This window comes from Hibiscus syriacus, unplaced genomic scaffold (assembly GCF_006381635.1).
Source record: "Hibiscus syriacus cultivar Baekdansim isolate YM2019G1 unplaced genomic scaffold, ASM638163v2 tig00109916_pilon, whole genome shotgun sequence".
Taxonomy (NCBI): Eukaryota; Viridiplantae; Streptophyta; class Magnoliopsida; order Malvales; family Malvaceae; genus Hibiscus; species Hibiscus syriacus.
The window spans coordinates 228,523-294,833 of NW_024062526.1; the positions used below are offsets into that span (position 1 = coordinate 228,523).

Sequence of the window (66,311 nt, forward strand, 5' to 3'; positions counted from 1 at the left end):
CAAATTCAATTCTTACGTGTTGAATCATCATTAGATTGATTGAGAATTACTCACCTACAATTGAAAATTTATTGCAACAAAATTTCTCATGTGTCTTTAAAATCGCAAACAAAATTCACAACAACAACTCAAACTTCATAACTCAAACCACTTTAATACCAATAATTAGAAATTTGAATGCATAAAATAACCAAAATAATATCAATATAAAATAAGACATGTACAAGAGGTAAGATTTAACAAGGTCCAGCCTTACCTACCTCTACATATTAAAAGAATAATAATCCACTATAAACATAGAGATCATGAATGATATAAATACATATGTCTTGGAATTTGATATCTATATCAAAACTCGAAGTATCCCAAAACGCTAGTCAAATATCTCTATAAAACTTATTATCTGCAACGTAAATTCCAAAAGTTACAAAAACTAAAAAAATTAAATCTCTATAAATAATTCTCTTATGATTTTAGAAGCTAAGACTGTAACACCCACAGATCGATGCGAGTGACCCGATCCGATCCGAGGTGTCACATTAGGGCCACCGGAGCGACCCACAGTAAAAATCCCAGAAAAATTTAAAATTTCTGTTAAAACGCGTAAGGTCATAACAATTTCTAACTGTCCGTTGTTTGTGAGTACTAAATATGGGTGTGGATATATGTGCAAGTATACACAATCGAACAAGTAATACAGTGATAAGTGAGTATCGTCTCTACAGGGATTAAAGGAAATTGATAAGTTTGGTCAAAGCGCTTTATTATGTCACCTAAGTAAAGTTAGTGATGTTATTTGCAAATGAAAATGTTGTGGCAAAATGAATGGATGTTGTGGAAATTTTCTGATGGTAATATAGTAGCAGATTGAGATGTTATGACAAATTGAATTGTGCTGAGTGCAAACAAATAAAAATGTAAAGGCAAAATAAATTGTAAATACTGGATTTGCTTATAAGGACTTTAGACTCCTCACATGACAAGCTACTATAGGAATGAGTGATAGGAGTTACTTAGGAAATTTAAGTCTACTTCTCAGAATGGTTTTACTTCTATGCCTTATATGCCCGACAGAGTTTACTAAGGGTGCCCTATGCTATCTCTAGTTAAGGGACTCGACAGATTGAAGATGCCTTGGCAAAACCGATTGACGTTAGCTACTGCAGGGATCCTATTAGTCCAGATAACATGATATGTCTCGGCAATACTTTTTTACGGCATAATTAACATCTAACCTATCGCTCATGCACAACTCTTTTTAGTTGAATGAAATCCTAGCCTTATCTCTAAGGTGAATTAGGCCTAGTTACTATCTAGAACCCCTTGTTTATGTGGTTCCTCCCTAATTTCTCTCGAATACTAAGGATATGCTACTTAGACATTCTCTCGAACACTAAGTAATCTCCTAACGAACAGCTAATCTCGTAGCTCCTACAACTTTAAGGCACTAAGCTTCATAAACAAAACAGAATATAACATAGAAAAATAACCATTCATTAAAGCAAAACTTAAATATCCAAAATAAACTCCCACTAAATAGGATTAGTTCATGGTGGGGTTCGAAATAAGCAATCACAAAGCAAGTTAATCCTTTCCTTACAACCCAAAAGATAAAATATGAAAGCAAAGAGAAAAGGGAAAGAGGAAAAACCTTCGACGTGCACTACAAGAGCTTCCTTCGGCCACCACAAACTGTCCTAGCGATCTAGCTCCTCTCAGACGCCTAGTTTGTCACTCCCTCTAGCTTATCAACGGAGGAATGCCACAACAAAAAACAATTGACGAAAAAAAAGAGATATTTTTCTCCAAATTTTTAGGCTCTTGGCGGCTGTGTAAAAGTCTCAAAGTCTCCTAAAAAAAGTCTGGCTTCATCTCATATTTATAGGGGAGAATGAACCTAAGGTTTTGTGTTAAAATTACACAAGTACCCTAAAGTTCATTCCTTTTATGTGAAAGGCGGTACATAGGTTGTAACACCCCAAACCGATGCGGGTAGCCCGATCCGATTCGGGAAGTCACATTAGGGCCACCGGAGCGACCCACCGTAAAAATAACGGAAATTTTAAAACTTTTTATCAGAACATGTAAACTTATAAAATCATTTATCACTATTTAAAAATAAAACAGATTTCCAAACTCGTATATAAATCAAAATACAATTATATGCCCCCTAATCACAAGTACCATACTCTGCAACCACGCCGGAAGAACTCCCTTACTGAAGTCGATAGATGCACTGGTACAATTGTTTTAACCTGAAAAGGTGAGTAATAGAGTGAGCTTTGGAAAGCTCAGTAATACAGAACTACCAGATGATGCTACATGACATGTAGATAAATGGAAAGCCATATAATTTCCTTATTGAATCATATGTATACCAGCTTGTAGAATAATTTGGGGTTCCCTTAGAAGTTCATCGAGTAGAAGCCATGAATCTCAGTTCATAAGAAACCTTTCAAAGTATGACATTTTCAGGAGATCGAATAGGATGTCTAGTGTGTTCCAACAGTATAATAAAATCATAATAGGTACAAATCATAGTCCAGTAAATCTCACAATTTTGTAAAAGAGTTTAACTTTTGAAAATCATAGTTTAAACCCTTTTCTGGTACACCATCAGTAGTTCCCAAAATTATTTTCCATATAGCTTACTTTATGCACATAGCAAAAAGAAAGCCGACTTAAGGATAGGCTATGAAGCTTGTATCCTTAAGCCCAAGTCAATAAGTCCATATAGCTTACCCTAAGCACACAGCAAAGGAAAGCCGACCTAATGAAACATCTTGGGGCCCTCAAGAGTCACATTAGGCCCATTTAGCTTGATCAGAGCTATTTCATCGTAATTCAATTCCAAAATTCAATTGCACCGTGACATAAATTCCATAAATCCAAAAACATGGTAATCATATACCATTTCAAAACAAAAATTAGATAGCAGCCATATTCCATAAATTGTCACATTAAATTGGTGCATCCATAAAACAATAACCAATGAATTCGGTGTACCACATATTAAAACCAATAAAACAGTTCAGTAATAAGTAGGGAACACACTAGAGAATCCCAGTATTTCCAGAGCCATTGTAGTTATCATTTTGGATAACATGAAACTTATGAAATTTGATCGAATTCCTGGAACAAGGTCCTATTGAGGAGAATCGATTACTAACCGATCTAGCCAGACATTTAATGTTGATACATTAGAATCCCACTATATTTTCGTGTGCTTTAGGAAAACGTTCAGGAACCTTTATACATAATAATTCTAAATTCAGATTTACTGCGAGTGATTCCATTACCTAAACAATCAGGGGTATTCAGGAATATACTTTAAATTCATAGGATTTCAGCCCAATTGAACCAAATGAGATATTCAGAATCTTTTCCATCTGCGTTACTTGTTTTCTTTTCAAATATGACCGAAGTGATTTTAGATGAAATATAGAATCGAAGATTCAAGTCATTTACAATCTACGACTATCGATCATATTATCAAACAACTCGAGTTACACAACTCTCAAACTGATGCATGTCAACAAGTCAATTCATTATCCTTCCAGTGTATTTACTCTTTAATACCATAGTGCAGATCCATAGATCATCCCCATAATCATCACTGAATAAATCTTCCAACGGTCTTTATTTCATTTCCACGTTTCAACAATATCAGGAAATACTGACGTACTTGATCCATGGCTCATAACCCATAATGACAATTCATCATGTAAGTTCAACAGTGTTTCCAAACTCATCAAATCACCTATTTAATCCTTACTCATTGATGTTACTTAGTTCGTTTGGTAAGCAAGTCTATCCCGATTACTTTAAAGTTTTCCAGAATAATTCAGACGTTTCTGAATTTCAAATACACATTGTACTACATTTCATTTCAATTTATTCATATAATAAATTCATTCTGGTATTCGTGGTTGATTTGACTAACGACTACCCACTTATTAGTACTGTATGCGCTCTAGAGTTGAGCTGCGCCAAGTACTTCCAGAATTATCATCGATCCAAATTTGAGCAGATGAACAAAAATTCAAGTGATACTTATATCATTCAGGTAATGATATAGTACTAACGTTGGTTAATCACTTAAGTTGCGTTTCACAACTTTTACTGGTAGCACAACATCCATGTTTATTTGGATTTCTTAATTAATCCAAGACATTTACTTATTCTAGGTCATAAGGGCATTTTGGTCATTTTGGTGCTTAACATTTTTTTCTATTCATTTCAAAGCTTGAGTATATCCATTCATTCCTGAGCTTGGTGACATTCTTGAGTTATTTCCATTCCAGGGGTAATTTGGTCATTTATAATTCTAGAATATTTCAATCATTCCTTCCATCCGGTCTTATTATTTAATTCAATCTTATCATTACTTCAGTCCTTTCGAACAATTCTGTCAGCAGAATACCTCCAATAAATTACTCTTCAAGTATTTACTCCTTATTCGAATATTTTCGGGTCAAGTGTCTTCTCAGATTTTACAAACGGAATATTATAAATTTTTCTGTATAAAGACAGGATCTTAACAATTAAATTCGTACTTAATCGAGTTAAGTACAAATCCTCAAAGTACTCTCTCATTCAGGGTCAATTCAGACTATTTTATCTCTCAAGGGTATTTTCGTAATTTCTTAACCAAATAATTTCAATATTAGCACTTAACGAAAATAATTATAATTTAGAGATCCTATGATCAATTACTTTCCCGAACATTCTTTGATTTTGAAATGATTCCTTCACAAACTCTCATAGGATTAAAACCGGTTATCCATAATTTCCAAATAAAACTAACATTTCTTATGCACATCAGTAGTTATATCGGATCAATATGTCTTTTCAGAGTTATTAACCAACTTCCAGGGGCAATTCTTATCATTTTCCAACATAAGGGTAATTTCGTAATTTTACCATATCGGAGTATTCTCATAATTTTTCATCCAAATATCTTTAACATTTAACCCTTGATGATATAAAATATAAGTTACAAATCCAGAGCTGATTTCTTTATCACAAATCACAAACTTGTAATTTAATTCTAACAATTATCAATCTCTTATCTTAGTCATTCGATCCGTATTCAGTTACAGAATTTCTACCACATTCATATCGAGTGAATAAATTATTCAACTCCACAAAAGTGACCAACATTATCTTATTCATGCATTTACCAATATCAACATGTTCCATAAAGCATAAAGAGGTAGTAAAGTATTACCTCGGTTTCCGTGCAATACCGATCGACCATAAAATTTCCATTCGAATGCCTTTGATCTTCAATTCAACTTCAAATAATTCCTCAGATACATATCAACATAAATTATATCAGAAACGGAGCTTAATTGCGATAAACGGATCAAATCGGGTGATAAATCAGTGAAAGACGGCTTACCGGGTTCGAATTTAGCGAAACGGACTTCGGATTCGGATTCAGGACGTCGAAAGCATAAAATGTGACTTTTCGGAAATTTGGAATTTTCAGTTAAAATCAAAGTCAATGGGTTTGACTGACAATTTCGAGGCCTTCGGGTTTGAATTTCGAAAAACAGACAGCGGAATCGGATTTGGAACGTCGAAAAATGTCAGGATAGGTATACTCGGTCGAAGTCAAAGGTCGTTTAATGCACGATCAAAGCCGGTCAAAGTTTTGGTCAACAGTGGTCAACTCCGGTCAACGGTCAACGGGTCAACGGTCAACGGGTCGGGTAAACGGGTCGGGTCGGGTCAACGGGTCGGGTCGGGTTGTGACCGGTCAAAACAGTTCCAAAACCGGTCAAACCGGTCACTTTTCCCTTCCCCACGCGCAGTGGCGGCGCGTGGGGGCGCGTGAACAGTGATAAAATCCCGGAAAAATTTCTAAAAATTATTTTGAGCGATTTCGAGATACTTACAAAGCTTGGTTCACAATTTTGAACGGCGGAGAGCTCGATTTCAACAAATCGGGAAGTTTGACCGGTTCACCTCCCAACGCGCCGCCGCCGCCGGAGCAAAAGGAGAACACCGGTGGACTCGGAACGGCACAAGGAACACGATGTTGCGGGAGGTGTCGTAAACGGATGACCCGATCGTCGTGAATCGATGAAAAACCAACTAAAACCGAGTTATTACCGACGATACTTCCGACTGAAATTCACGACGAACGGCGATGATTCACGACGAAAGGTTTGAGGGGTTTTGTTCCTCGGTTGACAACGAACACGATGGTTGTTTCGGCTTGTCGTTTGGAGGTTGGACGGCGAGTAGATCGGAGTTGGAAGTAGGGAGAACGGGAGAGGAAAACTGGAAAATTTTCCAGAAACATACGGGAGTCTGGGGGGTTTATAACATCTCATAATTAAAAATGGCTAAACCAAGAGTTTAGCCACTGAACTTCCTGCACTTCTTAAAACGGTCTGTCAACTTTGAAATCTTACAATTTAATCCCTTATTTCTTTCAAAATACCAAATTAAATCCACCAATTTATATTTTCTTAAATTTAGCCCCTAAATTGGGGTGTTACAATTCTCCCCTCCTTAAAAAAATTTCGTCCTCGAAATTCATTCATGTCACATAATTGCATAAATGAAACTTCCATCAGTTCTTTCAAATCTATCAATAGCTTTTATAAAAGTACGATTCCTCCACTTATCCTTAACCAGCTGAGCATACATTCTTATCATAAATTTTCCTTATTTCAATAAAAGAATTTAAAATTTTCTCGAGTAATCAATCTCTTCAGAATTCTCCCTCAGTCCAAGTAAATAATCAGAACAACTTTATTCTTGTGAAATCAATTCAGCATTGGATACGTGAATAGGCTCGTAGAGCAGCAACATATCTCAATTTCATTTCCGGAGTTGAGTCAGAAATTCTCAGATGAATAACTCTCACATTGCTCATGAAATACTTTACAGCGTTTAGACAGATGTTACTGGTATTCCTTTTTGTACAAGTATAGCCTTAGCAGATATAAACTTTGGTTTACTCAATACAGATAGGGACTCAGCCCTGGAGTTCCGGCTCAGAGAGGTACGATTGCAGTCTAGGGGCATGTACTGATCAGACATATTTTGACATTCGACCGGCCGGTCTATCTTGAAAATTTTTGACTTAAACCATAGCTCTGATACCACTAAATGTAACACCCCAAACCGATGCGGGTAGCCCGATCCGATTCGGGAAGTCACATTAGGGCCACCGGAGCGACCCACCGTAAAAATAGCGGAAATTTTAAAACTTTTTATCAGAACATGTAAACTTATAAAATCATTTATCACTATTTAAAAATAAAACAGATTTCCAAACTCGTATATAAATCAAAATACAATTACATGCCCCCTAATCACAAGTACCATACTCTGCAACCACGCCGGAAGAACTCCCTTACTGAAGTCGATAGATGCACTGGTACAATTGTTTTAACCTGAAAAGGTGAGTAATAGAGTGAGCTTTGGAAAGCTTAGTAATACAGAACTACCAGATGATGCTACATGACATGTAGATAAATGGAAAGCCATATAATTTCCTTATTGAATCATATGTATACCAGCTTGTAGAATAATTTGGGGTTCCCTTAGAAGTTCATCGAGTAGAAGCCATGAATCTCAGTTCATAAGAAACCTTTCAAAGTATGACATTTTCAGGAGATCGAATAGGATGTCTAGTGTGTTCCAACAGTATAATAAAATCATAATAGGTACAAATCATAGTCCAGTAAATCTCACAATTTCGTAAAAGAGTTTAACTTTTGAAAATCATAGTTTAAACCCTTTTCTGGTACACCATCAGTAGTTCCCAAAATTATTTTCCATATAGCTTACTTTATGCACATAGCAAAAAGAAAGCCGACTTAAGGATAGGCTATGAAGCTTGTATCCTTAAGCCCAAGTCAATAAGTCCATATAGCTTACCCTAAGCACACAGCAAAGGAAAGCTGACCTAATGAAACATCTTGGGGCCCTCAAGAGTCACATTAGGCCCATTTAGCTTGATCAGAGCTATTCCATCGTAATTCAATTCCAAAATTCAATTGCACCGTGACATAAATTTCATAAATCCAAAAACATGGTAATCATATACCATTTCAAAACAAAAATTAGATAGCAGCCATATTCCATAAATTGTCACATTAAATTGGTGCATCCATAAAACAATAACCAATGAATTCGGTGTACCACATATTAAAACCAATAAAACAGTTCAGTAATAAGTAGGGAACACACTAGAGAATCCCAGTATTTCCAGAGGCCATTGTAGTTATCATTTTGGATAACATGAAACATATGAAATTTGATCGAATTCCTGGAACAAGGTCCTATTGAGGAGAATTGATTACTAACCGATCTAGCCAGACATTTAATGTTGATACATTAGAATCCCACTATATTTTCGTGTGCTTTAGGAAAACGTTCAGGAACCTTTATACATAATAATTCTAAATTCAGATTTACTGCGAGTGATTCCATTACCTAAACAATCAGGGGTATTCAAGAATATACTTTAAATTCATAGGATTTCAGCCCAATTGAACCAAATGAGATTTTCAGAATCTTTTCCATCTGCGTTACTTGTTTTTTTTTCAAACATGACCGAAGTGATTTTAGATGAAATATAGAATCGAAGATTCAAGTCATTTACAATCTACGACTATCGATCATATTATCAAACAACTCGAGTTACACAACTCTCAAACTGATGCATGTCAACAAGTCAATTCATTATCCTTCCAGTGTATTCACTCTTTAATACCATAGTGCAGATCCATAGATCATCCCCATAATCATCACTGAATAAATCTTCCAACGGTCTTTATTTCATTTCCACGTTTCAACAATATCAGGAAATACTGACGTACTTGATCCATGGCCCATAACCCATAATGACAATTCATCATGTAAGTTCAACAGTGTTTCCAAACTCATCAAATCACCTATTTAATCCTTACTCATTGATGTTACTTAGTTCGTTTGGTAAGCAAGTCTATCCCGATTACTTTAAAGTTTTCCAGAATAATTCAGACGTTTCCGAATTTCAAATACACGTTGTACTACATTTCATTTCAATTTATTCATATAATAAATTCATTCTGGTATTCGTGGTTGATTTGACTAACGACTACCCACTTATTAGTACTGTATGCGCTCTAGAGTTGAGCTGCGCCAAGTACTTCCAGAATTATCATCGATCCAAATTTGAGCAGATGAACAAAAATTCAGTGATACTTATATCATTCAGGTAATGATATAGTACTAACGTTGGTTAATCACTTAAGTTGCGTTTCACAACTTTTACTGGTAGCACAACATCCATGTTTATTTGGATTTCTTAATTAATCCAAGACATTTACTTATTCTAGGTCATAAGGGCATTTTGGTCATTTTGGTGCTTAACATTTTTTTCTATTCATTTCAAAGCTTGAGTATATCCATTCATTCCTGAGCTTGGTGACATTCTTGAGTTATTTCCATTCCAGGGGTAATTTGGTCATTTATAATTCTAGAATATTTCAATCATTTCCTTCCATCCGGTCTTATTATTTAATTCAATCTTATCATTTACTTCAGTCCTTTCGAACAATTCTGTCAGCAGAATACCTCCAATAAATTACTCTTCAAGTATTTACTCCTTATTCGAATATTTTCGGTCAAGTGTCTTCTCAGATTTTACAAACGGAATATTATAAATTTTTCTGTACAAAGACAGGATCTTAACAATTAAATTCGTACTTAATCGAGTTAAGTACAAATCCTCAAAGTACTCTCTCATTCAGGGTCAATTCAGACTATTTTATCTCTCAAGGGTATTTTCGTAATTTCTTAACCAAATAATTTCAATATTAGCACTTAACGAAAATAATTATAATTTAGAGATCCTATGATCAATTACTTTCCCGAACATTCTTTGATTTTGAAATGATTCCTTCACAAACTCTCATAGGATTAAAACCGGTTATCCATAATTTCCAAATAAAACTAACATTTCTTATGCACATCAGTAGTTATATCGGATCAATATGTCTTTTCAGAGTTATTAACCAACTTCCAGGGGCAATTCTTATCATTTTCCAACATAAGGGTAATTTCGTAATTTTACCATATCGGAGTATTCTCATAATTTTTCATCCAATTATCTTTAACATTTAACCCTTGATGATATAAAATATAAGTTACAAATCCAGAGCTGATTTCTTTATCACAAATCACAAACTTGTAATTTAATTCTAACAATTATCAATCTCTTATCTTAGTCATTCGATCCGTATTCAGTTACAGAATTTCTACCACATTCATATCGAGTGAATAAATTATTCAACTCCACAAAAGTGACCAACATTATCTTATTCATGCATTTACCAATATCAACATGTTCCATAAAGCATAAAGAGGTAGTAAAGTATTACCTCGGTTTCCGTGCAATACCGATCGACCATAAAATTTCCATTCGAATGCCTTTGATCTTCAATTCAACTTCAAATAATTCCTCAGATACATATCAACATAAATTATATCAGAAACGGAGCTTAATTGCGATAAACGGATCAAATCGGGTGATAAATCAGTGAAAGGTGGCTTACCGGGTTCGAATTTAGCGAAACGGACTTCGGATTCGGATTCAGGACGTCGAAAGCATAAAATGTGACTTTTCGGAAATTTGGAATTTTCAGTTAAAATCAAAGTCAACGGGTTTGACTGACAATTTCGAGGCCTTCGGGTTCGAATTTCGGAAAACAGACAGCGGAATCGGATTTGGAACGTCGAAAAATGTCAGGATAGGTATACTCGGTCGAAGTCAAAGGTCGTTTAATGCCCGATCAAAGCCGGTCAAAGTTTTGGTCAACAGTGGTCAACTCCGGTCAACGGTCAACGGTCAACGGGTCGGGTCAACGGGTCGGGTAAACGGGTCGGGTCGGGTCAACGGGTCGGGTCGGGTTGTGACCGGTCAAACCGGTCAAAACAGTTCCAAAAACGGGTCGGCGCGTGGGGGCGCGTGAACAGTGATAAAATCCCGGAAAAATTTCTAAAAATTATTTTGAGCGATTTCGAGATACTTACAAAGCTCGGTTCACAATTTTGAACGGCGGAGAGCTCGATTTCAACAAATCGGGAAGTTTGACCGGTTCACCTCCCAACGCGCCGCCGCCGCCGGAGCAAAAGGAGAACACCGGTGGACTCGGAACGGCACAAGGAACACGATGGTGTGGGAGGTGTCGTAAACGGATGACCCGATCGTCGTGAATCGATGAAAAACCAACTAAAACCGAGTTATTACCGACGATACTTCCAACTGAAATTCACGACGAACGGCGATGATTCACGACGAAAGGTTTGAGGGGTTTTGTTCCTCGGTTGACAACGAACACGATGGTTGTTTCAGCTTGTCGTTTGGAGGTCGGACGGCGAGTAGATCGGAGTTGGAAGTAGGGAGAACGGGAGAGGAAAACTGGAAAATTTTCCAGAAACATACGGGAGTCTGGGGGGTTTATAACATTTCATAATTAAAAATGGCTAAACCAAGAGTTTAGCCACTGAACTTCCTGCACTTCTTAAAACGGTCTGTCAACTTTGAAATCTTACAATTTAATCCCTTATTTCTTTCAAAATACCAAATTAAATCCACCAATTTATATTTTCTTAAATTTAGCCCCTAAATTGGGGTGTTACATAGGTGGTAATGGGTCCCTCCTTTATGGCTGATTGTATAAATCACGCATAGTCAATGACAGCTGACACTTACTAAAAATATTTTCTTTGACTTTTTATGCCTAGAAATATCATCCTAGTTGTCGTGGCAATCGCATTTTGCTCAGTAGTCTCATCATGTCATGGCAATTCCCTTTTGCTTATCCTTGCTCCCAAATCCTGCACATCATCAAACAAAACACATTCCCCATAAAGCAACACTGGTTACAAAATAAATTGCCTCGGCAAACAGAATTCCACCACATACAACTATATGCTACTAAATGCATCTATATGTTCTTATATGAGCTCTTAGACAGTTAATAACTTAAGTGAAAAGGTCCCAAATATGACCTTTTTACGAAGTTATCACTAACTAAAATACAAGTTCTGAAAAATCATTCATACTTAGTATAAAAATCAAATGTGACCTATATGTTCTCTAATTACACTTGTATCGTACTCTTCATCCCAAGCCAAAGGAACTCCCATTACAAATGTCGATAGTTGTGCCGAATCAATTTTTTAACCTTAAATGAAAAGTAAAAGACTGGGCTTTGGGAAGCTCAATAATACAAAACTACCAAGTGATGCTAAAGGACATGCAGATAAATGAGAAAGTATAAATTTTTCCTTATTGATTCAAACGTCCACAGGTTTTCGTGAGGAGTTGAAGTTCCACTGATATTTCTTCAAGTAAAATACAAGAAAATTTCAGTTCAAAGGAAACATTCAAAAGACCAAGTTCATGAGATCGAAATAGGATGTCTAGTGTGTTCCAATAAAACAGAGTAACGTATATAGATCTTTTAAAAACGTTAGTGGTTTAAAACATATTTTAAAATCATAGTAATACCCTTCAACCAAACATCTTTATGCAATTTCCCCAAAATTGCATCCATAAGAACTTACCCTAAGCACACAACAAATGAGCCACCCTAAGGGAATACCTTGGGGCATATAGGCCTACATAATGGTCCCCTTAGATATGTAAGGATTTACCAGCTTGATCAGAGCTGAAGTTCATACTCTAGAATCCTACCCATATAATATCCAGTAGAAATCAGATTTAACAGTAAAAAGTAAACAGTAATATCAGGATTGTGATCCAATAATATCAGGATTGTGATCCAGTAAAATCTTGTAAGAGTGATAATGGAATAAACCACATAACTGCCCCCTACCCGTACACCACATGCAGTCCCATGATTTATCCTACCCGAGAAAGTTTCTCGGGGCCTCGAAGCCTACCCAAAGGTCACCTTAGGTCTATAAGAAATTACCAGCTTGATCAGAGATGAACCTCCATACTCCAGCCTACCCAGATAATACCAGTAATCGATTCGTACAATAAACATTAGATTCCATGATCCATAAATCATGAACATTTATATTTTCCAGTGAAAACATGTAATCAAATAACACATATCATGTAACCATAGTTCGTTTGACATTGAATCAAAACATCAGTAAATCCGAAATTTCAAAAAATCATGTTTTAAAACAGGTAAAACATTTACATGTCACATAAGGAACACACTAGAGGATCCATATATTCTTCGGAGATACTTGGTATTTATCAGGTAGGGGACCATTGAACTTTTGTAATTTAATAAGATTTCCAAATCAAGATCCATATAAAAAAGGGTTTGATAGCTAACAGAGTCATCAGTCATTCATGAAGTAATTTATCAAGATCATATAGTATTTGGGTATTTTTTGGAGACACTAAGTAATCAGGAAGGTACTCGAAATCTTTTGCATCAGAGTTACTTAAGATTTCAAATACGACCGAAGTGATTCCATTATTAAAAAAAATCAGGGGTATTTTGGACATTTGGTTCTTATAGATTATTAGTAATTTTATGTAATAAGGGTGAAATGATGATTCATGGTATTTAAGATTCGTGTCAATTTATCAGGATATCAAGTTAACTTGAACTGTACAAATCTCATCACTTTGATACTTGTCAACTGGTCAAATCGACGCACTTCAAATGTATTCACATTTTAAAACTGACAACTCTTTTTGAACCGACCATCTTTAGAATCATCATTGAATGGATCTTAGGGATACAAACATTTATTCCAATGGTACTTATTTTATTTCTGTATTGCAATGATATCAAGAAATATCAAAGTGTTTGATTCGTGGTTCAAAAACCTTATAGACGATACAATATATAGGTTTATCAGTGTTTTCAGACTTATCTAAGTCATTCACTTAATTCTAGGTCTTTGAGGGTACTTAGGTCATTTAGCAGTTAAGTCTATCCTGATCACTTTAGAGTTCCAGAGTAATTCAATCGTTTCCACAATTCGGATACATACAATACTTCCATTTAATTCAACTTGGTCATATAATATAGTTATTTTGAGAAATTCAAACGTGTAAAGTACCTTCGATAATTTAATCTCTAGTTGTTTTCTCAGGAAATATAAATTATAGGTCATTTGGTATTCGAGGTTGATTTATTCATTTCAGAGCTTGAGGGTATTTAATTATTCTAGGGCTTAAACGTACTTCGTGTTATTTTACACTTTAGGGGAATTTCAAATAGATCAAAAATTTAATTGGTGATTCCAAGGTTCAAGTGGATCAAAATATGAGTTCTCAGATCGTCTCCATTATCATAGCCATCCAAAGTATTTTTTTACACTTTAAGGGTATTATCGTCATTTCATTCAATTCTGTCAGTGACATTACTTCTGATAAATTAGGCTTCAAGTGTTTATTCAAAAATTAAAGTTTACATACCTTGTGCTTTCACTGAGGGTTAAAAGTGATTATAAGATATTTTCCAAATAAATTAGGGTTAACAGGTACATCATAAATTTTATCAGGTTAAAAAATAGATTCTCGGTGTAATTCCACTATCAGGATCGATACATACTATTTTTACAACTTAAGGGTATTTTTGTAATTTTTTAATCAAGTATTCCCCGCATTTAACCTTTAAAGAAATTAATCAGAATTTTATATTCTAAGATCAATTTATTACTACATAATCCATGAACTTAGAATTATTTCCGATCGGTCTACCAATTTCTTTTGTGAGCAGTATGAGTCTTCTACAATGTTCTGACTTTATTCCATATTCAGTTTTAGTCCGATGATAATTAAATACACCTAATTGAACAATCATTTCCATTAATGCATTTACCAATTATCAATGTGTTCCGAAAAGCATACAAAATGTAGTAGAGTATTACCTCGATTTATGAGTCACATCAATCGATCATTTAAACTCCATTTGATTGCTCTCAAACTTTAAGTCCACGTCCCATAATGTCTCGAATACATAGCAAACAAATTTATGTCAGAAACTAAACTTAATCGAACGACTAAATTTGATTCTGAAGATAAAACATTGAAAATGGCTTACCGAATGCGAATTTGGAAAAACAGACTTCGGATTCGGACTCGGGACATCGACAAACATAAATTTTGACTTTTCAAAAAAATTGACTTTTTTTGTCAAAGTCAACAGTTAGACCGATCAAAGTTAACAGTCAATAGTCAAACTGGTCAAAGTCAACGGTCAGACCGATCAACGGTCAACAAGTCTGGTCAAAGTCAACGGTCGGTTCGGGTCAAACAGACCCGGTTCAGACTGAGTTTGCCAATCTAGACCGGCTGGACCAGTTCTAGAAGGTTTCCAGGGCAGGGGAAGAAGCCCACGCACACGCGGAGGCGCGTGCTAATGGCGACGGGCTTAGGTGATCGGTCGATTGCTCCACGATCATTCAAACCTTAACATCAAACCATAACAACACCCAATTTCTGCTAAAACCACATAAAACAAAAGAAAAAAAGCCGAAACGCTTACCCACGCCGACAATAAGGAAAACGACAGTGACAACTCGACCCACCAGTCGTGTTTTGAGCGGAACAGGCCAGGGAACACGTTGGTGATGGTGGTGAGGCGAGACGGTTGTCGGATCGGCTAGAATCAACGAGAAAGGCGACGACGACGCTATGGGTTTTCTCTATTCGATTAACGATGCTAGGCGACCTATTGGGGTCGTTGTCGGCTAGGGACCGGTCGCCAGAGGACGTTGATTCGACTGGTGGCGACATAACACGTCAATGGCGGCTGGATTGGAACGAATCGTGGTGGAGAGACGATGGTTAGGGTTAGGGTAGGGAATTTGGGGGGGTTTTGCATCCGATCGGGGGATTGGGTATTAACTAACCAGAAAATTAGGAATATTCAGAGCTAAATCCCCGAACTTCCCACAGGTTTCAAAATGGAACTACCACTTTTAAAAATTTACAATTTAGTCTTCAACTTTTCCCTTGTTACGACTTTAATTTAATACTTTAAATTAATAAATTAGCCCCTAAATTGGGGTGTGACAAAGACATTCTCTATTTGTATAGTCACATTCTTGTTCACTAAAAATCTTTATTTCATAAGAACTTTTAATTAAATAAATTTAATCATCAAATAATCTTTAACCAATAAAATTTAATTTTTAATTAAAATTTAAATCATCATATGATAATAAATTCATATTTTAACTTCAAATAATTCGAATAGCACTACTTTATAAAAAACCATAAATAATTAAAATATGAATAAATAAATTTTATTGTTCTAAAAATAAGCGTGAATTTAATTAAAATTGTATCTAAAATAATTGTCTTAATAGTAAATATATTTAGTTGATTAGTCAAGTCGTTCATTTTTTATTTTTATTTTCTTTTAGATTATGAACTTAATAATTATTAAAAGTATTCTCATTTCTTCTCCTAAAATCTTTTTACCTTCCTCTTTAAATATAATTAGGATAAAATTTAAAATTTATAAAAAATGGTTTCCAATTATTATTGGACTTCAACTACCCTAGTTTTGAAGTGTGAAAAGAATCAAAATTTCAACCGAGGATGACATCATAAAATGAAGAAAGAAAGTGTAAATTTTTCTTCTTCTTCTTCTTATTTTAAAGATAATAATTTTATATATTTATATTTAAAAAATATTTTACAAACGAGATTATAATATTATTAAGTATTATTAACTCTTAGTATAATTAAATGATATACAAAAATAATATAATTTTTGTGTTTTTCACTAATAATGTACAAAATAATAATTTTTATATTTTAATATAAAATTTATAAAAATAAAATAAATCTGGAGGCATTTACTTTTAGTCTGAAAATGGAAAAAATAATAAATGTTCAGTTACAAAGACCAAGTGGTTCTAGTGAAAAAACTTTGACACGTTGCAAATTGCAATTACTCGTGCATTGCTAAGCTCTCTAAAACCAACCTCCTTCAGTTTAATTTTTTTCCCAATTTCTCAAAATTCATACAAATTTATTTATATTTATATTATTAATAAATAATCAAATCTGATACCACAAATTAGAGACATCAATATCAAGTATATAATTAAAATCATAGTAGAAAGATAAAATTAAAGGTTATTCAATTAATCTGATAAGAGTTTTCTAATCACATAGTTGGTTTGATTAATTCTAATACATATGAATGTACTTTAATGAAGAACCCGATTAACATTTGCCTATGAATGTTGATTTATATTTTTAGTTAGAAATTTATTTAAAATATTACACTAGTACACTATTTTCACTAACGGGTTATTTGTTAACTTCAGAATGATTAAGCGCTGAATGATTTAAATGTTGAATGATTCAGAGGTTCTGTATAAATAAGCTCTGAATGTGACATGATGTTTGATAATAACTCTGAATCATTCAGAATGTTCTTCTGTGATGAATCAGTCAGCACTGAATCATTAAGAGGTGAGAAACAAACACATTGAATGCTGGACGGTTCAGCATTCAACGCTGAATGGTTCCATTCAGAGCCAAAAAAACAGCCCCTAAGTTTAAAAAAGTACAGTACAGGTACAACATCTTAACTAAATACAATTAAAAAATAATTAATATTTTTCTTTAGAAAACATTATGAACATATATCATTTTCATTTTTTTTCTACATATACTTATATGATTTTTAGTTAAAAATTATGTATATATATATATATATATATATTGATTTAGAAAGTTCAACTACTTAATTTATTCATGACATAAATTCAAGAATATAGCTGCAAATAATGCAAAATTTTCGTTTAATGTCATGAAATATTAAACCATTAATTTAGTGTTAGTGAGGTTCCAAAATTTTTTCTCTCAAAAATTATAAATCATCAACAAAGCATTGAAAGATGCAATTAAAGAGAAAATGAAAATCAAATTAACTAGATGGGGAAAAAATAAATCAACACCCCTAAAATAGCCAAACTCTCTTGATTTCATATTTCTATTGACCCCACAGAAATTAAAATAATAGAAATTTAACTAATACATGTTATTAAAATTAAAATCAAATTTAAGCACAAATACTAAATCATAATTCAATATTAACCCTTTGCAAAACTTGGCTTGGAAGTTTAACAGCCATCCTCAACTTTCAATATTAACCCTTGCTTTCCCATTTCATCAAGGGCTTCAAATATTGCCAAATAATTCAATTTTCTGGCCCTTTTTATTTTTTATTTTTTAACATTTGTTTTTTTATAAAATTATATTAAAAAATAAATAAGAAGAGCCCCACATAGAAATTTGCCTTGTGTCTTTATAAATCATTAGTTTCACTCCTTTTTTTGCAAAACAAACATTAAGCCTCCCTTCATTTCTCTTTCTCTTTTTTCTTCTCTCCTTGCTTGATCACCCTGCATGGAGTTTGATGCAAGCTTTAGAGATGATTTTCCTTTCCTTTCTAGCCTTTTCCCGGAAAATAACGCTAGTTCTTCCTTCAAACCACCTGAGTTCAACGGCTCTAACTTTCCTTTGGCCGGTGATGCTTCTGCTTCTGCATCATCTTCCAAAGCCATGGTTCACAACTTTATTCTCAACCAGGACCATGATCCCGGTAACTCAGCTCCGGCCGGTGCTACCAACAACGGTTCTCTCCCTAAAAATCCTAACCATTTTCATCAGTTTCCCGTCGATGGGTCCTCAAAGAATTCTTTCTTTCAGGATTCCTCCACCACATGCAGCAACCTTTTTGTCGAGCCTTACACCACCGGTGGTTTCTCCAGTGATCTCAACGCTTATATCCCTTCCCTGTCGTTTACAGTACCGGATGACCGTACTCCTTCAAACAATGGCCTGTTTTCCAAGCCTTTCAAACTGAACCCTGCTGGGATTTTTCTCAAAACAAACCTTCAGCTCAACCCCTACTCTCCCCGCAAGAGAACGAAAACCGTCGGATTTATCAGAACCAAGAGCAAACATCGCCACCTACGCCTCTGCCGGTGGCTGCAAAAGTGGGAGAAGAAGTCTCATGCCTCACTGCAGATCAAAATGGGAATAATAATCAAGACAAAGTTGATGAGGAGGACGACAACAACAACAGGAGGTTCCTCAAATCCAAAAGAGTTTACAAGGATGTTAACAAAACTAATATAGTCAAAGGTCAATGGACTCCTCAAGAAGACAGGCAAAAAATTAACTTTTCCTCCCCCATTTTATTAAGCTTTTGTTTACTTGTTTTGTTTGATTAGGGTTTTCTGTTTTCACCCCTTAAAATCGTGATTTGTATGAAGATCTGATCATATATCTGTGTGTGTTTTTGTAGATTTCTAATACATTTGGTACAAAGGCATGGAACGAAGAGATGGTCTCAAATCGCTAAGCTGCTGAAGGGACGAGTAGGAAAGCAGTGTAGAGAGAGATGGCATAACCACCTGAGGCCCGATATCAAGGTTCTTTTACCTTATTTTCTCTTCCCTTTTCCTCTTTCATCTCTCATCAACACATTAACCATACACATACATACATCATCATGTATGTATGTATATCTATATGATGCATATCATATTTTGTTTACATGCATACACACATATATGAACAGGTATGCCTTGTATAAAAGATTGTATTCAACATATACATTCATTCATTCATACATACAAAATTATGTATGTATGAATGTATGTATGCATGTATGTATGTCACTCATCATGTGCATCTATGTTGATATACATACATGGAATCATGCATCATATGCATGAATGGTATTAGTTGTAAAAACTAAAACTAATTTGTTTCGGTTATGAGAATTTCAAATTTAGTCTACACTCGTCGATAAGTAAATGGAAACATTTACGTCACGGTTTTTGTTGTTATTATTTCTTTATTTGAGGTTTTATGAAGTCCTTAAAAAACTTACCATTTTATTTTTTTGTCATTGCGTGCGTGACAACGCATACTATCGTGCAGTCTGGCCAATGTTAGATTAAACCAAAATATAATTAATTCATGCTTATCATCACAATAAATTGTAATCCTAAAATTTAATAAAAATTAAACTTGTTAGTTTTGTTATTTTAAAATGAAGAACAATTGCATAAAATGTTTTTCTTTAAAAAAATTACTTCACAATATGATTGTTGAACTAAATAAACAAGGTTATGTTAATAAAATCTCAAACTTTTTTTAATCTATAAAAAATAAAATTACATTCCTATATTACTTGAGTTTAGTTGATATAATATATAAGAGATATGATATTAAATATATTTAATTATTTAATATCTTTTGGTCTATAGCAGAGAAGGATATGGTCTAATATACACTTGTATCATATATATATATATATATATAAAAGAACTATCACGTGATTCATTCTAAGGATATAAATTTCTATACTTATCGTGCATCACAAATAATAAAGTATATTGAAAAACAATAAAATAACTGATTCTATGTATAAAAAAAGAATATCGATTGTTTTCTATAGTTCTATGGCTTTATTTGAATTTGCAGAAGGATTCGTGGAGTGAAGAAGAAGATCTGAAACTGATTGCAATACACAAAGAAATAGGAAACAAATGGGCGGAGATAGCCAAGAAACTCCAGGACGCACCGAGAACACCATAAAGAACCACTGGAACGCCACCATGCGAAGGCAAGAGACGGGGCGGAAAACCAGGGACGGCAGTACTCCCAAAGTTTCTCTTCTCCAAAGCTACATCAGGTCCGTAAACTCGGCCTCATCCTCGGTCTCGGCCTTGACCTCTGCCTCAACGTCGACATCGTCGGCACCGGCACTGACCACCCAACTCGAGAACGCGAAGATGGTGTACGAAATCACCAACCCTGAAACCAGCTCTAACCCACACCTGGTGCATCTCGAAAACTCGGCTTTCAACGCTGCGGGCTGGAAAATGGAAGCTTTTAATCACCACAATCAAAGCTTCGGATCGCTCCTTGCAGAAGGTAGCAGCAGCAACGCCATGGAGAATTTCGAAGTTCCAATGGAAATGGACTCGTTGAGGAAGGAGCTGGATTTGCTGGAGATGATCACTCAAGGAGATCTCTAGTTTATATATATCATCATAACCATAAAATTGTCAAAGTTAGTGTTTGGGTCCAACCTCGAAGGGTTTAGGGTTAAAGTCGTTTTCTCATGACTATATATAGGCTTAAGAACTGAACTTTGTTCAAGGTTAATCTGTGTTTGTGTGTTTTAAGGTTTATGTAGTAATGTTTGGGACATCATTATCCTTAACTTTATTAGGAGATAAACTGTTTAATTTATATAAAGTTTGTGTTTTTATTAAATCTTTGATTTCTCTCTGTTTAATTTACAAATTATATACTATGATTTTGTAGTAATTTTTTAAAATTATAAATGATCTTATGTGAATAAAATTCATAAATATATCATATTAAATTTCTAATCTCTAAAATTTGCGTTGAATTTTAGGTTAGTTGATATTTTCCGAAAATAAAATACATTACAATGAAAAAAATGAAAAACCTCATTTGATAGGTAGTTTTCAGAATTTACACCTCACAAGTCACAAATATTTATATATAATCCATATAATATTTTAAGAATATTATATATAATAAATTAAATAAATATAATATATTTACGTCAACTGGTTTTTACTACCGTTTTGTCGATAAGTAAGTTGAAATATTTACGTCATATTTTTATTACTAATTTATTTCTTTATTTAATGTGTTTTATGAGATATTTAAAAATTTATTATGTTAACCGTTTATAGTTATATGCGTGACAGTATATGGTTTCTCGTAACTGGTTTTCGTCCGGGCACGAAATATTTATTTGGCGGGAAAATTGATGTAAATAAATGGTTTTGAAAATAATTCGGGAGTCGCCATCGGCCTTTTGGGTCAGGTAGGTCGAATACCTAAAAATTATTTTTTTTTAAAAGAGTTTTAAGAAAACATCAAATAAAAATGAACTGATCTGCGTTTATAACCAAAAATTCGTTCTTTTTAATAATAAAAAGGGATTCGTGGTCGGTTACGTTTAGGGAAGGATTAGCACCCCTACAACGCCCAAAATTGGTACTTTTTAATTATAAATTGTCTCTATTAAAAAAATTCAAAATATATTTAATTTATAATTCTATTATTTCAAAATTATATAAAAAATATTTATTTATTTTAAAAATATCGGAAAAGGACTTCTAGGTGCCTTAAGACAGCTCTTTTCTTTGATATTAATAAATATTAATTTACATAAAATTAAATAATATTTTTTACAATATTTAATTTTAAAATACCAGAATAGGACATCCAGTTGTATTAAGACTGCCCTTTTCTTCGATATTGAAAAATAAATGTTAAAATAATTTATTGAAAAAATATAAATTATTATTTATTATATATATTTATGAATACATAATAATAATAAAAATATTTAAATATATAAACAAGTAAAATTAAAACAATAAAAATATAATTAGAACGATATATTTAAAAGCAGGAAAATAAATGAAAACATTTAAAATTAGTGACTAAATTATAGTAAAAAAAAACCTAATTCATGATTAATCAAAATTATAGAGATTAAACATGCTTTTTCATATTTTATTAATTTAGTGACTAAAATAAAACTTATCTAAAATTCGAATATCAGATTAAAATAAATTAAAAATATAAACTCGGGATTAAAATATTAATTATTAAAATTAAGGGATTAAATCTGTTATTTACCCTATATATATTATTTTAATATAAAGGACTAAAATAAATAAAATTGAAATTAAAGAACCGAATTAAAAGGATTATAAACTCGATTTAGGGACTAAAATGGAAAGTTTATAAACTAGGATGACTGCGGAAAGGATTTAACTATTAGTAATTACACAAATAGCCCTCCCCGAAACGACGTCGTTCTGGAAGGGCTATTTAAAGCCAGAAACGGCTGGCCCTTCGGGCCAGCTCTCTCATTCTCCATTTTTCATTCTCTCTCTAACTGAGAGAGAATGAAAAAAGCTCTCTCTTCTCTCTAGCTTCCCTCATCGGAGGGAAGCCGGTCACCGGACGGCAACCGTCTGCCGCCGTGACCCTCACCGCCGGCCACCGCATCCGGTGGCCGGAAAATTTTATTTTTACATCATTAGGTAGATCGAACCGTCCTATTGATGGTTTCGATGACCGTTTTCCTTAAAACATTCCCTATTGGAGCAAATCTACAAAAATACCTTCGTTTTTCGAAGGTTTCCGATGACGCGAGAAGGTTCCGGTGATGCTGCAGCTTTCTCGGTAAGTATTTCTCCGTCTTCTCTTTGCTTATTTTGACGTCTGGAGTTGCTGGTTTGATCGCTCTTTTCTTTCCTTGTTGTTTCTTTTCTTTCTTTTTTTCCGTTTGTTCTCCTGGTCTCTTCTTTGCAGGTTGGGTGATGGCTTTATAGCCATCACCGGCGCTCGTCTCGGACCGGTCCGAATGGTGGAGTTCGGTGAGTCACCGGACTCCCAGTGGTGACTCACCGTTGGGATGACATGTGTGCGGCTGGAGTGGCGGCGAGGCTGAAGCAGCGCCGCGTGGTCTTCTGGAATCTACGGCGGCGCTGGGACGTGTCCCTAGGGTATTGATACCCTAGGGTTTCCTCTGGCAAACTGTGGACCGTTGGATCAAACCAGATCCAACGGCTGAAATTGAAGATGGCGGCTGAGGAATAAGAAAACCCTAATATGTTAGGGTTTATTATGGGCTCATTGGTCTGGGCCACCAAGTTTGTAATTGTGCTTCCATTTGGGTTTTGTAATATTAATAAATAATATATATTAATAATAATAATTATAATTATAATAATAATAATAATTATAATAATAATAATAATATAAATAACATTTAAATGAAAAAAATGAATATCTTCAGCTGCCCCTCTTTGCTTATTCTTAATAAGAATAGAGCAAAGACGAAAAGATAATAAGTTTTTTTTTTCATTTGACTTCACTTGATTAATATGGAGATGTTGAATAAATTCTTCTCTTTCTTCAGATGAGTTCTTCTTATTATGAACTTTCCACTGGGGATGATGTTGACCTCTTTCCTTCTATGATAGAGTCATTCAAAAGGTTGAATAAGCTCTTCTTATTATGAACTTTCTCTTCTTCAGATGAGTTCTTCTCATTATGAACTTTCTCTGTAAAGGTTGATCCATTATGTGATGAATTCAAGCAAAAGTTGAACAAGTTCTTCTTATTATGAACTTCTTCTTCCTTCTTCAGATGAATTCTTCTCATTATGAACTCTTTCTAGAAAAGCTAATCCATCAAATGATGAATTCAAGCAAAAGGTTGAACAAATTCTTCTCATTATGAACTTCTTCTTGATTCTTTAGATGAGTTCTTCTCATTATGAACTCGAACTGGAAAAGTTGATCCATCAAGTGATGGATTTGAGTAAAAGGTTGAACAAATTCTTCTCATTATGAACTTCTTCTTCCTTCTTCCGATGAGTTATTCTCATTATGAACTCGAACTGGAAAAGTTGATCCATCAAGTGATAGATTTGAGCAAAAGGTTGAACAAATTCTTCTCATTATGAACTTCTTCTTCCTTCTTCAGATGAGTTCTTCTCATTATGAACTCGAACTGGAAAAGTTGATCCATCAAGTGATGGATTTGAGCAAAAGGTTGAACAAATTCTTCTCATTATGAACTTCTTCTTCCTTCTTCCGATGAGTTCTTCTCATTATGAACTCGAACTGACACTGTTGATCCATTAAATGATGGATTTAAATCTTTGCTAAAATCTTTGAAATTCCTGTTAAAAATTCAACATGGATGAAAATGAATGAAAATGCACCTATTTTTGCAAACACCTAAATATGATGCATGAGTGTTAAGTTTATTTGATTTCAGATTGGTGAATTGAGTATTTCTTCAATTGTAAAAACCCAATAGATCTTTCTTCTTCAAAACAGAGAATCTATCATCTTTGACAAATGTAGATGTAGATATAATGTCACAAAACCTCTTGAAAATAAAACTCAATAGTATAGGCTCTTGAAAAGCTTGCCTTCATGCGACATGTTGATTCTGATAACAACTCATCTGATTATGAAATGACCTTTCAAGATGATTTCACAGATATCGATAGTTCTTTTAATACCGAGAAATTTTGAATTCTGATTCTGATGAGGAGAATAAATTGTTATACTTGACAAAAATGGGATTCTCAGAGGCTGAAACTTCAATAGCCATGGAGAAATGTGGTTCAAATTCATCAATTGCAGAATTGACAAATTTTATATGTGCTGCTCGAATGGCTAAGGTTGCTGACGCATTTTTCCGATAAAAGATGGGAAGCCATTATGCAATGATCCCAATTACAAGAAAAGGCGAAACTTGGGCTATGATTTTTGGGAAAGGAATAAGCAAAAGAAGCTTGAAAAATAGCTTCTTAATGAAGACGATCATGCAATTTATCTTTTAATTCAAATGATTGGTTCTATGTTTTATATCAAACCAAATCAGAGAACTCAAAGAACACTTCCAGAAGATGCTATTAGCACATTCCTCTTCCAAATTCAATAACTGGTTCTGTGGTTCATACCAAACCAGATCAGATAACTCAAAGAATACTTCCAGAAGATGCTATTGGGTCTCCTTATTTCTACTATGAGCAAATTCATCTTTCAAATTTAATGATTGGTTCTGTGGTTTCATATCAAACCAGATCAGATAACTCAAAGAACACTTCCAGAAGATGCTATTAGCACATTCCTCTTCCAAATTCAATAACTGGTTTTACCAAACCAGATCAGATAACTCAAAGAACACTTCCAGAAGATGCTATGATCACATTCATCTTTCAAATTCAATGATTGGTTTTACCAAACCAGATCAGATAACTCAAATAACACTTCCAAGATGCTATGAGCACATTCATCTTTCAAATTCAATGATTGGTTTTACCAAACCAGATCAGATAAATCAAAGAACACTTCCAGAAGATGCTATGATCACATTTATCTTTCAAATTCAATGATTGGTTTTACCAAACCAGATCAGATAACTCAAAGAACACTTCCAGAAGATGCTATGTCATCTTTCAAATTCAATGATTGGTTTTACCAAACCAGATCAGATAACTCAAAGAACACTTCCAGAAGATGCTATGAGGACATTCATCTTTCAAATTCAATGATTGGTTTTACCAAACCAGATCAGATAACTCAAATAACACTTCCAGAAGATGCTATGAGCACATTCATCTTTCAAATTCAATGATTGGTTTTACCAAACCAGATCAGATAAATCAAAGAACACTTCCAGAAGATGCTATGATCACATTTATCTTTCAAATTCAATGATTGGTTTTACCAAACCAGATCAGATAACTCAAAGAACACTTCCAGAAGATGCTATGATCACATTCATCTTTTAAATTCAATGATTGGTTTTACCAAACTAGATCAGATAACTCAAAGAACACTTCCAGAAGATGCTATGAGGACATTCATCTTTCAAATTCAATGATTGGTTTTACCAAACCAGATCAGATAACTCAAATAACACTTCCAGAAGATGCTATGAGTACATTGCATTTGTTCCAGTTAATGTTTGGACTGGGATATCACAGTACTTATTAGATGTAAAGCCAGAATTTGTAGATTCGAAGCATTTTCATGCTACTACACTGAAAAGGGCTATATTCATAATTCTGCCAATTAAGAACATATTTTCTCTTTATTCTGCTTCTTCCATGTGCTGATGCTTTTCCATTGACAAAGAAATGATGGCCTTCCTGGGATCCAAGAACAAAGTTGAAATGTTTATAAACATGTACAGGAAGTGCCAAATTGATAGAAAGGATCTGTAAGGCTCTTGAAGCTTATGACAATGAATCACATTCGAATATCCAAAAGTATGTTCTTGATGAGTGCTGAAAATGGAATCTAGTATGGGTTGGAAGGAATAAAGTTGCTCCACTTGGATCTGATGAGGTGGAAATGCTTCTAGGTTTCTCTAAAAACCATACACAATAATCTGTATAGAGACATGTTCCATGGTGGTATCAATGTCATGTCTCTTTTCTCTGGGATCAATGATGCAGAAGTTGCCTTTTACTGTCTTGGCATACTTTTGAAAGCAGATGTGCAAGAACTGAATGATGATCGATTGGAGCAATTGATGAGTAGATTTGTCGAATTCGACCTTGTTGTCGGTTGTATCTAGCATAACAACCTTATTGTTCATGGCTTTAAGATGGTGATGATTTGCTTACTTTGTATTCCATGTATTTAAAAGTATTAACATAAAGTGATATTCAGAAATCTTTAACTTATTTCAAAATTATGTTAATTCATAGAAGAATAAATTGAATTTTCGAAAATAAATTGAATCTCAAATAAATTGAACTTGAAATAGATAGAATTGTATTCAAAGTTATGGCAAGCATAAGAATGATAAAAATTCAAATGTCTCAACAAATTATTAGCATAAGTATTTCTAAATTAATCAAGTTGACACAATTTAGAGAAATTATGTAAGCTTTTGTCTGGAAGATCTCAAACGTTGTCAAAATGCTTGTAGATGTGAAGTTTCTCCCAAACTGTCAAAATCTTAAGAGGGTTCAATTGCCAGATGCCTAATATCAACCTGCATTTGAGCCGCCTTTTCAGGTTTTCAACTCAAATCCTTCCTTTGGTTACAAGATGCCCTTTGTGGGTTTTCACCTTGACCCCCCTTTTTCTTTTTCTTTTTTCTCTTTTTTTTTCTTTTTTCTTTTTCTCTTTTTTTTTTCTTTTTCTCTTCAAGCATAATATTTCTTGATAGAATCTGAGTTTATTGGATTTCTCAGAATTTTTCCATCCATTTCTGCCAAGATCAACGCTCCTCCGGAAAAGGCCTTTTTCACAACGTATGGCCCTTCCCAATTAGGCATCCATTTCCCACGGAAATCTTTATGTTTAGGCAAAATCTTTTTTAGTACTAGATCACCCTCTTGGAATTCTCTTGGATGTACTTTTTTTTCATGAGACTTCATCATCCGTTTCTGATACATCTGTCCATGGCAAATAGCTTTCAATCTTTTTTCCTCAATAAGGTTCAATTGATCAAATCTAGCTTGGATCCATTCAGATTCATCCAATTTTATTTCTCTCAATATTCGAAGCGATGGAATCTCAACTTCAATTGGTAAGACTGCTTCCATCCGTAGACTAAAGAAAAAGGCGTTGCCCCAGTAGATGTTCGAACAGTAGTTCGGTATGCGTATAGAGCAAAAGGTAACTTCTCGTGCCAATCTTTGTAAGTTTCAGTGGTCTTTGTAATGATTCTCTTGATGTTCTTATTTGCTGATTCAACTGCCCCATTCATCTTTGGACGATACGCCACTGAGTTTGCATGTTTGATCTTAAACTGTGCACAAAGTTCGGTCATCATTTTGTTGTTCAGGTTCAGAGCATTATCTGTAATGATCCTTTCTGGTAGGCCATACCGGCAAACTATCTTTCTTTATGAATTTGCAGACTGTGGACCTCTTAATATTGGCATATGAAGCAGCTTCAACCCATTTGGTAAAATAATCAATTGCCACAAGGATGAAACAATGTCCATTCGATGCTTTTGGTGTGATTGCGCCAATGACATCTATTCCCCACATAGAAAATGGCCAGGGTGCTGTCATTACATATAAAGGAGATGGGGGTACATGAATCTTGTCTGCATATATCTGGCATTTATGACATTTCCTTGCATAATCAATGCAATCAGTGTGCATGGTAGCCCAATAGTATCCATATCTCATTATTTTTCTGGCCATGGAAAGATCATTTGCATGTGTTCCACATATTCCACTGTGTACTTCTTCAATGATGCTTCTAGCTTCGCTGGTATTTAAACATCTCAATAGCATTTGATCATTGCTTCTTCTATACATAATCTCTCCATCAAGAAAATATCCAGCAGCCATTCTTCTCAAGGTTCTTTTATCAATTTCCGATGCATTTGGTGGATAACTTTGATTTTTGATATATTGCAGAATATCATGATACCAGGGTTTACCATCTACCTCTTCTTTCACACTATAACAATGTGCAGGAATTTCATATACTTGCATTTGGATTGGCATCATATCAACTTTCTTAGTTGCTTGAAACATAGCAGCTAATGTAGCCAAAGCATCTGCCATTTGATTTTCTTCTCGAGGGAGATAATTGAAGGTAACTCTCTCAAATTCTTTCACTAATTCGAGGGTAAAATTTCGATATTCTAATAATTTGGGATCTTTTGTTTCCCATTCTCCTCGCAATTGATACACCACTAACGATGAATCTCCATATATTTTGAGACATTTGATTTTTCTTTCTATAGCTGCTTTCAATCCCATGACACAAGCTTCATATTCCGCCATGTTATTGGTGCAAAAGAACTCCAGTCTACTTGTAAAGGGATAATAAATATTTTCTGGAGAAATTAACACTGCCCCGATTCCTCGTCCCAAAGCATTAGATGCTCCGTCAAAGTAAAGCTTCCAAGTTGCAAATGCATCATTTGTTCTGACTTCTTCATTCATGGATATGCACAACAAATCTTCATCGGGAAAATTGAAACTCAAAGGCTGATAATCATTTGATACACGACTGGCCAGAAAATCAGCTATGGCACTTCCTTTTATCGCTTTTTGGTTGACATATACAATATCAAACTCAGATAATAACATCTGCCATCTAGCCATTATGCCTGTCAAAGCTGGTGATTCCATTAATAATTTTAAAGGATCAAGTTTTGATATCAACCAAGTAGTATGGTATAACATATATTGTCTGAGTCTTCGAGTAGTCCACACCAAGGCACAACATAATTTTTGTATTGGTGGATATCGAATTTCACAATCAGTAAATTTCTTACTCAGATAATAAATAGCTTTTTCTTTCCTTCCAGATTCATCATGCTGTCCTAGTACACATCCCATCGAATTTTCGAAGACCGTCAAGTAGAGAATTAACGGTCTATCAAGCATTGGTGATACTAAAATGGGGGCATTGGATAAATATTTCTTAATAATATCCAAAGTTTCTTGACATTCTTCATTCCAGACTTCAGGATTGTTCTTTCGAAGTAATTTGAACACTGGATCACATTTGTCAGTTAATTGAGAAATGAACCGAGATATATAATTTAATCTTCCCAAAAAGCCTCGAACTTCTTTTTTTGTATTGGGTGGTGGGAGATTTTGAATTGCTTTTACTTTATCTGGATCAATCTCAATTTCTTTTTTACTGACCACAAATCCCAAAAGTTTCCCAGAAGTTACCCCAAAAGTGCATTTTGTGGGGTTGAGCTTTAATTGATACTTCCTCAATCTCTGGAAAAGCTTTCTCAGGTTTTGAATATGTTCTTCTTCAGTTTGAGATTTGGCAATCATGTCATCCATGTATACTTCAATCTCTTTGTGCATCATGTCATGAAACAAAGTTACCATGGCTCTTTGATACGTTGCCCCTGCATTTTTCAATCCAAATGGCATCACTTTGTAGCAGAATGTGCCCCACATGGTTACAAATGTTGTTTTTTCCATGTCTTCAGGATTCATTTTTATCTGATTATATCCTGAAAAGCCATCCATAAAAGAAAACCATGCGTGTCCTGCAGTATTGTCCACCAATGTGTCTATGTGGGGTAATGGAAAGCTATCTTTCGGACTAGCTTTGTTGAGATCTCTGTAATCCACACACATTCGAACTTTTCCATTTTTCTTCGGTACGGGAACAATGTTGGCTACCCATTATGGGTATTTAGCTGCCTGTAGGAAACCTGCATTTGATCTGTTTCATCACTTCCTCTTTGATCTGCAACAATATTTCTGGCCTCATTCGTCTGGGCTTTTGTTGTACCGGTTTATATTCTGGATTGATTGTAAGCTTGTGTATCACTATATCTGTGCTTAAACCAGGCATATCTTGATAAGACTAGGCAAAGATATCTTTGAACTCTTGAAGGAGATTTATCAATTCTTGTTTTATCTGGATTGTCAGAGTAGTACCAATTTTCACCTCTTTCATTTCTTCATCTGTTCCCAAATTCACATTCTCAATCTCTTCTTTGTGGGGTAGAATTTGTTTGTCTTCTTTTTCTACCAATCTTAATAGTTCAGTAGGAACATCACATTCCAGTTCATCCTCACACCCAATGATTTCTTCCAGACATATGGGTTGCTCTAAATTAATCTCTTGATTAAATTTTAGGAATAAACATGCTATTAACATGGTGACACCTGCAAATTTAAGTCGGACATATTTCCGAAAGAATATAGTAAATTTATGAAATAAATAAATGTAAAAATGTAAGAAAATGTAAAGAATGATTGCCATCTGAAAATTTTAAAGAAAATTTCTTATATTTAACATAATTTCCTTTACAAGATAACAAAAAGTTTTCATATTTTTGAGCTAAACATAAAGATAGTTCTGAATATTACTCTGCGTTAATATTAAAAACTATAGGAAGATCTTCAGTGGTCCAATTGTTGAGTGTTTCTCCAGGAAAACATGGGCGAATCCTATCCAAGTATTTGCCAGTCTTGTTGTCATTCATGATCATGTTGATAAATAATCCATTCATAGCTTCTTCAACTATGTTTGATCTTTCGTTAACTTTTCTTCTTTAAAGGCTTCAACAAGCTGCTGTTCTACATAATTGTTCCCCCTGATCTGAATGTGGTCTTCAACTGTGGGAAAAACATGTGTTCCCAAAGGATTTCTTTCCCTTTCAACCTTGCCTTTCTGTCTTCACATCTTCTTTTCATCTCTTTGTTCTTTTGCTGAAAATTGGGCTTAAATCCAAGCCCAAAACGATCTTTCTTCATCTGTATATTTACAGGAACTGAAATCCCTTGAAGATTCTTTCCTAAACCTTTTTCAGCTTTAGCTCCGATGCCTAAAGTTTGTCGTACCGTCATCTTGGTGCAATCAGATAATCTGGGATATGGAATTTTGCTTCCTTCTGCAATAAAGGTTGCATTGACAAATTCAAGAGCTCGGAAAGAGCATTCAAGTGTATCATCATTGGTTTCAATATATGTAACATCACTTGTTATAGACGCAATGATTTCTTCTTCAGCTCCTACACATATTAGTTGTCCATCAACAACAAATTTCAATTTCTGATGTAATGAAGAAGGAACGGCTCCTGCTGAATGAATCCATGGCCTCCCTAATAAACAATTATATGTAGGGTGGATGTCCATCACCACAAAGTCAATATTGTACACGACTGGTCCAATTAACAACGGTATTTCTATTTTCCCGAGCACCTCTTTTTGAGTACCATCAAAGGCTCGCACTACATTCTGATAACTCTTCATGTGTGATTGATCCACAGGCATTCTTTGAAGTGTGACTAGAGGCATCAAGTTGAGAGCGGATCCATTTTCAATCAATACTCCTGGCAACACATGACCATGACAATGTGTCGTGATGTTCAAAGCTTTTACTGACCCCATTCCGCCTTCCGGTATTTCATCATCCGTGAACGTTATGTAATTGTCAGCGGCTATATGTCCCACAATTCTGTCAAGTTTATTGAGGGATATATCCTCAGGGATAAATGTTTGATTGAGCATTTTCATCAAAGCATTTTTATGTGCTTCTGAATTCATCAATAAATCAAGAATAGAAATTCTCGCTTGTTGTTTGTGTAGTTGTTCAACCACACTATACTCACTATGTTTCAGGAATTTCAAAAATTCTTGGGCTTGTTTTTCTGTCACAGGCTCATTGAATGCTGGAGGGGATTCATCATCAAATACCTTCTGAGGTATTGCCATGGCTTTTCCTTTTGCTTTCACTTGTTCTGAAGCATTGGATGTTTCGGAAGAGTAACATCTCCCACTTCTTGTAAAGAATCCGACTTCGCTTACTGCTTCAGACGTCGATGTTGTACCCAAACTCTGTATTTTCTCTTCTGTTTTTTCTAGAGAAACAGATCCTCCTACCATTGAAACATTGGTAGTATAATTCCAAGGTACCCTGCGGGTATCTTTGTATGGAAATGGTAGAGGAGTGGTGATAACTACTTTCGGCTTTATTGGTGCAGGAATCACCGTAGATGATTTCACATTAATGATCACAGGATCATTTATTCTTTGACTAGGTTTAGAATCCTCTGATGAGCAAACATCATCTTCTTTTTTCTCTGGTTCTTCTTCAAAGAATTCTATTTCTCTGTTGTTCATCAATTTTTGCACCAAATCCCTAAACTCAGGACATAGTTGAATTTTATGCCCCTTCTCTTGATGATATTCACAATAATTCTTGCCTTCATTCTGTTTTGGCCTGAATTGTTGTGGAATTATACCGGCTAAAGAGAGTTGTTGGAATACCCAAACAAAAGGAGATTTAATTTCAGAAATGTCAGTTTTTGCTTTCTTTCTGTTCTCTTCTTGAATTACATTCACGTTTTTATCTCCATGATTTGGCAATGGATGATTTGATGCAGATGGTGTATTGAATTCCAACTTTCCAGTGTTGATCAAATTTTGAACCACCCTTTTGAATGCCAAACAGTTTTCAATAGAATGACCCGTAATTCCTTCATGGTAAACACAGTGTGCCTTTGTATCATACCAAGGAGGGAATGGTGGTTGCATGGGAACCAAAGGATAGGGTCGTATGACATCTGCTTTTAACAGCGAATCATAGATCTCAGCATATGGTACTGGTAAAGGTGTAAAAGACAACCTTTCATTTTCCTTTCGAGATCCTCTGGACTTGCTCGATTAGTGTTTGTTTCCTCTTTCTTAACCTTGGCTGGGTTATTGTAACACTTTCGATGAATCCTTGTTGTAAGAGTTTGCATTGTTAACTTCATTCTCTTTTTTCCGGTACATAGGTCTTTTGGAACTAGACCCCTCATTTGATTCAATTTTGCCACTTTTTAAGACATTTTCAATGAGTTCTCCAGAAATGACCAAATCTGCAAAATTTCTGGTTGCATTCCCCATTAGATGATTTAAATAAGGAGCTTTCAATGTATGGACAAATATTACTGTGGCCACTTTTTCTGACAAAGGTGGTTGAACTTGGGCTGCTGTGTCACGCCATCTCTGGGCATACTGTCTGAATGTTTCATTATTCTTTTTCTCCAAATTTTGGAGAGTCCATCTATCAGGGACCATGTCTGTTACGTGGCGGTACTGCTCTAAGAATGCTTTAGCCAGATCTTTCCAGGATCTAATGTTGGCTTTGGTCAATTGAGTATACCATTTTAAAGCTGGTCCTATCAAACTATCCTGAAAGTAGTGAATTAACAATTTCTCGTCTTTCACATATCCTGCCATTCTGCGACAAAACATAGTAATGTGGGATGAAGGACATGTAGTACCGTCATATTTATCAAATTCGGGAGCTTTGAACTTGATGGGGAGGATTAGGTCTGGAACCAAACTCAACTCACTAGCGTCAAACCCATAAAATGATTCAGTTATTTCCACGGATTTCATTCGTTCTTCTAAGCTCTTGATCTTTCTGGTCAATTCTTCATTTACTTTTTCTTTCTCATTCAGCTCATTCAAATCTGGGATTAAATGCTCAGTATTAAGATCCCCTATTTTCACATCTGATATAAGCGGATTTTTGCTTGAAGATGCAGGATCCACTTGTCGATTTTCATGTGGTTTGGCTTCTTGAAATGCTGATGTGCGAGCATTAATTTGTATAGGTGTAGTACCAGAGTGATAAATTGGTTCTGGTGGAAAACCTAAAGGATACATAGGTTCTTGATCGAAAGATACAGGATTTTCATGCATTTTTCCAATGATAGCCTGCCTTTTAAACATGTCCTCTATTTTCTGCATCATATTGTCTTGTGAATTTACAATACTGGCTTCAATTTTCTCCAGCTTCATTCTCATTTCTGCTTGTTCTTTATTATGTTGTTCCTCAATACGTTGTATTTTATCCTCCATAATTCTCTTAGTAGCTTGTCTAGTACCGTAGTGATGTTGTATTTCTCTTTTGGCCAGAATAACTGCGATTGAAAAATCTTTTGATATTATTTTTTCCAAATTTTAATTAATGAATTTTATCTTAATTATATATAAAGAAAATCATGAAATGAATAATGAATGTATGCAAAATGCATGTATGCAAAAAGGTATTGATCCCAAAAAGTTAACTGTCATAGAACAACTTTCATCGGCATACAAAAGTTTCTTTATAATAGTTCATAACTACAGATAAGGCGTAGCTTTCCTATTAATCTCTATAATTTCTTTCATTAACCATGACACCTTCTTTCCGCACTTAGAAACTGGATCAACGTGATGCTCAATTATTCTGGCTTCAACAGCTAGTTCCCCAACATATCTAGCAACTTCTCTCATTTGTACCATGGCCTCGAACACCATATTACTTCTTTCTTCACTTCTTTCAACATAGAAATCAGTTGACTTTTGCCATTGTTCATTCGTTCCTTCAAGAGTTTGCTCTAACTCAGTGATTCTGACTTGACAATTGTACAGAATTTTTTCAAGATCTCTAATGCGTCTTCGCAGTGAAGCACTTTCCTCATTACTTTCTTTGAGATCATTAGGTCCTAGACGAACCTTTTCTTGAAATAATGATTCTTCAAGTTGCAAAATGTAAGCGTTAAACTCTGAGTTTTTGTTTCTAGACTGATCCAGATCTTCTTCAAGTTTTGTTCGTGCTTCTTGCGTTCTTTGATTAATCTTCTGGATTTGAACATTCTTGTTTATGCATCTTTGCATCCAATTGCTAGCCATTCTTGCTCTACCTCAATTTTGGTGTTGAAATTCTTTCTTTCCAACTCCCATTTTTCTTTTTCAATATTGAACTCTTCAATCTTTTGGCCCCTGACTTCAAGTTCAGCAATCAGCTGGTTCATTTCATATTCAAATCCCTTGAACATGATATTTGTCTCACCTTCAAATTTATCAAAGATGTCATTCTTCATTTCTTATAAATCTTTGGCTCGATCCCTTTCTCTTTGCATTTCATTCATGATCTCGCGGTGTTCAGCCTTGTGTTTTATAATTCGCTCTCTTCTGTCGACCTCAAAATCTTCCATTTTTTTCTTTCCTTTCTCAAGGCTTTTGAGTAGACGGCTATTCTTTCCTTTCAGATCTTCAACTCGACTTTTCTCGATGTTCAATTCTCTGCTTATCTGTACTGTTGATTGGCTTGGTCCTGATGCTTTCCGGGATTTATATAACTCTTGGTAATTTTTCTTTAATGCTCTAAATTCACCATCAACTTTTTCTTTGTTTTCTCTCAACATTGCACATTGTGATGAATGAAAGTCAATATCAACACCCAACATAGCTTTATCTCGTCTCATTTGCTCTAATTCTCTTGACCAGCCTTCTCTTTCTGCTTCAAACTCAGCTCTCAGGATTTCAATCTCTGATGGAACCACCTTAATGCGATCTTCCATAGAGATATCCTCATTTTGATCTGGTAGAGGAATATTTTCATTTTTCCTGACATATCTTTATTCCTCATAATCAGGAGTTAGCATTTCTTTTGCTGCTTTAGCTCGGATACAAAAAGTTGTTTTCCAAGCTGTAACGGCTTCCATGATATTTCTTTTATAATTTTTGCTGTGGAATGCGAACTCAGATTAATGTAATCCAGCGGTGACAGGTACAAATTGACGACCTTCATACTGTCTTATGACCAGAAGTGGTGCATATCAAATTCCTCCCCATAATCCGAGCAGCATTATCCAATTGTAATCACCACATTTGTAAAAGAATTCCCTTTGGATTTGCCACGGGGCTCGCCAAACAATGTCATTGCTTGGCAGATTTCGAAAGGCATTAATCCACATATCTTTCTTAATTTCTTTCGGCAATTCCTGCTCCATAAATTCTTTTAATGGTGAGTAATCCGTATTAAAGCGTCGGTATGAAACCTTTTCTGTCCTCCAGAAATGACTACGGATCCAAACATATAACAACTGGGTACACCCTGAGAATCGTCCACCTCCTAGCTTTCTACAAGCATTTAACGATCTGAATGTCTCTGCTAGAATTGCAGAAGCATGATTAATCTTTTTCGGTAGCTGTTCAAACAAATCTACCACTGCAACTTCAACATATCCCAATACTTTTGGGAAGATGACCATACCATACATACCCGGAGCAAATAGATCGAATCGTACTTTAGTATCTGGATGACTCTGAATAAGTTCTTTAATGTTGGTCCAAGCAATGCCTTCGCTTTCGCCTTTTTGTTTTGTACGGGATGCCACCCATTCTTCTCGTACCCCGGCAATCTTTGCTAATTTAACTCGAAAGGGTTGAGTTTTAATTGACTTTGAATAGATTCGATTCTCCAAAGCCCCTTCGATATGTAGCAAAGTTGTGTACTCTTCAATAGTAGGGACTAAGTCCTCCTTATTGAGAGTGAAGCAATTGTACCCTGGATTCCAGAATTGAATTAGGGCTCTGAGTAATTCATCATCAACTTCGACATAGAGCAAATATGGGATGTCTCCGTAAGTCTAATAAAACTATAATTTTTCGTTTGAATCCCAACTTTCCCAAATGCTTCGCAAATCTTGCATATCATTTCTTTTTAGCGAAACTGGAGCATAACTGGCCAAGTCAGATACATAATCATCTTGCAAACTGTCTCCTTCTTGTCTTTGTAAGTCCTCAGCCCACTGTCTTACTTTTGAGTTTAGAATTACTTGATTTGAACACTTTTTATCCATGGATGAAGGCTTTCCAATGAGACAATTAACACAAGGATCAATGCCTTTTATCCTGTATGATGCTATGCAAACAGAAAAGATAAAGAACACACAAAAAGAAATGAATTAGTTTACATAATAAAGAAATTTAATAATAACATTTACCTAACTATTTTTATTTAAACATGCTTTTTCATAATTTAAATAATTTAAATATACATGTAATTTAATCAGTAAAAAAATAAATTAACAGGAAAATTAGAATTCATTTCTCCTGTGTGTACACCTATTTTGGACAAAATTTCGGCATGACTTCAGATCGGAAGAGTTTCTAGGGTTTATTATATGTAAGGTTTCAGATCTAAGAATAAAGGTACCCGAATTGTCCTTGTTAGTGCCCCCTTGGGTTGCTAACCCTCAATCCTAGTCCATTACAAAATAAAATGGATCGAGTTCAATTCGAGGGGATACATTTCTCTATGCCTGACACGGAGAATAAATTCTCTCGAAGACGTAGAGCATATGAACCCCGAAAGTTACTTGCTAGGTCTGACACGGAGAATAAATTCTCACGAAGACGTCGCTTTCACTTCCACTTAAAAGGGACAAACTCAATTATAGAGCTTTATGTTATGCAATGCAAGTGTTGTGTGTGAGGAGAAATGTTCAAACCTCTGACAGAAAAATAAATAATGAAATAAAATACTTGCAAATAAAAATGAAATATTAATAAGAAAATATATACATACTATGAAAATAATAAATATATAAAAAAAATTTTGAAAAGGAAAAATCATAAATTAAATATATAAATTTTAATTTATAATTAATAGAGACAATTTATAATTGATTTTAAAAGTTTGACCAATCCCCAGCGGAGTCGCCAAGCTGTCGTAACTGGTTTTCATCCGGGCACGAAATATTTATTTGGCGGGAAAATTGATGTGAATAAATGGTTTTGAAAATAATTCGGGAGTCTCCATCGGCCTTTTGGGTCAGGTAGGTCGAATACCTAAAAATTATTTTTTTTAAAAGAGTTTTAAGAAAACATCAAATAAAAATGAACTGATCTGCGTTTATAACCAAAAATTCGTTCTTTTTAATAATAAAAAGGGATTCGTGGCCGGTTACGTTTAGGGAAGGATTAGCACCCCTACAACGCCCAAAATTGGTACTTTTTAATTATAAATTGTCTCTATTAAAAAAATTCAAAATATATTTAATTTATAATCCTATTATTTCAAAATTATATAAAAAATATTTATTTATTTTAAAAATATCGAAAAAGGACTTCTAGGTGCCTTAAGACAGCTATTTTCTTTGATATTAATAAATATTAATTTACATAAAATTAAATAATATTTTTTACAATATTTAATTTTAAAATACCAGAATAGGACATCCAATTGTATTAAGACTGCCCTTTTCTTCGATATTGAAAAATAAATGTTAAAATAATTTATTGAAAAAATATAAATTATTATTTATTATATATATTTATGAATACATAATAATAATAAAAATATTTAAATATATAAACAAGTAAAATTAAAACAATAAAAATATAATTAGAACGATATATTTAAAAGCAGGAAAATAAATGAAAACATTTAAAATTAGTGACTAAATTATAGTAAAAAAAAACCTAATTCATGATTAATCAAAATTATAGAGATTAAACATGCTTTTTCATATTTTATTAATTTAGTGACTAAAATAAAACTTATCTAAAATTCGAATATCAGATTAAAATAAATTAAAAATATAAACTCGGGATTAAAATATTAATTATTAAAATTAAGGGATTAAATCTGTTATTTACCCTATATATATTATTTTAATATAAAGGACTAAAATAAATAAAATTGAAATTAAAGAACCGAATTAAAAGGATTATAAACTCGATTTAGTGACTAAAATGGAAAGTTTATAAACTAGGATGACTGCGGAAAGGATTTAACTATTAGTAATTACACAAATAGCCCTCCCCGAAACGACGTCGTTCGGGAAGAGCTATTTAAAGCCAGAAACGGCTGGCCCTTCGGGCCAGCTCTCTCATTCTCCATTTTTCATTCTCTCTCTAACTGAGAGAGAATGAAAAAAGCTCTCTCTTCTCTCTAGCTTCCCTCATCGGAGGGAAGCCGGTCACCGGACGGCAACCGTCTGCCGCCGTGACCCTCACCGCCGGCTACCGCATCCGGTGGCCGGAAAATTTTATTTTTACATCATTAGGTAGATCGGACCGTCCTATTGATGGTTCCGATGACCGTTTTCCTTAAAACATTCCCTATTGGAGCAAATCTACAAAAATATCTTCGTTTTTCGAAGGTTTCCGATGACGCGTGAAGGTTCCGGTGATGCTGCAGCTTCCTCGGTAAGTATTTCTCCGTCTTCTCTTTGCTTATTTTGACGTCTGGAGTTGCTGGTTTGATCGCTCTTTTCTTTCCTTGTTGTTTCTTTTTTTTTCGTTTGTTCTCCTGGTCTCTTCTTTGCAGGTTGGGTGATGGCTTTATAGCCATCACCGGCGCTTATCTCGGACCGGTCCGAATGGTGGAGTTCGGTGAGTCACCGGACTCCCAGTGGTGACTCACCGTTGGGATGACATGTGTGCGGCTGGAGTGGCGGCGAGGCTGAAGCAGCGCCGCGTGGTCTTCTGGAATCTACGGCGGCGCTGGGACGTGTCCCTAGGGTATTGATACCCTAGGGTTTCCTCTGGCAAACTGTGGACCGTTGGATCAAACCAGATCCAACGGTTGAAATTGAAGATGGCGGCTGAGGAATAAGAAAACCCTAATCTGTTAGGGTTTGTTATGGGCTCATTGGTCTGGGCCACCAAGTTTGTAATTGGGCTTCCATTTGGGTTTTGTAATATTAATAAATAATATATATTAATAATAATAATAATAATAATAATAATAATAATAATAATAATAATAATAATAATAATATAAATAATATAAATAACATTTAAATGAAAAAAAAATTAATATCTTCATGGTTATAAAAATTGACAAGTTGTACGTTACATCAAAATACTTATCATCAAAATTCACGCCGGTCCGATTACTTTTCCTTGACCAAAGATTATGATCACGCTAATCCGGTTACTTTATCGTGGATTGTGGCTCAAACTATATTTTTTTTTTGGGGTCGGATCGCACTGTTATTTGGAATGTGACTCGTACTGTTATTCATTTGGATCAACTAGCATTGTTAGGAGATATAGGCTAAAATCGAATACTATTTTAAAGTGTAGCGGTTGGATTGTTTTTTTTTTAAAGGAAATCTTTTATTTAAATGCCAATGGCATCAAGAATTACAACATCTTACATTTCGATTCATCAAACAAAAATAAAAAAGGATTGGTTATCGACAAAGTCTTGAGCGCAAGTGTATGTACGACTCGATTTGTCTCACGGTTTACATACTACACTTTAAAATTCGGGATTTCGCAAGAATGTTCCGTGCCTGGTTGAGAGACAATCCAATCACCAAAATGTCTTTTTGAGGGTTAGCAAGTCGATTAACGATTGAGATGTCATCTCCTTCAACTATTACATGTTCCCATTCATGTCCGATCGCCAATTGAATCCCTCAGTGAAGGTAGCAGCCCCGGCTGATACGACAGTGTGTGGTCCACTAAGTTTGCGGGCAACTCCAGCTATAACCATCCCATGTCGCTCGCGAGCAACCACTCCTATTGCTGCTTCTCCAGTGTATGCTCCAACGTTAACTTTGATTGTTCCGTCAACTGGTTTTGACTACCGTTTTGTCGCCCCTTTGTGACTGTTTTTCACGTGGAATCCATTAGCTTCTTAATAAATTGATAACACGATAGAATTAACAAGTATATATACTCAATTTAAAACACTCATCAACCCTAATTGTGGGTGACAATCAAAACATACAAATAATAATTTGGAACACTCATCGTATGCCATACTAGTAATACGCCCCGAACGCAATACAAAACTTCTCATGATTATGATATCGAACCTATGCTCACCTTCTGTAACTCCCCTTTCCCATATACATACCTGAATACAAGTTAGAGATGTCACATATAACACTTGTAAAACATTTCTTATTCAAAATCATTAAAAATTTGTTTCTTTTAAAATCATTAAATTTAATATTAATCATGAAAAATATTTAATCGCATAAAAAATAAAAATATAATATTATAATATTTTAACATTCAAATCGAGTTCGATTTTAGGCAGCAACTTGACAGTTCGATACTGTTTTATATAAAGAGTACAATTGCCTAATTTAAAATTCATTCTTATATTCATAAAAATATAACTTTACTATAACATACAACAAAATTCATTATTTTAACTATATATTTTGCTCACTAAAATCCACGTATATAAATTTCTACGACTCATTTAAAATTTTATAATCATATCAAAGTTTTTCTAATTTAACTTAAAAACATGACATATGAATAATTTACATACACTTCTTATCGTGTACATGACAACTAGAAATCAAAATATAATAGGGTGTCATCACTGATACCTATAATTATTCTTTGATGATTGATGTCAAGCCCAACTCCTTACTCCACTTACTCTCTTTTACCAAGTGTGAAAACCATCATACACTAAGTATACACTTAGTAAGGTATTTATAACTTTAACATAAATATGTCATAAATTATGTATATAACAAAGTGTAAAATATTCTACAAATATCATATAATGGAAGATAATATAAAACTAACTTTCAAACCATTTACTCATTATGTAACATACAAAACAGCAGTTCGGATATAAAGTATTTTATGTCAAATCAAAATATTTGATGAAAGTTTTACTTTAAACAAACCAATCAAACTTGTACTTTTCAATTTCATATAAACCTTAGCCCAATGTAATACTGATGAGAATGTATGGTACATCAGTCAGACGAGCATACACATATTGCACTTTTAGTGCCAAACAAACGTAAAAGTATTGTAGAACACAATATCTCTGTTGCATAATTCAATTATCACGATGCCAAAATCAGACGCATCATACATTATTTCTCATAATATAACATTCCAATATCAGATGACTATGTACTTAATGCAACTGCGTGCAAAGCAGTAAAATCAGACAACTCAATATTCATACACTGGGAATTCTTATCAGATCATTTACTATTCATTTATCAGAAGTATCCATAGATACTAACATAGCAAAACATCGTATAAAAGTGCATTGGGCATTTCATACATGAAATCATCCATAAAACCATTTAATAAAAAGTATCATATAAAATGTATTAGGTAATTTATACACAAAACTATCTTAATTTTTTTTTGGTAAACCAGTATGAAAATAGATCAAAATAACATTTAAATATTTTTTCTTTCAAACTATTTGAGGTTGACTCATTGCAAGTCTTCTTCATATCATATATAATAATATAAGTAAGAATGCACTCACCTGGTACACTTAGGTTGCACACTTTATTTAATGAGATAAACATCACTTTTGTACTTTTTCCTAAACTTTTAGCTTGCTTCGATCTCAATTTGATCATGATCTATACAAATATCATTTACAAAACATATATATATATATATATATATATATATATATATATATATATCAAAGTACATGTTAGTATTCACTAACACTTTAGGCGCACAATAGCATAAAATTGCTAGAGATGCAACTAAGGCATATTACATACTAATCTCCTTTCACATTATCAATGCTAACTTAAACTCCTTCAAAAAACATTTCAAGTCCCTAAAATATTCATCCTTATCAATAGTTCTCAAGGCTTTTCAATATTCCACATTAACTACTAATAAGCATTTCTTGAAATTTCATCCCAATATTTAAAATTCATTTAAAATGGTCCCTTGCTATTTCACCTTAAATTCGATACCAATCACCCCTTTCAAGCATTCTAACAATCTATTTAAACATTATTCATTACATTAATTTCCATTTCAATCCCAAATTTCATGTATTTTACGTTTTGGTCCTCAAACTTTAACAACTTTTAAAACGATCCAAATCAACCTTATAACATAAAAATTAACATTCTAACATTCGATTCCAACATACTACATAAATTATTTAACAATTTCACTTTAATTCCCAATTTTCATAAAAGATGGAAATAAGTCCCTATACTTTCACAAATTTCCAAATTGGTTCAAATCAAATTTCAAAGCATGTAGAATCATTCTTATATCAATTCTAGTCTTATGGAAATTGTTGTATATTTTCCCTTATTTTCTTCCTCTTGGCCAAATGGTATAAGGTGTTTTAGGCAAAACTTCCAACTTGATTCAAGCATGAATTCAAGCTTCCAACATCATTTCCATGCAATCTCAATCAAACCCAACTCAATTTCATTTCATCTTCAACTTTCCATGAAAACCCTAATTAATCAAACAATTCAACCATTTATAATTGTTTTCAATAATCATATAAGCTTAGAAATGATTTCATAACATCAACTATATCAAAATCCATCATTAAATCATAAACACCTAACACCCCCTTCATCCATCAATTTCATGAATCAATTATTGAAGCAAGAAAAGCATGAACTATTTACATTAAATGATAGAAAATTTGAAGTAGATTATTTCTTTTTTTATGTCTTAATCCAAAAACCAAGTAATTTTGCTTAAAAATGAAAGTTTTATCGCCTTTATTTATGGAAATCACGACTAGGATGAAGAAAATTCTTGATTATTATACCAAAATATCTTAATACACTAAGCTTTTAACCATGTAAAAAGAATTTAAAATTTATTTTACGCAAAAACACCTTTTTACCCTTTAAAAATTATGATAATTACCAAATTACCATGCTACATCATACTTCCATCATCCTTACATCATCAAAGTCAAATATAGACAAAGATTTTCTCATCTTCCAACTTTCCCTTGCAGTTTTCACAAAATTACAATTTTGTCATTTTAATTCAATGATTCCGATTTAACATGGAGAATCAACTTAAATTCAATGATTCATGTTAAATTCTACTAATTTAAAATATAGAACTGAGATTATTAACCTTCTTCTATCATCCTTCAAAATTTCATGAATTTTCGATTCAATTTGATTATCTAAATATTTTACTGGACTTTATTGTTTTATAGCTTTTTATACAAATTCTAGATCAAACATTTGAAACCATGAAAACGTCATTCTTGGGATAAACTATTCATTTACTGGATAAATTTTTTATTGGGAAAATTACCACTTTGGTCCCTAAAATTTTCTCAAGTTTACACTTTAACCACTAAACTTTTAAAATTTACATTTTGGTCACTATTTCAAAATTTGGGATATTACACCTTCGCTTTCAAAGCCTTGCAGAAAACTCAGGCAATTCTCTTTAACTCTCAATTGATTTCACAAACCACTCATCTAAATCTTAAACCTCTCAACTAGTGCGAAGATTAAAACCCTCGACTCATATAAACCATATACCCCTTAATTTGCAGAAACCATATCACACAATTTGGTAGAATTTTTTTGGAAACAATCTCATGCTTTAGGTAAATCAGGGTTAAACGAAGAGTCGTTTAGGTAATGTTATTTTACCTAAAAAAATTTCTGATGTGTCATTTATAATTTGGGAGTAATTTTTTCCAACGTGTCATTTACAATATTTTTAAACAGATAAAAAAACATTTATATATTCCACAGAATAACACCGTTAGAAAATTAACGACGGAGTGACCAAAAAATGCAATGTATAAATTCAGTGAGCAAATTGAAAATTTGAAAGTACGGTGAGTAAAATAAAAGAAAGAGTAAAGTTCAATTACCAAGTACATAATTTACCCTTATTCTTATTCTTTCAAGTGCAGCGATTGCTGCTATTTTGATTTTAATTGAAACCTTATTGGTCGACTAATATATATACACGCACAAACGTATATGCATTCATTCTTACAAAAATTATATATTAAAAGATATTATTTTCATCATATGTATATATGTATATGTACACCCATCTATTCATACATTATATGCATATATAGATGGTATTAATTACATAATTTAAAGTAATTTGTTTGCTTATGGGAACTTTTTAAAAAAAAAATTCTTTTAATTAGTCTGCGTTGATAAATAAATCAAGATATTTACGTTATATTTTTTTCATTAATTTATTTTAGTTGATTATTTTGTGAAATATTTAAATTTTATTATATTAATTATTTATAATTATATGCATGACAATGTATGGTCATCAAAATTGACCAGTGATATGTTACATCAAGATACCATTAATTAATTTTAACATCATAATATTTTTAATAAATTCTAAATTTAATCCTAATTTTACCTAAGGGGAAAACAGTTTGACTAATAATATCATAATTAATTCTAAAAATTAATAACAAAATAAATTCATTAGCTATACTTCTAATATGAGTTTTATGTCACAAACTGTTATAGCAAGAAAATACCAATTCGAGTAATTGAGAAATTGAATTCTACTGTTGAGAAAAAAATAATATCATTTTACTACGTCAGTTGCATTTAAAAATCTAAATTTTAAAGTACTAAATAAGTTCTATGAACACCACTTTAATGTAAACTCTATTTCATTTTTAAATTGTAAGAGAGAATTTTAAAGTTATTATTATTTTAATGTATGATTAATTTAATGAAAATATGTTATTTTTATTAATTTTAAGTGAATTTTATTAAAAATCAATATTAGGAGAAGAAAGAGAAGTGAAATGTAAATATTTTAATATTGATCTTGTCGCGAATGATTATCGTTAACAGACAATGATTCATTGTCAATTACGGTTGAAAAAATGTAGTGTCCAAAAGTGAACTATTTAAAAGTTTAATGACAAAAATTAATACACCCCTAAAGTTTAATATCTAAAATTACTTTGATTTAGGAATTAATAATCGTATCAAAATGATGTAGTTTTGTCTATATAATCACGCAATTTAAATTTTAACAATACAATTATACCATTGAAATCAAAACTAAAATTTAATATTAGTTTAAATAAATAAAAAAAATAGATGAAATATAATCATTAAAATAATAGTAATTTATGGATTTAAGATGATTGGTTATCTTTTAAGGTTGAAGTTGTACAGGGAGATGTGATATTATGGAGGTTTTAGAGGTCTACTTTATTCATGGGTCTCTAAACTTTGGTGGACTTGGATTTGCAGGTAGAAATTGATATTAAAAGAAAATTAAATTTTTATGTTTGAACAATTATATTTATAAGGTATGTGTTATTAATAATTAATAAAAAAATTTAAATACTTTCTTATAATTATATAGACTATTCAAGAAAAAACTACATTTACAGAAGATGTTGAGGAAGTGCTGGATGAAGCAATTGTGAGAGATGTTATGCTTTGGAATGCTATGGTTAATGGGTACACGCAGGTTGGGCAGTTCGATGACGCTTTGGGAGTGTTTAAGGTATTTATGTATTTTGTTTTAAAGTTTTAAGTTCGAGCAATTATATTTGTAATATATATGTGTATTACGAATAAATTAGAAACATTCTAAACATATGTAATCTTATAATCATATGAACTATTTAAAAAATTCGTTTACGGAAGATGCTGAAAAAGTATTTGATGAATTGATCACTGAGAGATGTTATCCTTTGGATGAGGCTTTGGGAGTGTTTAAAAACTTGAATTGTATTTATGTATTTTATTGACCGAAAGAAAAACCAATACGACAATAACTAACCATTCATCATGGCTGTAGACTCTGATCGATCAGATACGACTGTAATTTAGTACACTGGGATTTAATGAAGCAACCGCAAGCAATTCCTTGTCACGCTCGAATATGTCCATTTCTAGTTGGTCCAAGGTCACCCAAGCTTCTATACCTCCCCACTTTGAATCGAGCAAGACAATCAGATTCTTGAAATCACTTGGACTAGTCACCCATGTTGGCTTTCCCCACCCAAAATCCATCTCATGGAATGGGTAGCCGCACAAGTTTGTACAGGTATAGGTGTTGATGTCTTCGGATTTGCTATTCAGGAGATGAGCAATCTGTTTACGACCCTCTAGAATTTCATTATACCCTTTCTCGGTTTTAATTCCCTTCACCTTATCGTTGCAGACGTTGGCGAACTCGGTCTTCATCTTCGAAACCAGTCGATTGAGTTGCATATCATCCTTGTGGAACATCACTGCGTATTTCAGTATCAGGTTTCCTATGGTGTTTCCAGGTAAAGGCGGGTCCATTCTTTTACGCAAATTCACAACGTTTAGCAAAGCAGACTGTCGAGACCGAGTGGATGACCCGTGCTTCGATCGTGCAGCAGCAACCGTAGCGCATCGCAATATGATTGCCAACACAATATCCGCATCCCTGATGTCCTGCTGCCTCGTGGATGTTGCAACTCTAGCTTTGAGATTCGATATCTCCGGTTTGCGAAACAAGAACCTCTTTGTCTTGCAATTACGAGTCGTGGGCGGGGGAGGAACGGGTGCGATTACCGTGTCCAAAGGCGGTAACAACGACGCCCCAACTAGTTTCGGTAACTCGACTCTGCCATATTCACGGCCACTGATGGCAGTCCAGCTCTGTATGAAGGTACAAAAAGACGAAGCGTCGGCGAATTTCTGCGAGACGGATATGGCAACAGCCGTTCCGCCACAGGCGAAACTAGTGAGTTGAACGAGCAAGATACAAGCCAATGTCGAACGGATGGCTTTAGGATCAGTAGACGGGACCAACTCCTTAAGCTTATCAGGATCAGGATTAGCAAGAATGTCCTTGAGCCGGCACCTAGATTTAGCTTCTACAAAACAAGCTCCTTCGTCATTGCACTCGATGGTTACCGCATCCATAAGCTGGCCTGCAAGCGGGTAGAAATGGAGCAGAATTTCGGACAAGGAGGTCTTGAGTGACCGAGACTTTTGCGACGTATACGAGTCGACATTGTCGGAAGGGTAGAAGAAGATGACAGAGCCGTAATGAATGGCGAGCACGTCTTGGTCTAAAGCAGAGAGATTGAATGTTCTGAGATGGTGAGGGGTTGGAATGGAGGGTTTGATGGTTTTTCTGGACACAACTTCAACCTTCATTTTCTCCATCGCCTTTGCTGCTTTCCTTAAGCTTAGTTAATTAATCTGCCTTGTGTTGGTTTACCACCTCTTTCTCATTTTATGCACATATCTCAACAACTAAAGCAGCCATTTACGACCACCACCACGGAAGAATGCTCTATTCTATTATTTTAGTTTTCTATGTTTAGTGGGGCCTCCTTGAAAACCAAGAGCTGATTTCTTTGAATTCAGGCTCGAGTTGGTGAAAATATAAATATTACATGTAGATATAATTAAAATTGGTATAAAAAACTAACAACCAATTCTAGTGAAATTATTATAAACGATTTAAAAATTCAAAAGAAAAAATCCCACCCGCTATATGATTTAAAATATATATATACATATAGGAGGTCATGAAAGTACGACGACTGATTCCAGTTTCATAGTTTCGTCAAAGCATGACAAGATGAATATGTTACGAGTGAAGATATAATAAAAAAATGAAAAGCATGTTAAATTACATAAATAATATATCTGTAGTCCTCATAGATTGAAGCAGACAAGTTCACCCATCAGATTAATATAGAAAGACATTATTCAGTTTGTTGTAAACTAAAAACTAGATATTAAATTCATATGGTTAAATTACACGCTTAGTTATTTTATTTTACTCTTTCTCTTATTTCATTCATCATACTTTCAATTTTTTAATTTGTTCATTTAATTTTAGATATTGAATTTTTTTATTACTCCGTCGTTAATTATCTAACGAAGGTATGACATGGATAAATTAGATTATTTTTTAAACACCAAATTCCAGATCAGAAAAAAAGGTAATTAAATTAAATTCTTTCCCTTTCTCTCTCATTTAACCACCAAGCTTATTGATTTATTTTTGAAGAAATTCACGTATCAAAGTTCCTCGAATCTCTTCAAATCTTCCGTTGAAAGTTTTAAGAAACTAAGATAGCGTCCCATTCAGCGGCGATGAAACTGCTCTTTTCTTTGGCTTCCTCGGAGTCGCTGCTGCCCTCGTGTTCTCCTGTATGGGAGCAACATACGAGACGACCAAGAGCGGTGTCGTAGTGGCGTCGATGGGGTGATGAGGCTGGAGCGGTGATGAAATCGATCATCCCCTTCGTTATTGCTGGGGTTGTAGGTATTTATGGATTGATTATTGTGGTTATTATCAGCATCGGGGTTAACCCAAGAGCGAAATCTTACTACCTATTCGATGGATATGCTCTTCTTTCCTTTGGTCTCGCTTGTGGCCTCGCTGGTCTCTGTACCAGCGTGGCTATTGGAATCGTCGACGATGTTGGCATTAGGACCAACAACCAAAGCTTTTTGTTGGAATGATTCTTATCCTCATTTTTACGGAGGCTTTGGCTCTGTATGGACTCATTGTCGACATCATCCTCTCTTTCCGGGCCGGTCAATCTCGAGCGGAATAAAGTGCAAGGTTGTTAGACTCGGTTCATTGCTGGTTGATGTCACTTGGTTGTCTCCTCTCTGGTTTCGTTTCATGCTGCTAGCATGGATTGTGAAAACATTTTCTAATTTATCTTGAATCCATTAATGAATTTCTTCAAGTGGTGTTTGTATGATTGAGAAGACAGATTTAATTTGGATAAAAGCCACCAAGCTTATTCTCTGCGAGGAAAAGACGACAATGTTTTGGAAGAAAGGGAGCACGAAAATTGATATGGATGGTGGAGGGTTTCAAGAAGAGAGGGATAACTCTGGAGAAGGTTGGGTTTGGAGGACAGCGGCCACCGCCGCAACGGGTTGTGAACTGGATTAAAGTTGTGCCGATATCCATTGGCAGCGTCGTCATTTACTGGTTTGGTTGGTTTTAGGAAGGGAAAGACAGGGAAATGGAGGAGCAACATAGAAGGCTTGACTTATCTGACGTGGTCGATCTGATGTGCCCTTCTAATATTAAATAACTCCACGTCATGCAATTGTTAATGAGTAAACGGTTAAGTGACAAAAAAAATTAATGTTTAAAGTTCAATGAATAAATTGAAAAAGTTAAAAATACAGTGAGTTAAATAATAGAGAGAAATAATTTACCCAATCTTTTGTTCGTCTAAACACATATTCTTTGAAAAATATGTATATGTGAATAAAACCCGATTCACAAAAATTAAACTTTTTAATTTTTTTAATGATATATGTGTATTGCACATTAAATACACACACAAATATATATATATATATATATATATGTATATACACAAAATTGTTTAAATTAAAATTAGTTAGTACCATAACATTATAAATATTAACAATTAAATTTAAATTAAAACTGTAAAACTCAACTTTATAAACTCGACTCAAATTAAAAAAAATCAAATAAAATTTAGCATATAAAATAGAATTTATCAAATTGATTAACTCAAAAGATTTTAACTCAAATCGAATCGGTCTGATACTCACCCTATACACATCACACCATCTATATGATTTTAAAAATATAAACGAGGTCAATAAATATGAAGAACTGAATCGCAATCTCATAGTTACATCAAAGCGTGACAAGATGAATGTATATGAGTGAAGATATCATAACAAGATGAAAGGCATGTTAAATTACAAAAATAATATATATATGTAATCCACGTAGGTTGAAGCAGACAAGCTGACTAGTTCACCCATCAAATTAATATAGAAAAATACATTCTTTAGTTTGTTGTAAAATAATCACTCAAATTTCTTAATTCCAAGGCTGGCCTACATACAGGGATAAGTTATACGGGTAAGCTCAGCTATCTATCATTAATTTTAGTGTTAATGGTCTGAATACTTTTATATTAATTTATCAAATTTATTAATATGACAATTTTATTTTATAATTGTTTAATATATTTCTATATTTTATTTTTTGATGACAATAAATAAAAATATGACATGACATTTTAATATATATATATATATATATCATGTTTAACATAGACTTACATCAATATCATAAGATAAAAAGTGTATCATTTAATTTAATAATATTTAAAATAAATGTATAACTAATTAGAACTTCTTTGTTTTTTAATGTTACATAAAATAACAAAATAATAATAAGAAAAAAAAGGTAAATTTTTTTTATTTAAAGTTCAGTTAATAAATAAACCATTCTTTTTCAAGAGATACATTTAAGTCTTGCAAATGTCAAATATCCAGTATGGCCTCTAGCTTCAGCAGATGGTCGAGCCATCACTGCCGGACAACTTGGGTTGTCCCTCGCACTTCCTTCGCTTGAAGACGACCTCCTCCTCTTCCAGGTGGACATACGACTGAACCACTGTCGTCAACCTTCGAGCAATCCATTTTCCATTCCGAGACTTCGTATGTTCAAAGTAATATTTCAAAAGTCCTTATATCTGTGTATATTACAAGAACTTTATACTTCATATATACCATGTATAGATATGGAGAACGGTTCCAAGAAAAGTCAGTGCAGAATGCAGATATGAAATTCGAATCTCGATATCTGTAAATCCTTTTATTCCCTTTTTTCTTAGACTGCAGCCTATTTCGTATCGAGAAAAATAATGCACAAGCAAGAGATAATACACTAGTTTTGGAAAAGCAACCTGTAAAGTTCAATCTAAGAGTTTCACACGAGCGTTGGACTTGTTCTATGCATGGTGAAAAGGAGCACAAAATTCCATCTTGTTTCAACATTTTTCCAACTGAAGGAATGACCAGCCAAGGCTGTGGTAGGTCGAGAAATATGGAATCTGCTGATCCGGAAAATTCATCCGGAAACACCTTGCCCTGAATATCTCAAACGCCAACAGTCACTAAAGTGTTTACACCAGTCCTCTCGAAATCCTCTCTGTCAAAGGCGAGAAAAATCTTAAACATTATAAACCAACATACAAAAGTACATGTATACATATTGCACCTTCACTATTACAAGTGCTATTTCGAGACTTGCATCTAACGCAAGATAAGGGTTCTAACGTCTAGGGTGTCTACCACTCTTTACAGTACCGAAATAGATTCGAGAACGAGAATTTGAAACATTGCAGATATAAATGCAGAATCTAACAATACGTCAAAGCAATTATCAAATAGCTAGTATCATATAAATTGATCTTTGAAACTTAAATTTCATCAGAATGAAGACAACATTAACAATGCACACTCACAAAAGAAATGAACTTTTTCTTACCAAGCTAAGGCAGCCCTTTGTTCATGGAAATCAAATGTATAAACATGTCCTGTAGGAGCAACAGCCCTTGCAAGTGATGTTGTTAACGATCCACTTCCAGTTCCGGATTCAAGAACCAAACAACCGGGAACAATTTCCAAGTACATAATCACAAAGACAATATCCGCGACATAGAGAATCTGGGTCCTATGACTTAGAACCAAAGTCCGTAACACTGGTGTTGGAGCCAATAGGTAAATAAATCCACCCATGGTCCTAAGCACTTTGGAACCAATTGGCTTCCCGATCCAATCCGAATGTTTAAACAAGCAAATCGATTTTTGAAAACTGAATTCTCACACACTTTAACTGCCTTCATAGTATCATGTTTCTCATAGACAATAACCAAGTCTCCATCTATAATGCATCGATTGAAACATATCTTCTTCGAGGGATCCATTAACAACATTTTCCAAAATGTTGAATTCTATGAAGAACCAATAGAAGCAATAACCTGCAAATACTGACAATATGTTCAATGTAAGCTGATAATTATTAAATTCTGGAAATCCCATCTCTTTCTTCTTTTATTGAACTTATGTAAATTCGGTACACTGTAAAATTAAAAGTACCAAAGTTTACCATCCAAAAAGAGAGTATATTAAACTGTAAACGTACAGGAATTTCAAAAACAAAAATATTACCAAATACCCAGGGTTCCATGAAGATTATGGTGGGAAATAAATCGAGTACGAGTAATTTTCCTATAACCAGATTAGTGAGAATGCGAAATAAAAGTGGAAAAATAATACCCGAAATTGATAACAGAGTTCAGCCAATTATGCCTACGTCTCCGGACTACTGCATATATTTTACTAGAGAGAAAATTTACAGGTATTTACAAAACACTCACTACTCACAAGAAAGCTCTCTAGTATTGGGAGAAATAAATGATCTGGGATGATTTTGAAGCTAAATGGGTTAGGGTATTTATAGTTGAAGCTTAAGGACTAATCTTGTAAATACTTTAAATTGTGCAGAGACTAAAATGTAATTAACCCTATTACAAAAAATAAAAAATTCAACAGCCCACATGGACCAAATTTAGCCGCCCAACTTGTATTAGCCGCCCATGTGTTTTTCCAACAATCTCCCACTTAAAAACTGATTTTAATCTGTCATCATACCTCGATCGATGCAGCAGCATTTCTGGTCTTGTTATTCTAGCATGTCAACTGAAGCTAGACACAACTTTAGTTTGTCCGTAGTCATCGTCTTTGTTAACATGTCTGCCGGATTTTGAGCTCCACTGATCTTTTCAAGTTTCAAAATCCCATCTTCCATAAGAGACTAGATATAATGATATCGCAATTGTATGTGCTTCATCATGGAATGAAAAGACGGATTCTTCGCTAGATGGATAGCACTTTGACTGTCGCAATAAAAGACATTGTTTTCTTGTTTCTTGCCTTACTCTTCCAAGAAACTTTGGAGCCAAACCATCTCCTTGTTGGCTTCCGTAACAACGACATATTCTGCTTCAGTTGTGGAGATAGAAACTATCTTCTGTAGTTGAGAAACCCAACTCACTACGGTTCCTCCTAGAGTATAGACATATCCAGTAGTGCTCATTCTGATGTCAACATTTCCAGCTAAGTCAGCATCTACATAGCTTGTCAGTATCGTATCTCCACCTTTGAAACAAAGTGTTTTGTTTGTAGTACCCCGCAGATATCTGAGGATCCATTTGACTGCTTCCAGTGTACCTTGCCCGGATTATTCATGTACCTGATAACAGCTCCCACTGCATGAGCAATATCTGGTCTAGTACAAACCATGACATACATCAGACTTCCAATTACTGAGGCATACGACACCTTCACCATGTGTGCACGTTCTTCTTCCGTCTTTGGTGAATGTTCTTTGGAGAGTCTAAAATAAACACCTAAAGGTGTACTTATTAGTTTAGCATCTTGCATGTTGAACCTTGAGAGAACTTTGTTTATGTACTCAGCTTGTGATAACATTAAGGTCCCCGACTTTGTGACTCTCTTAATCCTCATCCCAACAATCTGCTTTGCAGCGCCCAGATCTTTCATTGCAAACTACTTCGACAATTTTTGCTTCAATTTTATAATCTCTTGCATGTCTGAACCTGCAACGAACATGTCATCAATGTACAACAATAAAATAATGAAGCTGTTGTCGAACTTCTTGATGTAGCAACAATGATCTGATTGGCATATGGTAAAACCACTGCTACTCATGAAGCTATCGAACTTCTTGTATCACTGTCTAGGAGCTTGTTTTAAACCATACAAGCTCTTCTTCAACCTGCATACCAGGTTTTTCTTGTCTGCCTCTGTGAAGCCTTCTGGTTGCCTCATATAGATTTCTTCCTCCAAATCACCATGAAGGAAAGCTGTCTTCACATCTAACTACTCAAGATGTAGATTCTCTGCAGCTACAATTTTCAACACCAGTTTGATTGTAGACAGTTTCACGATTGGAGAGAAAATTTCATTATAGTCAATACCTTCTTTTTGCTGAAAACTTTTGACAACCAATCTTGCTTTGTAGCGTTTGCTCTCATCGTGCTCTTCTTTGATCCTGTAAATCCACTTGTTATGGAGCACTTTCTTGCCTAGTGGTAATTCAGCTAATTTCCACGTCTGATTTGACATAAGCAACTCCATCTCATCTTTCATGGAAGACTCTCAATTGACTGAATCCTTCACCTGCATTGCTTCATTATAGCACTTCGGTTTACCATTGTCACTCAGCAACAAGTAGTGCAAAGAAGGCGAATAACGCTGGGTTAGTTTAGGAATACTGGAAGAACATCTTAGTTCTGGTGTGCCTGGTTCTTCTTGAACTGCTTCATGACTAATTTGAACATCATTTCCAGAAATCTCCTCGAACTCAGCAAATTCCTTTGTTTCAGCTTTAGTATTGGAGCTACTTGATTCTATGGTTTACTTGTCTTTGTACATCACATTCTCATTTAAAATGATATCTCTGCTCCTGATGATCGTTTGATTTTTGTAGTCCCAAAACCGGTAACCGAACTCATCACCACTTTAACCAATAAAGACACATTTGTTGGACTTGGTATCAAGTTTAATTCTTTCAGCAGAATTTATGTGTACATAAGAAATACAACCAAACACTCTTAAGTGTGAAAGGTTTATTTCTTTTCTACTCCAAACTTCCTCTGGTATTCCGCCATCCAATGGAACTGAGGGCCCACGGTTAATCAGGTAAGCTATAGTGTTGATAGCTTCAGCCCATAGTAATTTGGGCAAGTCGGCATGTATCCTCATGTTTTTGGCACGTTCATTCAAAGTTCTGTTTATGCGCTCTGCTATGCCATTATATTGCGGTGTCATGAGAACTATAGTCTCCATCTTGATCCCATTGTTTGCGCATAAATCTTTGAATCTACTATTTCTGTACCCTCATCCATTGTCCTACCTCAACTGCTTGACTTTCAAACCAGTCTCATTTTCCACCATGGCCTTCCATTTTCTGAAGGTATCAAAGACTTCTGATTTCTTCTTCAGAAAATAAACCACACCTTCCTTGTAGAATCATCGATGAAGGTGACATAATATAGTGAGTCTGCAAGAGATGGAACTGGAGATGGTCCCCATACATCAGTATGAACCAACTCTAACTTTTCTGCCTTGGGAGTCTTGCCAATCTTTACAAAACTGACTTTCTTTTATTTGCCAAAGATGCAATCCTCGCATAGTCCGACATCTATATTATTTAGATCCAGTAGTTTCCCTTTTGATAAAAGTGTCTTCATCCCTTTCTCGCTCATATGGCCAAGCCTTTAGGTTTAATTTTCCATCAGCATCTGCTACTGCAATGATATTCTATAAATTTGAGGTTACATAGAGAGTACCAGTCTTCTTATCACAAGCAATGGCGAGTACTCCTTTGGTAATCTTCTATTCACAGCCTAAAAAAGTTGTATTATATCCTTCTCCATCAAGATATCCTACAAAAATTAAATTACTTTTGAGGCCAGGAATATGTCTCACTCCTTTCAGCGTCCAGGTGGTCTGGTTTGGCAACTTTAATCGGATGTCTTATTTTCCGACGATCTTTAAGGTTTCATCATCAGCTAGGTGAACCTTCCCAAAATCACCACTGACATAGTTCTCCATGATTTCTTGGCATGGGGTGGAGTGGAAAGATGCCTCTGAATCCAAGATCCATGATTCAATCGGACTGTTGACACTTAGAATCATGGCATCACCTATCTCTTCTGTCATGTTGACAGATTCCTGTGCGCCAGTATCTTTCTTCGGTGCTCGACAATATCTTTTAAAGTGACCCTTTTTGCCACAATTATAACAGGTAAAATCATTCTGTCCCGTTCTTGATTTTCCCCTTCTGGATTTCGATCTGCCACGATTTGTATTTCTTTCTGAAGTTCTTCCTCTAGACTCCGTGTGCAAGGCTGAGGAGGTTGATGCTTCACCCAATTCTCTCCGTCGAATTTCTTCACTTAATGCCAGATCCCGAACATCGTCGAATTTCAATTTATTGTTTCCCGACGAGCTGCTAACTGTTGTAACAATAGCATTCCAACTGTTTGGTAGACATGATAAGAGAATTAAAGCTCGAACTTCATCATCAAATTCAATTTCCACTGAACTCAACTGGGTTGTGATTGTGTTGAGTTCATTTAAGTGTTAAGCCACAGATGCCCCTTCCGCCATCCGTAAATTGAATAATTGCCTCATCAAGTGAACTTTGTTTGAGGATGATGGCTTCTCATACATATTGGAGAGAGCCGCCATAAGACTTGTCGTGATCTTTTCCTTTGCTATGTTGAAAGCAACATTGCGGGATAATATCAGTCGGATAACTCCGAGGGCTTGTCTGTCGAGAAGAGCCCAGTCTTCATTCTTCATGCCCTCTGGTTGTTTTCCTAAGAGAGGTTGATATAGATTTTTCTAGTACAGAAAATCTTTAATATGCATCTTCTAAAAACCAAAGTCCGCACCATCGAACTTCTCAATTTTCACATTCCCTTCGTCTGTCGTTATCGCTCCCACTCGAATCTGGCTTCGTTTGGATCGTTTCTGACAATTTTTGTGAACCACCGTGTATTAGAACACCTCTGTCGACAAATTCATATCGCCGACAAAATTTATACTATTCACAAAATTCACTATTCACATGAATAGTAATAAATAGTACCTCGTAGAAAAATTGAGAAAATTCACAACCAAAAGCTCTAATTACCAGTTGTTGGGAAATAAATCGAGTACGAGTAATTTTCCTATAACTAGATTAGTGAGAATGCGAAATAAAATCAGAAAAATAATACTTGAAATTGATAACAGAGTTCAGCCAATTATGCCTATGTCTCCGGACTACTGCAGATCTTTTACTAGAGAGAAAATTTACAGGTATTTACAAAACACTCACTACTCACAAGAAAGCTCTCTAGTATTGGGAGAAAGAAATGATTTGGGATGATTTTGAAGCTAAATGGGTTAGGGTATTTATAGTTGAAGCTTAAGGACTAATCTTATAAATACCCTAAAGTATGCAAGGACTAAAATGTAATTAACCCTATTACAAAAAAAATAAAAAAATTCAATAGCCCCCATGGACCAAATTTAACCGCCCCACTTGTATTAGTCGCCCATGTGTTTTTCCAACAGATTAAACTATCAAACACAACCAGAAAGACCCAAATTCATGAAATATATACATCTACATATACACATATTTAACCATAAACGTACAAGTGTATACAATACTACCCATAAAGAATGTATATTCAACTATAAATGTTCACAAGTTTTGAAAAAAAATATACAAATAAAAAACCAAAGTTCCATATATGCAAGCACAAGAAAAGACACGAATTCATGAAAAATATACACATACATTCAAAGCAGGTATAGGGGAAAAACACTATCAGTTATTTCATGAATAATTAAGCTAGAAAATTGAGGGAAAAAGAAATACTGACCGGAGATTTAGTTTTGACTTAGGAGGCAAGATTTATCAGAGGGGAAATCGGAAGTTTTCGGCTTTATGAATGGAAGAAGCAAGAAAGTAGCAAAAATCGGGTGCTTTTTGGTCATGGGGTAGGGTTTTGGAATATGTGCTTCGGTTTTCGGAGTCCAATGAATTAGGCTCAAACAGTTGTTGGACAAGCTAGATCTAGACGTTCTATTAATTGGCAAGATTGGCCCATTAGGCCAGGTGCAAAAATAAATTTGCACATTAGGCCAACCACAAGTTTATTTTCGAATCTACGACAAATGTTACTGTACATGCTAAACTCACCCTATTGGCATGATAAGTTTACCCAAATAATATTTTTAAATGGATCCAGATAAGTGGATCATGTGAGGTTTAATATTTTAATATTTTTTGGGAACTCATCATGTCGACATGAAGAATCCCAATAAAATATACTTTTTTTGTAAAATTAAGTAATTAATTTTTAATAACAAAACTCGTCATGTCGATGTCATGAGTTTCAGTTGGATTTAAAATTAACTAGTTGTATATAGTCGTTGGGCAAAAAGCATATTTTTTTCATTTTAGAAATTATAGACATTGAAATTCATTCCATCGACGTTACGAGTTTCGCTGAATTTAAAAAATAATTTATTATGAACTAATTTATTACAAATTAATAATGATTTTTTAAAACTAATACAATCACTAAAAATAAAATAAAAAGTTTTCCTTATATTTCCCTAATTCTTGATGATGCTGATGAGTGGTCGAATAATAATGACGTGGGGCTCGTCGATTTTTTCGTGGTCGTTCTGCTTGATCGTCTTCATCTTCATTTACTTATTCTTCAACATGAGTTGTACTAAACATCACTCTTATAGAACCAAAATCATAATAAATAATAAAAATAGCCAAGATCTAATCTTATCAAATCATCAAGAATAAAATACTAGATTTGCATAAACGTACTTGAATTAATTGATAGAGATTACCCAGAAGCTTGAGATTTTTTAATATTTCTTTGGTTGTGATCATCAAGAAGATAGGTTTACTTTTGCCGTAAAAACTCTCTAACGGGATAAGAGTAATACAAGTTAACCTATTTCTTGGGGACCACTACCTATTTATATAGATTGAATATTAGGTCAATCTATTAAGTATTTATAATTCTTCCCCTCATCAAATTATAAATACAACTTATGGTATCTACACTTTAATTCCATGACACTTTAGAACCCATGACACATATAACATAATTGGTCACTTAATTTTGTGTTACACTTTATGATAACATTATACATTATACATATGTGTCATATAATTATGGATTTTAAAACAACAATCTCTCACTTGGGCAACATATGTTTCTTGATAGATGTATAACTTTATGAGCTTAAAATTTGTTATCATACAATAGGTTGTCTATGACAACCTTGTCCATCAACTATATCCATATAGGATTAAAGCGGCCTTTGTCATATTTATCATGACCAAACCCATCAATGGTCACGTATACAAACATAGTCAAATGATATAGATCAATCATGGAGCGTAGCATGAAAATTATATGCAATGTGATCCGCACATGTCTATTTTCAACTAGTCTTCTTTAAACATTAGTGAGATCAAATTTTATCAAAACTAGAGTGGATAAACCAAAACAAACTTTATTTCTATAGAAAATAACTTTAACATAAATATCCTTAAACTGAAGTAACTTAAATTATGTATAGAACAAACGAGCATTAATATTACAAACTTTCACTAAAACCAAATATTCTTAAACTATATTACACCCACATGAGTAGTGTTCTCATGAAAGACCTTGGGTGGTAGTACTTTAGTAAGCACAGAGTTATAAGTTTGTACCAACATGCTCTATAAACACATAATCACTCTGAATTTTCTTTATGAACCAGAAACATAGTGTCTATGTGCTTAAACTTAAGATGTTTCTATTTTATATGGGGGGAAACTTCAACTTAGTTATCACAAAATAACTCTGGTGGTCTTTCTTATCAATCCATAATTAACAGTTCATGTGAAAAAATTTTACATTCATATTCTGTAAGGTATGGCTCATAGATAGAGATGTAACCTAAACCTATTATCATTGAATAAAAATTTTCTAGTGCCGCCTAGGCACCGAGGACGTAAGCACATTGCCGAACCTCGTTAAAATTCTTGTGTTCTTTCGTTTACTTTGCCCGATTTATCAACAATTGGTATCAGATGTCAGGAGCAAAATTTCAAGTTGCGAAATTTGATGGTCTGGGTAACTTTGGATTATGGCAAACGAGGGTGAAGGATCTGTTGGCGCAGCAGGGGATCCTGAAGGCTTTGCGACCTACAAAGCCGGCATCGATGGAAGAGGAAGATTGGGAAGAATTGCAACAACGAGCAACAGGAACCATACAATTATGCTTGGCGGACGAGGTTATGTATCACGTCATGCATCTATCGTCTCCAGACAAAATTTGGAGGAAGTTGGAAAGTCAGTTTATGTCCAAATCCTTAACGACAAAACTGTATCTAAAGCAGCGGTTGTATGGGCTGAAGATGCAGGACGATCATGATTTGGCGCAACACGTGAATGTCTTCAATCAAATCATTTCTGATTTGGCTCGGCTTGATGTAAAAATTGAGGATGAAGACAGAGTGATGATTTTGTTGTGTTCGTTGCCTCCCTCTTACGAACACACGGTGACTACTCTTACATATGGGAAAGAGACTATCAACGTTGAGGAGATTACTGCAGCCTTGTTGGCTCACAACCAGCGGAAGCAGAATGCAGGGGAAAACTCTCAAGCCAATAGCTTATATGTCAAGGGTAATCGAGACCGTGGACGGAAGCCAGAGAAGGCAGGGTCTGGCAAGCGGAATTCCAGATCCAAATCTAGGGATAAGAAGACAATTCACTGTTACAAGTGTAAGGAGGTGGGACATATGAAGCGAGACTGTCCGAAGTTGAAAAAACAAACTGATGAGAAGCGTGATGTTTTATCCAAGTCTGTGAACGTGGTTGAGGATGACAATTCTGATTGCAGTGAGGGTGATATGCTTTCTATTTCAACGACTCAATTGACGGATGCATGGATTCTTGATTCTGGATGTTCTTATCACATCACGTCAAATAGGGAATGGTTTTCGACATACAGGTCGGTTAATTCTGGTTCTGTTTATTTGGGTGATGATCGATGTTGCAATATTGTTGGTATTGGTGATGTCAGAATTAAGATGTATGATGGCTCTGTTCGGACGTTGACTGGTGTTCGACATATCCCAGATTTGAAGAAGAATTTGATTTCTTTGGGCACTTTGCACAAGAATGGTTTTATCCCTAAGGCTGATGAGGATAGGGAAACCATTCGGATTGTTAAAGGTGCTTTGACTGTGATGAAAGGAAAGATGACTGCAGGAAATATTTATAGATTGTTAGGGAGTACCGTTGCAGGTGGAGTTCATTCTGTTGAATCCTGTGATGATACTACAAAACTGTGGCATATGCGTCTTTCTCATCTCAGTGAACGTGGTATGACAGAATTACACAAAAGAAATCTGTTGCATGGTGTCAAAAGCTGTAAGCTCGATTTTTGCAAGTATTGTGTTCTTGGTAAACAGACTAAAGTCCGTTTCAAGACTGCGAGCACACAACTCAAGGGATTCTTGATTATGTGCATTCTGATGTAAGGGGGCCTTCCACGACATCGTCTTTAGGTGGATCTAGGTATTATGTTACTTTTATTGATGATTTTTCACGGAAAGTTTGGGTGTATTTTTTGAAACATAAATCTAAAGTTTTTGAGAAGTTCAAGCTGTGGAAAGGAGATGTAGAAAACCAAACAGGATAAAAAATCAAGTGTTTACGGTCTGACAATGGTACGGAGTACACAGAATCACAGTTCTTACACTTCTGTAAGGAGCACGAGATTAAGAGACATTTTACAGTGCGCAAGACACCACAACAGAATGGTGTTGCGGAACGGATGAACAGGTCATTGAATGAAAGAGCCAGATGTTTGCGGTTGAATGCGGGGCTTCCCAAACACTTCTGGGCCGAGGCTGTTAACATAGCGTGTTATCTTATCAACAGATCGCCAAGGGCATCATTGGCTGGGAAAGTTGCAGACGAGGTATGGACTGGTCATGATGTTAGTTTTGATAACTTATGGATTTTTGATTGTCCTGCTTATGTGCATGTACCTGCTGATGAGAGATCCAAACTTGATGCAAAATCGAAGGAGTGCATTTTTCTGGGTTACAAGAAAGGTGTCAAAGGATTCAATTTCTGGGATCCAGTTGCGAAGAAAATTGTGATCAGTAGAGATGTTGTTTTTGATGAACAATCCATGTTGCAACAGAAGAAAGACAAGACAATAGTGGATTTTGAGCAGTTTCCAGTTGAGAAACCAGAAACGTCTCAACCGACTTCTGGTGGTTCCACTACGGATGATTTGCAGGATTATAGTCTCGCCAGAGATAGGGTGAGACAGACGAATATAAAGCCTCCGAGTAGATTGGGTTTTGAAGACTTGGTCTCTTTTGCACTTATTGTTAGCAGTGATGATCCGGTTACTTTTCATGATGCTGTTACTAGTCAGGAAAACGAAAAGTGGATGGCAGCCATGGTTGAGGAGATGGAGTCTTTGAATCACAATCGTACATGGGAGTTGGTTCCCCTTCCTGAGGGTAAAAAGCCGATTGGTTGCAAATGGGTGTATAAGAAGAAACCAGTAGTAACAGAAAAAGAGGGGGAGAAGTTCAAGGCTCGTTTGGTAGCAAAGGGGTTTTCACAGCAGAAAGGAGTTGATTATGATGAAATCTTTTCTCCTGTGGTCAGACACACTTCAATCCGAGCAGTACTTGCATTGGTGGCCAGTTGGGATTTGCATTTAGAGCAGATGGATGTTAAAACTGCTTTTTTGCATGGTGATTTAGAGGAGCAGATCTACATGTGGCAACCTAAAGGTTTCACTCAACCTGGAAACGAGCATTTAGTTTGCAGATTGAAGAAATCTTTGTACGGGTTGAAACAGTCTCCGAGACAGTGGTATAAACGGTTTGACTCCTATATGATCAAGCTTGGCTACAACCGATGTGAGTATGATTGTTGTGTCTATGTTAAGAGCCTTGATGATGGTTCTTTTATTTTTCTATTATTGTATGTTGATGATATGTTGATTGCTGCGAAGAACATGGATGATGTTATCGGTTTGAAAACTTTATTGAGTCAGGAATTTGATATGAAAGATTTAGGTGCTACAAAGAAAATTCTTGGAATGGAAATTTTTAGGGACAGAGACTCAAGGAAACTGTGGCTATCTCAACGAGGTTATGTTAAAAAAATGCTAGAAAGGTTTGCGATGAGCAGCGCAAAACCAGTTAGCACTCTATTGGCAAACCACTTTAAGCTATCATCAGAACAGTGCCCTAAGACAGATAAGGAAGCTGAAGATATGGAAAAGGTTCTATATTCTAATGCTGTTGGCTGCTTGATGTATGCAATGGTATGTACTCGTCCTGATTTAGCTCATGTTGTTAGTCAAGTTTGTAAGTACATGTCTAAACCTGGTAAGCAACATTGGGAAGCAGTCAAGTGGATCTTTCGGTACTTAAAGGGTACTGTGGGACATGGAATTGTTTTTGGTAGTCAACGAGATAATCCTTTGTTTGTAGGATATGTGGATTCAGACTATGCAGGTGACTTGGATAATAGAAGATCTACGACAGGGTATGTTTTTACTCTTGGTGGAGGACCTATTTGTTGGAAGTCTATTGTTCAATCTGTTGTGGCACTATCTACAACTGAAGCTGAGTACATGGCAGCGGCTGAAGTTGCAAAAGAAGCTTTATGGCTCACTGGTTTAGTGAAGGAGTTGGGTGTTCAGCAAGGTGGAGTTCAGCTGCTCTGTGACAATCAAAGTGTTATTCACTTAGCTAAGAATCAGGTATATCGTGTTAGAACTAAGCACATTGATGTACGTTTTCACAAGATCAGAGAGTTGGTTGCATCTGGAGAGATTTTGTTTCAAAAGGTACACACTGATGAGAATGCCGCTGATATGTTCACGAAGCCAGTTACAACAGACAAGTTCAAGCATTGCTTGGACTTATTGAATGTTTCAAGTTGTTAAAGAAGTAAGGTAACCCAACCCACATTGAATGTTTCCTAAGGGGCAGGATATTCGCCAAGGTGAAGATTTGTAAGGTATGGCTCATAAATATATCGGTAAAGAGGACAAGGGATAGAGCGGAGTGAGCGAAGCGAACATCAACCGTCCTTACAAAAAAAGTCTTGTAGAGGGGGTTACGATTATGTGGGTTGGGGGTGCGGGGGGTGTGCCCCCGAGGTACGGTACAGAGTTAATTTTGTAATTATGTACCAAGGTTTTCTATTATAAATAGAGATGTAACCTAAACCTATTATCATTGAATAAAAATTTTCTAGCGCCGCCTAGGCACCGAGGACGTAAGCACATTGCCGAACCTCGTTAAAATTCTTGTGTTCTTTCGTTTACTTTGCCCGATTTATCAACATATTCCAATAAGTCATAGTCCATATACATGATGATCTCTTACTTACTAGACTTCCGATATGTGAGCATGTAATATTTTTTGGTCCTAAATGTATTGTATGAATCAATTTGGAAGCTATCCAACGATCCATACCCAAATTGTTTAAATATTTGCTTCATATCCTAAAATCATACGCTATGTCTGAATGCGTATATACCTGAGTATACATTAAATTATTTATTTATTTTGAAGCATAAGAAACCTTTTACATTTCCTTAGTTTCAAAATCATCCTTAGGGCACTAATCAAGATTAAACTTGGTTCATTTAGTAATAAGGGGTATTATTTGGTTTACTCCCACTAAACTTATAATGTATACAGTTATTAAGCAAATTCATCTCAAATCCAAACGAGATAACCACTTGGCGAAGTTCGTTATACAATTAACGAGAGTCATACTTAAACTCATAAATGGATTTTCCTAATTTGCACATCATTAATTTTGTATCATTAGACACAATTTTCTAATCGCACCATATAAAACATTCCATCAATGTTACCATTGAGAAACACAATTTTGAAATCCAACTTATGTAACTCAAAATTAAATATGAGTAACAAGTATCATAATTATCCTGAAAAAAATCTTCCAATGAAACCAAAGAAAGTTTTTACAAAATTAATGTCTCTTTTATGAGTATATCCTTTATATACAAGACATGGCTTATACCTGTTAACATCACCATTTACATCCATATTGATTACAAATATACTTTTATAACCAATCATATTTGTACCTTTAGGTAATGGCATAAGTTCCACACTTAATTATCTTGTATAAAACTTATACTCAACTTTATGGCGTTAGTCCACTTTTGAGAGTCAAAACTTTTATTAAATAACGAAAGTTGATTAGATCATCCTCTATCATTCCATTGTTTATCCTTATTTCTTGGAGAAATATAA

At 34.6% G+C, this 66,311-nt stretch overlaps 1 protein-coding gene and 3 pseudogenes across 1 annotated transcript; 2 read left to right on the forward strand and 2 right to left on the reverse strand.

The window, feature by feature from the left end:
* The first annotated feature begins 18,385 nt into the window (after window positions 1–18,385).
* LOC120210133 lies at window positions 18,386–21,033 on the forward strand (annotated as a pseudogene).
* Window positions 21,034–29,476: 8,443 nt separating this feature from the next.
* Window positions 29,477–48,745, reverse strand: LOC120210159 (stemmadenine O-acetyltransferase-like). Its single transcript, XM_039208952.1, has 3 exons — window positions 47,375–48,745; window positions 33,471–33,474; window positions 29,477–29,491 (listed from the first exon to the last, which is right to left on the reverse strand). The coding sequence occupies exon 1, from the start codon at window positions 48,716–48,718 to the stop codon at window positions 47,384–47,386; it is 1,335 nt and encodes a 444-aa protein (XP_039064883.1). The 5' UTR covers window positions 48,719–48,745; the 3' UTR covers window positions 29,477–29,491; window positions 33,471–33,474; window positions 47,375–47,383.
* Window positions 48,746–49,530: 785 nt separating this feature from the next.
* Window positions 49,531–50,127, forward strand: LOC120210144 (annotated as a pseudogene).
* A 1,630-nt stretch (window positions 50,128–51,757) lies between these two features.
* LOC120210129 lies at window positions 51,758–58,874 on the reverse strand (annotated as a pseudogene).
* Between the last annotated feature and the right edge of the window lie 7,437 nt (window positions 58,875–66,311).

Coding starts and splice junctions, on each gene's coding strand:
- LOC120210159 (XM_039208952.1), bottom strand. CDS start 48,718: ATGGAGAAAATGAAGGTTGAAGTTGTGTCCAGAAAAACCATCAAACCC.